The 51,829-nt window shown below is 48.2% G+C and overlaps 1 protein-coding gene across 1 annotated transcript; it reads right to left on the reverse strand.

Annotated features, from left to right (window-relative positions):
- Positions 1-461: 461 nt before the first annotated feature.
- Positions 462-38,274, reverse strand: VILL (villin like). Its single transcript, XM_087731086.1, has 20 exons — positions 37,650-38,274; positions 24,920-25,001; positions 23,327-23,401; positions 21,038-21,234; positions 18,985-19,093; positions 18,546-18,656; positions 16,930-17,129; positions 16,764-16,842; positions 15,275-15,373; positions 12,856-13,009; positions 11,740-11,840; positions 10,933-11,070; positions 10,220-10,378; positions 9,155-9,334; positions 8,239-8,384; positions 7,371-7,515; positions 6,556-6,744; positions 4,074-4,142; positions 2,957-3,211; positions 462-1,699 (listed from the first exon to the last, which is right to left on the reverse strand). Exons 2-20 carry the CDS (start codon positions 24,986-24,988, stop codon positions 1,586-1,588), a joined length of 2,589 nt encoding a protein of 862 aa, XP_087587212.1. The 5' UTR covers positions 24,989-25,001; positions 37,650-38,274; the 3' UTR covers positions 462-1,585.
- Between the last annotated feature and the right edge of the window lie 13,555 nt (positions 38,275-51,829).

The raw sequence follows: 51,829 nt of genomic DNA on the forward strand, positions 1-51,829 counted from the left end.
ACCAATTCCTAAACACAAAGATCTGTCCAGAAGACCCCATTGCCTGGAGGTCCCTGCCTCTACTCCAGCCAGATGGTGACACTTCACCACTGCTGCATGGTCCCCGGTGTTGCGTGAGAGCTCTTCGTTCCTCAACCAACAGCCGCCTGCAGCTCCTCAGCTCCATCCCCATGTCCCTGCAGCAGGGGTGGGCAGTCAGGCCAACTGCAGAATGGCCAAGTACCCCTCTTCATGGGGAACAAGGGGGCTTCAGGAGCAGGGTACATGGCATGGGGAGACAAACGGTCCTGGCTATGAGATGTCTGGGAACAGAGGGGGCCTCACCTCCTCAGTTTGTTCTTTTCTTTAAAAAAAAAAAATCCCCAATCCCGTTAAGGACCAGGTGTTTGAAGGATCTGTGGCCCTGCAGAGCTTTTTCCTCCTGCTGTTCTACCCCAGACACTGATCAAGGACACTTGCAGTCATGTTGCTGGCTGTTTATTTGGAATCACTGGTCAGCTTGGAAATGGGGTAAAGCTGCAAAACCACATCTTCTGGGTTTATAAACATGTGTTTCTTTCATTTACAGCTGTATCCCTTAACTCACATTTCCCCCTGCCCTCCCCAATCAGACCAAGCTCGCAGGGCGGAGCGGGCGCTCTCAGCCCCAGGGATGGAGCCCTGATAAAACCTTCAGTGGGACACACTCTGCCTCAGGTCATACCCAAACCCCTCCTGGCTTCCCCAAGCCTCTGGACTGCAGGCAGGTGGACTCTTACAATCACCTACACCCAGTCGTGCTCAGGGAGGCCAGGTGAGATTGGGGATGCTGTCTGAACGAGAAAAAAATAGTCCGAGTCTTGTCTGGCACTCAACATCAACAGCTGTGTCTAGCCCTTAGTCTCATCATCCTCTTGAAATAGATCAGCTAATAAATACGTTCTTAATAAGTGGGTTTTTTCCAAGCCAGGTTCTCATTTCTTTTGCCTGCGCTGGGCTCTGCATGTTAGTCTACAACTGATTCTTGTTCTTTGGCAAGCAGTTCTTCTGCAAGGTGAGAAAGGGCAGAACTGGCTGGTGTCACCCCATGGGCTACCCCATCACACATCTGGCTACCATTATCTTGTTCCTGACCTCAAGGCTCCCCCTCTGTACTCCTAGGGCTCTCCCCTCCTCTCCCCACCCAGAATTTACATAGCAGCTGCAAATGGCCCTTGTTTTGCCTAATTTTAAACTTCTACAAATGAAGGAAGATCATGACCTTGTACACGTGGCAATTTGCAAAAGGGAGAGGAAAGAAGAGGCTAGAATACGGTTCTGTGACACACGCTTGCCTTCATGGCTATCAGCAATAAAGTGTCAAAAAGAGGCAAAAAGATCCGGCAAAGTCGTTCCTGCAAAAGGTTTTGCCTCCTTAGGTTCAGGGGTTGCAGGGAGAAAGGAGCCATCCCCCTAACAGTGGCTGCTGGCATAACTGCATTGGAGCTTGGCCTGATTGAGATGTTGGGTTGGGTTCATTGAGCAAACGTCTGTACTTCTTCCCTGCAGCTCCTAAGAGAGGAGGGTTGGTCCCAGAGTCATTGGATGCTGGATGGCCCCTGCAGTCTCAGAAGAGTCCATATTGCTTCTTCTCATTTTGCTGCTTCCATTTGGGCATCTGGTAGAACTCGTCTTTGGACTTCCCAAAGATATCGTGGAAATCGGCATCAGAGAGATAGTACTGCAGTGGGAGGAGAGAGCAAGGAAAGGTCAGCTTCGGCTTTTGCAGAGGCTGGGACACCTCCATCGGCTGCATCCCTTCCTCACTGTGCCAGTGCTGACCCCTGACTCCAGGCCAAAAGCTCCTGTCCCGCTGCCTCTCCTTGGGGTGGGAAGTGGAACATCCCAGCAACCGTTCCTCATCCCGCTTCTCAAAGCACCAGGGGAATAAAAGCCCACCACCCCAAAGGGATGCCCTGGTTTTGAGGGGTTAGGATGCTCTGGCTGGAATTTGGTCCCTGCTAATCATACTGAGGCCAGAACAATTAATGGTGCGCTGGAGAAGTTCTGCTGGCCAAAGATTTGGGTAGTGATTCACAGTGAAAGCATCTTCCCCTCGCTCAGTTCCCCCACCCAAATATTCCATTGGAAATGTTCACTCCCATTGCTGGAAAGACAGAAAGTTTTGTAGACAGCAGGCTCATCAGTGATACTGAGAAAGACCCTGTGGGAAATGGAAGTTGAATTTTCTGTGGCATTTTGGGTAAAAGAAAGCACTCATGTACAGCCCAGCTGAAATACAACCATCAGCACATGGGTTTTGCTGTGGGGCAGAGCTGCTGGCCCAGCCATGGGTCATCTCCCTGGCTGTGGGTGTTGGCCTTTGCCAGGAGATCTGTTGGGGCAAGATACTGGTCAAACATGGGTTGTAGTGAGCAGAGGGAATCGGCCCCCTGTGTCCCCCACACTGGCTTGCTTGGACTCAGCTACAGACGTTGCCAAAATCCTTGGGCTGATCAGAAATTGGGAACGTGACGTCCCTCCCTGTCCCTGGAGGGGTTTGCTGAAATGCAAGCTTTCTGACACAAAAAGAGACCCCTTCTGGAAGCAGTTTCAAATTAAAACAAACAAAGCGAAATGCAACTCCTGGCTTCATTCTCAGCTGTGTCACCTTGTCTCGCAGCAGTTATACTTTTGAGTCTTTGTCCCTCCAAGGACAGAGGTTGGGTGGCAGAATTAAACAACTCTACCAGAAGAAAATAGTTTGAAAATTAACTATCTAAAATTAATTTTTCTTAAAAAAAAATACCTCAGCTAGGGTAAAACTACCACAATTTCTTCTCATGTGAAGCTCCTGCTTTTTGATGAGACCTATGAATCCAAGCTAGCATCTCCTTGAGCCTGAAGCAGGACTTAATAGCCTAAAGTACTAGTACACATAGCCAATGACTAAGTTCCAGGTTAAACTACAAAGGCATCAAACCAGTAATGCTGTCACCTCTTTTTTAGTGGGATCCACCCCTTCTGGAAGTTCATCCACCGTCTTGTTCATCAGCACCTCTCGGGTGTAAATTCCTTCGCCGTTAGGCACCAGGGAAGAGCTGTTGCTGTTGTAGTTGCTGCTGTTGCTGTAGCTGTTGCTGTCGCTGTGGTTGAAGTGTGATTTATACTCTGGGGAAGCACTTGCCGTACTTGAACCAGCCAAGGTGGTCGTGCTGAGGGTTGTCTTGTTCAGGCTGATGTTGTTAAGGTCCTGCCAAATGGAGGAAAACGTGTCAAGACAAGAAGCTCTGGCAGAACAACTTGGGGGTTACCCTAGGATCTTTTTCTCTGTTGGGGTTGGGAGGACTTTCTGGCAACTGACTGTTGGTCTGTTGCTCCAAAGCAGCAAGGAGAAAGTCCGAACTAAAACATTAGTCCAGCACCTCCATCCGTGTTACATCTGGATATGAGGACTGCTAAAAGCACAACACTGATGAGAGCCCTTAGAAATAACTGATGATACAGTACTCTCATTTTTCTCTAGATAACAGCAGGGGAAGGTGCGTGTGGGAGGACAGAAGGTGAGATTAGATATCTGCCGTGTCTAAAACATCTACATGACCGGTGTACCCCTCCCTGACTTGCCACCTCTCCTGGTTCAGAGCCCCTGACGCTTCCTTCCAGCCTTCCTCCTGCCCCTGCCCAGGGCAGAACCGATCCCACGCGACAACCCCATTTGGGACTGTTGGGACCTTATTTCCTCTGTGTTTTGTAGGATCTCCCAGGGTCTCAGGGGCCACAGCACTGCAAATTACTCATACAATGCTTAACTGCACACTCACTCAGCTGCACTTTTATTTACGTGTGCGGTTTAGAAAGCAGCTGGCCAGTCTCCTGCCCACAGATGCCACTGCACAGGGCTGGAAAAGGCCCAGGAGATCTGGCTGTATTTATGGGTTATTCATCATGTCTCCCTCTGCCTTCCACAGAGGAGCACAGCTCTGATCCTGACAGCCTGAGGTCCCCACGCCTGCTCTGATCATGATGTCCTCTCCTTCGTGCAAACAGACCGGGGGACGCGGTGGTGTTTAAACCCAGGTGTTTCCCACCTATACGGTCGAGAAGCCACTCACCACTTTGATCTCAGATATAGCTGACACGTCTCCTAAGCTGTTCTTCATCTCCTCATAGGACTTGCCATCCTAAAGGTAAAGAGGGTTGTGAGAAGCACAGGCTGCCTTTAATTAGCACATACTCCTGTTCCTTAATGGGGTGAGGAGATCGTATGAATTTTAAAGCTCGCTAGTGCCCATTGAGGTGGCAGCTGGTGCCTCCTGCAAAACCCAGCTCATGGAATCAGGAGACTGTGCCAGAATCTGAGCTTTCGCTTGAAAACAAACAAACAAATGGACTTTAGCCCTTGCAGTTGTACAGTAACAGGTGAAACCAGGAAATTTCCAGACTTCAGAAAGCAGAAGGCAAATAAAGAGAAATCGTATTTACTGCTGGATTTAAATCTTTTAAATTTTAAATTAATCTTGCAATGCATGAAAATTTGGGATAAAATAATATGCTTTTTTTTCCCTTCCTTGATTCATTTAGCTAAAGCAACAGATTTTTCAAAGCCTCAGTCCCTGACTTCTTGTAATTTGGTGCCATGTATTACCAGCTACCTCTTATTTCCTGCAAAAGGAATATACTAGATATATTGGCAAAGCTGATGACTGTGTTTTCCTAAGCAGCCAGGAGGTGTCACTTCTTAACAGAATCATCCAACAAAGTTCCCCAACAAGAACAAACAACATAAACACATGGACTGCAGAGCAAACAGATTTAGACCCAAAACTGAGCAATGAACACACACACCAGATGTTTCTGGGATGTCAACAGTTTGGATTGCTTGTCTGTAGTTGCTGAAGCTGCCTACAGGGGATATTTTTAGAGGCACATATTTTATGAGCTATATCCTTGTTTTTCAGCAGTTCCTCAGAAAAAAACAAGTTTTGACCTTTGTTCTAAACATCAACAGTGTTTTAAGGGTCAGTGCTCTGGGAGTTGCTGTCTTATCTGTCCACGTCCAGCTGTCAAGACGGGCTTTCTACCACCACACCAGTTGCAAACAAAGACGATGCAAACCCAGCTACAGGAAAAAAATAATATCTCTGTATGAGATTTCCTGCGGCGTGAAGTCCCCTGGGGACCACCGCCCCGCTGTCCCACCTGCAGGCTGCAGCATGCGACTTCATGAATCCCCATCCCTGGAGGTATTTAAAGGACAGATAGACGTGGTGCTCGAGGACATGGTATAGTGATGGACTTGGCAGTGAGAGGTTAACGGTTGGACTCGATGATCTTAAGGGTCTTTTCCAACCTTAATGATTCTGTGATTCTATGATTCTATGATTCACTCACAGCCCTTTGGGCAACCAGAAGGTGGGATTGCTTGTGAACAGGCTGAACACTGATGTTCACAGAATAAAACAGGAGCGAGAAGGGACAGTCTTACTGGGGAAGGGTCTGGTAAAACACCACCTGGGAGCTGAGCTTTTCCCAGCTGCCCATCATCTTTCTTTTTTTTTTTTTTAGTCTTAAATCGTGCACGCCAGTGCCATCGGGTGGCAGGAATTTAGGTGCACAGCCTGGCAGCATTGTTTCCACTTCGCCGTTTGCTATGAACCGATGCTCTGGCTCTATTAACCACCAAAGCCCCTCCAGGATTGTCCTTTATTCCCAACACACTCCGTGCTGCAGCACCGAGCCCCCAGGCTGGCTGGACCGGCTGGGCCGTGGGGTGAGCGCATTGCTCCGTCTTCCATCCGACCACGCTGTGCACAACCAGGGTTGGAGCCCGGGTCCTGACAGCACGTGGTGAGGCCCCGTGCACTAGCCCCGTGAGCAAATCTCTGCTCTGCATTATACTCCTGAGATGACTTGAAGCCTGTGTGTTTGAAAGAGGAGAGAAAGGACCTCTCTCTCTACCAGGCAACTCATGAGGCAGGTTTCCCTTTCTGTATAGCAGAGAGCTGGTATTTGTAAATCACCTTTTGAGAAGAAGGCTTTTTTTGCAGGGAACAAGGGTGACCTTCCTCAGGAGCTCCTGGGCTCTGACGGGCAGTCTGCAAACCTGAACACAAGACCTGTCTGCTTGCATCTTTCATTTTGGCAGAGTTTGCTCTTAAAGCTGGGTCATAAATTTTTCTCTGTAGCTGCATTTTGAAAAATGAACATTTTTTTTTCAATTTTCTTTATGATGTGGGGTGCTTCTGTTTTCGCTCTGAACTTGATTTTACTACTAGCGGCCCCAACCTATTTTTGGCTGAAATCACAAACCTGATTTGAAACCTAACCTTTTTTAAAATAAGAATGTGAATATTGGGAATTCAAGCACATTTACATATATTTGCAAAAGCCTCAGTTTCACCAAACAGGTACTTTTTGCTGGCAAAGGAGTAGAAGCTGCTCAGGTAGCACCAGGAAGCCATGAAGCTCAGGACTTGTCAAGCGAGGTTTCGCTCCATGTACCATAGAGAACAGTAATATTATCTGACTGACAATAACACCCTCTGAACACCGCTGAACATGTGTGCACATCACAGGGCTTTTCCAGCAACTTACGCTCCATTTGTAGGGGTCCCAAGCATTGAACCATCCTGTGAAGTTGAGGGGTTCGTAGCCCTGCTTCACCAGTATTATCGGAGTTGCCAAGTCTCTCCCTGCCGGATGGGTCTTGAGATACTCCTTAGCCGAGGCAATTGCCTCATTCTTCTCGTATGTGTTGGAGGCTTTGCCAACCCAAAGGAAAATCTGCAAGGCGAGAAGGTGGTGAAGATCAGTAAGTAGTTAGGACCTGTGCAGACACGGCTGTCTGTTCACCCCTGCCAACTGAAACAGAGATAAGACAGGAATTGTTGTTTCCCGGTAGTCCCCTGGCATTCTGATCCCAGATTTCCTCCCAGCCAAGAAGGATTTTGCTTTTGAGACAGGCCCAAAGCATAAATATTTCAGAAAGCAGCTCTCACATGCTTCAAGGCAGCTAAACTCAGTCCTTGCATAGCCAAAAAATCAAATGGCCTCAGAAAGCAAACCCCTCGGAGTCAGTTTCCAATAGTCTTCAAGCAAGTCCTCACCATTGGTGCTGGGAAATGAGGCGGAGGGTTTCTGGGTGCCACCCCCTTGTATGAGCTGGCAAACACTGGAGCAGGTCTAGCTCATCTTGCCTTGGAGCTAGAAATATTACCTCACTCATGTGTTTTGTACCTGGGTGAGAAGGACTGGACATACGCCTGCTTGTCTGACCAAGCATCGTGAAGGGTTTGGAGATGGGACAGACGGCATATTACCCTCATTTTCACGTTGAATGATGGATTCAAACAAATTAGGACATAACCTGTTTCAAAATATGTCTGAGGAGAAGGGGAGTCAGTGCTGACCTCTTCCCATGTGTCTAGCAGCATGACATCATCTTCGTCCAAGTCTTCCTGGCAGAAGCCCACCACCTCTGTCATGATGAATCGGCCCGTCTGGTTTGAGCACTCGAAGAGGCGAGGCTGGTAGTGTGTGATTTGCTCTTGAAACCTTCCTCATGCATGGCAGGGAAAGAAAAAACAAGAGCGATGGAAACCTTTTGCTCATAGTTTACCGCAGGGCCCTGCTGCTACTTGTCGTGACCTTGATGGAAGAGGTGGGAACATGGCAACACTCATCTGAGGGCCTGAAAGTCAGGCAATGGCAATGTCAGGTCTCAGGAGATTCTTGGACCATTTTAACAGCTTTTAAAAGTAACTTTTTCTCCACCCAAAGAGGGCAAAAGCAGACCCCTTCTCTCTTTGTGAAGATGAGCCTGCTGTCAGGTGAAAGCCACATCAGATCACTTGGTTGCAAAGGAACATGTCACCTGCCCAGAGGGCTGGAGAAATCCAGGTTGTTCAAAAGCAGGTTTAGTTTCATGAAACTTCTGGGGCTGCCCATAAAGCTAATAATGGTGGAAATGGAGCATATGGCTCATGGAGCCCTTACAACAAGATATAGGATGGACTTCCTGTGGGGAAAGGAGGGTGTAGCATACCCTTGTCTGCAGGGTTTGGATCTGGAGCTCCTACTTCACAGAAGGCCTGACGCAAAAACTAGGAAAGAGACATCTCAGTGTGATTTCTGACCAAGCTTTTGGTGATATTCTGACCTGGTGCTCCCTTTGGTGAGGACGTGGTATCAAAGTGCTTACTCACTTTCCAGCAAAGTTTTGATCCCTTGATTAATGTTGCCTGGCCAAGCCCAGACGAACAAGCAGGTCACTATTACCTCTTTTCACTGGCGTAAGGTGCTTTGCCTCCCAAGGCTTCCCAGAACTCGGCTGGCTCTTGTCCTTCCAAAATGGTGTGCTTGTCCCGTTTGGAAACGATGTCAGCAACCATTTTTGCCATCTCCCTCTCATCTCCACTGCATCCCTGTGTTCAGGACATGAGATTGAGGTGGTTAGGGACAGACTGGCAAAAATTACCTATGGGGAAAAGCTGGCTTGGTCCTTCCCTCCTCTGGAGAGTTTTAGACCTGCTTGAATGCTTTTGAGGGTCTCATCTGATCTGGTCACTCAGAATCCATTTCTAGTCCTTGAAGGGACATTCAGTGCAGCCAATGGCATCTGGAGCAAAACTCATACAATCATAGAATGGTTTGGGTTGGAAGGGACCTTTAAAGATCATCTAGTCCAACCCCTCTGCTGTGGGCAGGGACATCTTTCACTAGGTCAGGTTGCTCAAAGCCCCATCCAACCTGACCCTGAACACCTGAAATGATGGGGCATCTGCAACTTCTCTGGGCAAATCTTCTGTTTCGGTTTAGAATCACAGAATCATGGAATCATACCATCTCATCCTGAAGCACATGACTAAAACAGGATAAATGAATATGCTCTAATCCTGGCTAATATCTTACAGCTGGAGAACCTGGGGTGCTTTACTCAGCTGAAAGCTGTATGAACATCTAAAATGAGGTGAGGTGAGCACCAAGATGGATTACTTCTGTAGAGAGAGGGCTGTGTTACTGCTGACCCTCCACAGATGGAGCCTTCTCCTGGGTGCACCTTCCTCTATTGAAATTAATGGGGTATCTGCCCAAGGATACACCTCCACAGTTCAGTGGAGGTAGGAGACTCAAGCCCCACATCAGCAATTTCAGCTTCCTTCGGCTGCCTCCCCTGGACTCACTGCGGTCTCACCTTCCCGCACCACAGGTAGCAGACTTGGCTGGTCGTCAGCAGGAAGACGTCATTGGAGTTGAGCGAGGAGGCCCTGGCCGGCACCTCCGTGGCCTTTGTGTTCATCTCGTCCGTGCCCCTCACCTGGAAGAGGCGGATCACTGGCTCGGGTGTGTTCTTCTGATCCCGGCTTGTGCCGCCCTGCAAGGAAAGAGAGGGAAGGATGGCGCTGGGAGGTGAGAAGGACACGCCAATCCAGAGTGTGACTGGTTTGAGGAAGAAGGCTTTTGGGCTCACAAACCTTCATGCTGCTGCAACGACAGACCTGCACAGAGCAGATGAGGAAATCCAAATACTTTCTGGTTCCAGGTCAGAATAAACCCCACATGTCATAACTTCCACATTTCTCCCTGATTACTCTGAGTCTTGACCAGCTCCCATCAAGATGCTCAAGTTCAATATGATCAGATCTTAGTCTCTGCAAAGCATTTGTCATGTAAACTGGGCAAGGCAGCTGGACTTGGATTTCCAGCTGCAAACGTTTGGCTTAGCTGAACATCTGCCATAGAAGCTGTATGGTGGGACCAACACTGAGAGCCGAGGGCAATCCTCCTCTTCCCCAGCCATTTGCAATGTCTCCACCACAGATGTTGGCAGCTAAAGCAGCAAGTGAAGTGGGTTAGTAGTTAATGTGATATAATTCAGACAGGGACAACTCAAATCATGTAACTGTTTGTATGATATTTTGGAGGACCGTGTCTGGATTGTGCTATCTGTCATTTACAGCACAATTGTCTTATTGTCATTCTGCGAAATATTTTGTGATAGAGTTGGAAAGATTAATGCTCGAGCTCAGGGGTGGGCAGCTGAGTCTGGGTCAGTCCAGGACTGTGTGTACGCATATGGTGTTCAGACTACTTGGGAAGTAGTAGAAACATTCCACCACTTCCATCTGCCAGCCCATGCAGACCTGGCAGGCTCCTTTCCTGCATATCAGCCCATTTTTCTGGACTATTTCCATTGCAACTGCCAAGCCATCGTTGGTCCTTGCACCTTCCATTGCCCACGCGCACAAAGCCACGTTACCTCGTAAATGACCAGCTTGCCCTTGAAGATCGCCAGGAAGTGTGTGGGCTCCTTGCCCATCGTCACGCGCACCTGCACAGCCTCATCCCCATACTTCTTGTCCAGCTCAATGGCATTGAGGGCACAGGCGGTGATTTCATCCACAGAGGCATGGCGACCCTGGAGAAGAGAGAGAGACCACGTGCAACGTGATGAGGTGAAGGGTATAAAGCTCTGCGCAATGTAACATCTTGGCAATCCCAAACCCTGCATACAATATCATGAGATCAAAGTTAAAACTGCAAGATGTTTGAATTGCATTTGCATTCGGGTTTTGGAGCCTCTAGCATCCCATTTTCAAAGCTTTTCTCTGCATTCCAGGGGAGGAAAATAGACTTTAAAAAGGAAAACAGAGATATTCCTATACTCACATGACTCCAGGAGCTAAGGCTTTAAGGGACAATCTGAAAGACTACAAGGTTTGACCTCAGCACTGTAAGCCCCATAATCCTTCACTATTTCTGCCTGACATTGATGGCTCTCAGTCTGATGCCAGACTGGGCTCAGAGTGTCCATGCTACAAAGCACAACTTGGGATATTTGCAATGGACAACTGACGAGCAAAGGGCATGTGAGTTCTTCTGGATGCTTGGGATTTTTGCATGTAATTACTTCCTTCAGTTTCAGGCTTCTAGCAGACACAGAACAGCCCCTTCTGCTTTGGTTTGACCTACCTGCCACATATAGAGGACATAGTGAGGCCTGCCTGATCTCAGGTAGGTGTACAGGACCAGGTAGCAATCACCCCCGTAGAACTGCCCATATGTCTTGGGATTCACTGGCTGCATTTGCAAGTCCTCAATCCTCCACACCTAGTGAAATAAACATCTTGGTGAGCAGCAGTGCAGTCAACATGAAGACAAAGCACAGCCCCTTTGCTAGCAGACCACTGAAGTTCAGGTCTTCAGTTGGAAAGATAACCCTTCCTCTCTCCCCTGGAAGCCAGCCTATGTTCCCCCAGCTTGATTAAGTGCTTGCTGGTGAAGTCAGGTCTCGCCAGTGACTGTCACAATACATGTGCTTTGGACTTTCAGCAGTCAGTGGCCCTCAAGGAGGAGCAGCCTCCAGGTTCCTCTCAGCCCCACTCTCAACCAACTCCATCTTCCATGGGAGGCTGCAAGAATGGGAGAGGGGCCTCTGCTCTGCACAGATTTGGTTGATATGGACCTAACTGGGAGACAGTGTGAGAAGGGAGTTGACTGTATCCATCTCACAATCCACACACATGGCAGGAGAGGAGTCATCTTGGTGACTGCTTTGCTCCACTGGTCATGGGTTGGAGGAGAATGCCCCTGAGCTACTGTAACGGCTGCAATAGTTAGAGTTTGCAAGCGTTTTGCTCTGGCTGCAGCCATGCTTCCTTGGGGAGGGTAGGTGGGCACACCTTCACAGCTCCGTACAGCTGCTGTGTGTGAAATGGCAGAGATGTCGGGAAACGTGTTGATTATTGCATCCTCTGTTATCAAAAGGAGCTCTCTCACCTCTATCTCCCCGGAGGCATCATCTACCATTCTCTGCTCAGCAGCTAGCTCCGGTCTGGCGTGGAGCTGAGTGGTGTCAAACTTCACCTGCTCCACCTTGGCTGCATGCACCAGCAGAATGCAAACAAGAACCCAGTGAATGCACAGTAACGAACAAACCCTCTGCGTCACCCTCACGCACACACACAATCGTCATACACATGAGGAAAACCTGGTCTGCAGTTGCAAGAAGCCAATAAGCCAATGTTGATTTTGGTTTATGCAAGAGCTCATACAGTGTTGATCTGTTACAGGCTGGCAACTGGCCATATAGCGCGTTCCAGTGATGACTGGCTGGTCAAAATATTAGTTGTCTCCTGACTGAAAATTCATAATCGTTTTCCAAATCTATACATATTTCCCTCCTTCTAAAATGTCCCTTTCAGAAATAAAATGGCTACATTTCTCCGGCTCATGACAAAAAGAGAGAGTATTTATGGACAGCACGGAGAGAGACAAAGGTGGAGAGAAGAGAGAGAACTTGGCAAGGGAAAGAGGTTTGCGGCTCTCAAGCTATTATTGATGGAGTCATTCAGCATCTCTGTCACCATCCCATCACTCATCAACAAGTTCTCTCTCTTCGGTATTTGAGGTTAATGCATTGTAATATTCACTTCAGCAGCCTGATAAATTGAGGCACCATTTACACCCAGTGTAAATACAGAATAATTCCACTGATGTCAGGAGGGTCTTGGGTGGATGCCAGCGTACATGAAAGCAGAATGTTGTTCAACACTTCCTTATCAGGCTCAGCATTAGCCCTTTATAAAGAAAATTAGGAAGTTCTGCAAGTGTGAAATTTTGCATACAATTTTTCAGATGAGAGTGATCTTCTGCCAACATTTACATTTGGAATAAGTGGCAGTTTGGTTCATATAAGAAGCCTCAGCAGTTCTGAATGTTGTTCAGTTCCTGAATCCTTTGCATGTACTGAAGAAGGTGAAAAATACAAGGCATGAGAAGAATGTGCACTAGATTTTCAAGATACTGAAGGCAGGAGACAATTAATGTGAATGACGTTCCACTCAGCTGTGGCTTAGCACAGGTAGGAAAGCCAAATCCAGGACAAACGCTCACCAATTTTGCCAGTAGTGTAGACTTTGCCCAGTCCTTGTGTTTCATCCTTTTCTGACCACCTCTGGAAGAGCTGTTTAAACATGGCTGACTCCGCTCCATCATTGATCACTTCAATGTTGGTGGATGAAGGATAGCCTTTGGCTTGGATAAAACCCTAGTGGGGTTGAAAAAGGACATTAGTGGGGACACACTGAGCTTTTTACAGACATGAGAAGAGGGATGTGGACCTCAACCAGCCCAAAGAGTACACGTCCCCCACTGAACACAGTGGCATGAACAAGGGCAGGATTCACCCCAAGACTTGCATTCAGGAGGTATCTACAAGCTCTCACTGTAGTATCCATGTTTATTTCTATGTTTAGGGGACTGAACCCTAGCCCTAGGATCACATCCTAAACTTAATCTCTACATGGCACTTTAGTCTTGAAGAAAATCTCACTCAATGGGTCTAAGGAAAAGCCTCCTCCTCTATCTCAGACAGCTCCATAGATGGCTTCTGGGGACAGATCTAGGAGTGGAGAGAGCAGTGATGGGGTGTGCCCATGACCCAAGAGCCTAGTTCAGTTCTTTGCTTTTCTCCAAACTTTTTTTTCCCTCTCTAAAACAGGAAGACTGTCCTCCCTGTAGCATGATAGAGAGCATGCATGCCAAAGTAGTGAAGGGATGGAGGCAGCTAAGTACCCCAGAGCATGATGTGTGCTCTGAAGGGACTAAATTCTCACAAATCTCTGTGGTTTTTTCTTTCTTTTTTTCCCTAAAAAAAAAAATTATTTCTTTGCAATAGAGCTACTATTGAGTTAAAAGACTACTTCGACAGAGGTGCTTGATACACTGTGAGAGGGAAGAAAAGGATGTGTGTTCTGCCACAATGCCAAAGTCATTGTTTAGTTTTGGGAACTGCTCTTGTGTTTATCTCAGTAGACTCCAGGATGACCTGGAGGTACAGTGCTGACAGCCCTGGTTCGGGGAAGGAGCCTGATTGTGGGCTTCTGAGCATTCATCTTCTGCTGTAAATGCTGCAGCCACACACTGCCCCCAGGGAAAAGCAGAGCAGATGGTCTTCCCATCCCTCCCACCTGCCACACTGAAAGAAAGAGATATCTTTTGTTCTACATGTGTAGCTCAGGGCCAGAATTTGCAGAGCTGATTGCCTACTAAAAAGCATCTGAGTTAAGCTTTTGAAAGGAGCATAGAGGACTGTGAGATAAGTTTCAAGGCAAAGTTTTTCTAAGCTTTTCTTCTCCAAGACAATAGGTGCAATTGATATTGATGCTGGGTATCTCCAGGTAAGACCTTACTGAAGATGGGGCCACTGAAGTTCGTGATCTCCTAGTAAGGTCTCATTGAAGGTGAGGCCGTTTATGGTTTTCACATAAGTGAATAGATGAATTAAAAGCTAAGTTCCCTTGTAGCCTTCACTTCAACACGCCAACTTGTAAAAAAGCTACCAAATGCCTTACTCGCTCAGTGTCCCTTGAGGCTAATATTTTCTGAAAGGAAGTGTTGAGGCATGCTCTGCCAGAAAATAACTGCATGGCAGCTCATCTGGAGGAGCGGCATAGGTGCCAGAGCACTATGCTGGGGTGTTCTACCTTAACATGAGCCCTGGTCTTGCTTCAGGTTGGCCAATCTGAATTAATAGCTGTTAATAGCAGATCTCTCTCTACCCAGTGGAATGGCCCTGTATCATCTTCAAATTCACATGCAGAACCTGGGCCGAGACCCACTGGTGCTGTGAAAAAGACTTGTTGCCTGTAATGGACTTGCGGTTGAGGTCTGCAGCACCCACATAAAAGGCCTGGCCTTTCCAGAGATCCCAAGTAATCAAGTTCCCCACTGACTTGCCCAAGGTGTTACTCTTGGTTAGGAACACAAGAGATGCCTTTTGGGGTCAGAGCAGTGGTCCATGCTGCCTGGAACAGTGGCATTAAGAGATGCTGTTTAGTCAGCGCACACGAGCTTGGTGGCTGTCTTCAGTGTGATCCCTTCACTCTCCCCAGCATCCACAATATTGGGTCATGGATGTTAGAGAGGATATAAGAGCCCCTTTAACATCTGTTTATGGACCTGTTGACCATGGATTTGTCTAATCCCATCTTGACCCTGCTGATACTCTCTGCCTCCACCATCTCTTGAATCAACAAATTCCAGAAGTCAACCATTTACTGTGTAACAAAGTATTTTCTTTTATACTTTCTTTTCTTTAACGAATTTCTTCCTAGTTTTAGTGGCAGGTCTTAGTTCTAGTGCAATTTGGTGACTAACAATTTTGTGTTTACGTCATCATGCCTCCCTTAGATATTTAACTTCTCTCTCTGTTATTACACAGGCCAGCTCCTCAAGACCTACAATTAATTGTAGTGGTCAGATCTAGATGAGCACTTAGTTAACCTCCCACAACATTATTTGCACAACTCACCACAGCTCGAGTGAAGGCTGCTTTTTTCTCTTCCAGGCTGGAGGCTTTTCCTCTCCAGACGTAAATCTTAAAACCACCTTGGTCTAAAATGTAGCAGTCCTGAGGTGAAACAGAAAAAACAGATGTAAAATACTCTACGCAGGCAAAGGTCCTCATTTGTAGCCTACTCAAGTTGGATCTTTCTGGAAGATTTAGATTAGATGTAGATCTAGCTCATTTCCTTGCCTTGCAGAGCTCTGACCCTGGTGGAACCATTAGCAGAGGCAACAGAGGATGGATTTACTGTGGTTCATAAATGGACTACAACTACCATCAACCACAGTGCAGGTGTTCATGGGCACGCTGACCTTGTGAGCATACCTGATCCAGGCAGCTGCCCTTTAACTGTAATGAGTTAAAATATGTATTTTTTTAGGCATTGCTCAAAACTGGTTATTACCATCTCATGAGAGATGTTCCCAAACCAACAGAAACACCAGCTCCAAAAGGCTCCAGGAGAAGCGTATGCTGAAATATCATCCTCAGCCTGCTGTGCTTCAGCACTGCTGATGGTGGTGCTCATCTATGCCAAATCTGACGCTAAAGGAGCAGGAAAAGTCCAAGTTAGACCTCTTCTGCATGACTGCTTTGTGTCCCCGATCTGGAGCTAGAAGTGTTGCATCGTTGTGAACGCAGCAGGATCCCAAACCCAAAGGGGATGAGATGGCTGCCAGGCAAGCCTGTCTCCACTGCAGAGAGCTGGTGCTCCAAACTGACAACCCACTGTGTGACCAAAGGCTGCTTGTTTTTCAAACTGAACTTTGACAAGAAAAGCAAAAGCTTCATATGCCTGTAAAAGGAAACTGAGATTTAACAAGGCTGACACCAGGGTGAATAAGGGAGCTGGAGCCTTGCAGCACAACACTGTTTTGGAATAGGCTGGCTTGCACTGCAGAGAATTAAGGATGAGCAATTCTCTGCCAAATTTTAGCCAGAAGGATATTAGGAAAGCCTGTGTTTTCTGAAAGCCTTTTTACAGAGGGTCTGTAAAGAATGTCCTTCCAGGGTGAGTCACTGAGACCAGCCACTTACTACAGCAGGAAAACATGTCTTCGTGATTTTGTGAGCAGACTATTTATTTGCTCTGAATTCTGCAGATGGAGGGCTATCCCCAAACATCAGGTATTAAGAAGTCTTATTTCCATCTGGAGTTTATTCCTGGCCCACAGCTCTCCTTGACTCTGATTGCCAAGCTAATATCATCCTTGGCTGAGGGGGTCAATTTGCCATCTCTCATTAAAGCAGCTTCAACGCACCACCTACCTCTGGCCACTGAGGTTGTAGTAGGGCTAAGCTGTCCTGTTTTCAGAGGACACCTGATAAACCTGAACGATGGAAGGGCTGCTAATTTTCAGGAAATGGGGTATCCTATTGAAACAGGTGCTCAGCAGAAAACAAAGCAAGCCACAGCATCCTTTTCTCGCTGTGAGGGCTGATGGCTTTCTCTCACCTCGTGCTGGAGCAGATCCTGTGTCAGGGGCCGGGTGGCTATCTCCTGTACCACCAGGTCATTGTCCTTCTCGTAGACACTGAAAGACAGAGTCACCGAGCAGAGTCAGGCCTCACAGCGCTCGCCGTGAGAAAGGACAGGGTTTGAAGCCCGTCCCCAGACTTACTGGTAGAGCCGGACATTTGCTTTCTGCAGCTCATCTGCTTTCGCGTCCGGGATGGCATCTCGGAGCTCCCCGCGCCTCTCACCCAGCACCATCTTCATGATCTGCATGAGGTCCGGGGAGTCTTTCTCGTTGTCAATGATGCCGATTTGAGCACGGCCGCCTCTTTCACTGTCCCTGATGCTGCGAGCCAGCGCAAGACCCTGCACAGGGATCAGCAGCGGGTAAGCCCTGACGCCGACACCAAATCCAGCAAGCCTCTGACCTAGTGCAATGACTGAGCACCAACAGTCCAAGCCAGATTACCACAGCTCTCTGAAGCTTCTAGTGTCCTCCAAATTTAGCTATTAAAAATGTGTCTATAACACCTGCGTATTAACTAACTCTCAGGAAAATATTGCTTATTGTAGTCACTACTGGTGCTTGCTTCCGCAGGGCACAGGGGCACAGTAGCCACAACAGGCATTGCCTATGTGTGACTGTAGATAAACAGGTCCAATGATCTTGTGGGAAGGTCTGGGAGAGAAATGCACACATGCTGAGGACAACGAGGCTGGATGCTGCAGAGCTGCAGGACCCTGGGTGCCCCGTGGTGACATTTTACATTTGAATGTTTCAAGTATTCAAAAAACGTGGATGTTTTCTGTGAAAAAAGCAGTGTGAAATGCCAAACAACTAATTAGGCTGAAATCTCCATTTTCCATTGAATTCTTTGTTCCCATGACTCTTACCGCAATAGCTTTGAAAGGGGCCTCTCTTTGTTAGACCCAGGAAATGACCTGCTTGGTTGCCAGGCCTGAGATGAACCATGGCCTGCTCCTCCTAGCAGCCGTCCCTCTACCTGCTCCCCCTCCTCTGTGTCCTGAGGGTTTCTTTGTTTCATCTCCACTCTTGTGTCCTGAAAAATCACCTTCCGTGTGAAGCTTCCCCCTCTCCTCGCTCCTCCGATGACACCACGTGAAGAGCAGGCCTGTCTGCCTTTTAATGTGTGCAATGACTGGCTATGAGTTTGGCCACCAACTTTGCTGATGACTCATTGACATCTCTTGCATTATTACATCTCTGCATCTTGGTTCCTCTATCAGTAAAATAAGGATAATGACCCCTTTGCAAAGTGCCTTAAGAGCTATGGATCTGACCTATCAACACCTAGGTTACGTATTCCCCCTTGTCTCATACTGACCAAGCTGGAATTCCCTGTGATGCTGTAAAAAAAAATTAAAATCCATCTACCCCTGGGGTAGCTACTGCAGCTAAACCTACTGATGTTGCTGACTTTTTAGTCCTATGTCATGCAAACTACAGGGCACAGAGGAATGGAGATGGACCTCCCCAGCAGGAGCTGGATGCCTTTCTGCAGCTGGAGCTAGTGATGTGCCCACAGCTGCCCACAAAACCCAAGCTGAGGCCAGGGATGAACTGGAGCAAAGCACTTCCCTGGGCTTCTCATACCAGCAGATGGACAAGTAGAAGATTTACCATGATTTTCTCTGTTCATTTCTGTGTTGCTGGTTTTACTGAGATTTTCACTGTGCAAACATTGAGCACTGTTTCTCTGTTTTTTTCCCAGGCATCAAAAAATATCACTAGTAAACTAAGTCGGTTTTGCCTGTACTCACCCTGGATTTCTCAGCAATGCTGCAGTTGGGTCCGTTCCACTGAATCAGCACTTTCCCAAGGTCCAGCAAGAAAACATCACCCTTATTGAAACTGTCCCAGGAAAGTGCTACCTGTCACGAGGAAATGAAAGTGTTTGGCAAACGGGGAAGGACAACAAGAGCTGCAGGAGACAAGTCACAGCCATTGCAAACTTGCCCCTGGGGACGTAGCAACTCGTCTGCAATGACACGCTCATTTTTCTAGCACTCAGCTATTCACTGAGCCCAATGGCTTCTCTCATGATAATACCACCCCCCCGAGTGAGGTGTTGAAAACTACCCTGTAGTAGGGGTCCTTGGGCAGAGATGAGCTATCTAGCAGGCAAACCTGGTCAAAAATGGGTGTAGGAGGAGAAGCAGGGAGAAATGATCCATAAGGAGAGAGGGCTTTTCTTCTTACCTCTGTGGCTGACACATGCTTCTTCCCCTTGACATGAAGAAGACGCTTGATGTTGTACATATTGGTCTCCACATGCTTAAATCCTGAAGCCACTCCTCCCTTCTTGTAGCTGTTGTGTGGCAGGGAATAAAGAGTAAGAGCTGGTTAGAAAACACCTTCCCCTCTATCCTCTGAGAACATCTCAAGCATTTGGTGACAACTAAAAACTATAGAACCACTATAGCCTCAAAGTCCTAAAAATGGAATGTCAAATGCTGCGGTGCCTTACTCTGCTGTTCATGGGCCCTGATCAGACCATGACTCCTCACAGTGGCCATCCACCGGTTATGGGTGTTGTGTGGGTGTTGTGTTGCTGTTGTACATCTTGGGAGGTGTGTAGATGAACAGGCAGGTCAGGGATGGCAATGGAAACAGTTATGTCGGTTGTGTTCAACCAAACCAAAAATCCCATTAACCATGACAGTGGCATCTCAGAATTGAAATATTCCATAAACATTCAATTAAAAAATGAAACAGATTTTGCAGAAAACAGACTGTTTGCTAAAATTTGTTTGTTTGTTTGTTTGTTTTTTTCCAAAATAGTTATTCTATTAAAAGTAGCTTAGATGATAGGAAATTGTTGCCATAAGCAGAACAAAATGCTATCATAAAAAGGTACAGGACACTGCCTTTCTCTCAGATTTAATCTATCAATTTTGTTCTCCTATTCTTGAACACACATTTTGCAATAGCTGTTGTTAGCGCTGTATTGCCTCACTGCACGATGCCATCCCCTCCTTTCTGTGCAACTCTGCAAGGAAGACACAATCACATCATGAGAGGACATGGTCCCCCAAGGAAGTCCCAGAGCCTTTTAAATGGTTTTTTTGGCAACTTTAACCCACTTCCACATATCCTAGTCCATTTTAGAAAACGGATCCAATGTTCATACTACAGTAATAATTGACACAATGTAATTGCCATTTATGGGAAAAGGAGACAATTGCTGAGAGTCTTGTAGTTTTTGCCATGTGGGTAATACATGTATTTTATCATAACTTGGAAGAGACTGGCAAATGTGGTCGGGCACGTGAGTGGTTCACATTACTTTAGACTTGTTTGGCCCAGTTTAACATATCCACAGCAGGATGCTCTGGTGATTAGTCCACCTGTCAAGGTGTGGAAAGAGCCTGCTTTAATTTCTCATTCTGCCTCAGACTTCCTGATTGACCTTAGGGATGTGGTTTAGACCAAGACAAAGTCTAACTCATACTGATTTCAGAGGCAGATAGGTTTCCAAATAGACTTCTAAACCTACATGTTTTTGAAGGTCTGAATTTTAGTCCTTCACTGTCCCTTACTCATCTTTAAGATGAGGTTAAAAGCACTCTTCTGTCTCACAAAAGTCCTGAGGACACTCGTGAGAGGTTGTAGAGACGCACAATACAGAGGTATCAAAAGCCAGACTGGGATATAGGGTATTGACCGAGGATGGGTTTTCATCTGAGTTTTCTTCAGCTGTTTAAGAGCAGGGCACTTAGGCTGTTCATTGCCAATGAAGGTCCTCCTGGAGGATGGCTATCGGAGTCACCTTCCAAAGACCCCAAAGTGAGCAAAGAAAGACCACAGGACTGGATTCAACAGCATCTTTTAGATGGCAGAAGTTCAGAGTCAAACTTTCCTTCCACTACAGGAATATTACTCCCAGTATGAGCCAAATCAGCACTTCTCTTCAAGGTGGATATTAGTCTGCAGTGCCCTGAATGGGTATATTAATCTAAAGTGTGTGGAGGAGAGGAAGGAAGACCCTAGGGTGAACAAACAGGAGGTTAAGATGCAATTACTGTAAATATCTGGGAAAACGACCACTAGAACAGAATGACATGGTTCCAGACTCAATGCTTATAAATAATTCTTTCAAAATGGGAAAATTTTCTTCTGAATTTTGACGAACTTCAACGTTGATCCATATTTTTCAGATTTTTGAAATGTTGTTGGCTCCGAGATGTAGAAAAGCAGAGGGAACCCCAGGGACCATGACCCACCTCGTTGCAGGGTATGTTATGCTACTCACATAATGCCATTGCGGAAATAGCTTTGGAAGGTCTCGGACTCGTGTCCCTGCACTTCCCGGTGCTGCACGGGGTTCCCTCTGAGCGCGTTGTCCAGCTGGGTGACGTACAGGGCCGCGGCACCTTGCTCATCCTGAGATGAATCCTTGCCAATCCAGTAATGCAAATCCACAGCGGAGCCGCGAGAGGTTCTTTTGGTCTGGAAGAGGTGGGAAAGATGAGTCAGGATGAATACACAGCTCATACGTGTGTTTCAAATAATATCGCTGGCCAGGGAGACCTGGCAAAACCAACTGACCATGGAGCCCTTTCCCAGGGCCTTTCCCAGTTCTGCCTTTCTCCTGGGCAAGGGGAGACGGGACAGAGCCTTAGGATGCTCCCTGGGAGCTCAGCCTGGAGCCAGGGACCTTATTCAGGAGAGCATTTATGGGTTTTATGTACATATTGAACTGAAGGATGTTTCTATCTGATATTCTTTTATAACTCTTGATATCAAGGAAAACTGAGCACCTGTGCTATTACAAAAATTAATGTGTTCAACCTGTCCTACTTTTGTAGACTTTGATATTAAAACTTAAAGGAGACTCTTCTCATAGATCACCTTTTTAAATGTAATGTACACTGCTATTTTTTTGCCTGGAGATATACTATCCTTTTTTTCCTGTTCTCTTTCTCATATCGCACTACACGGTAACACAAACTGCCTCTGAATTCCTGCTGACTTGCAAAACAGACATAACTCCAAATGAAGCTGCGCCTGTGTGTGCATGCTGTGATCCATCTTATTACAGAAAAACCCAATAGCCTAGAAAGAGGAGGCAAGCGATCTGAGAACAGGTGTCCTTATCGTTATGTGAGTATTTTTCAGCACCTACTGTGTTAAACCCTGTCATGGACACCTGGGAAAGGTAATAAAAGCTCATTTTATAAACTGGATTTGACACTAAATTCTGTTTATTTGCTTTGTGCAGTGATACCACAGCGAAACACAGTAGAACTTGAATAAAATACAGCTCAGTTTCTCTAGGCACAGATAATTAATTTGTGGCAAAATCGCTCAATTTAATACGTTGCTACTGAAGATGATCAAAGTCCCATTGTCCTGCAGACGATCTTTGTTTGGAAAGCCTCCACCGAAGATGCAGAATGCAAAGACAAGTATTTTTACCCTCCCATCTGCAGAGGCCAAGGAGAGTAGTGGCTGATTAAAGGCTCTTCTACCTGGGGAAGCTATTGCAACATAAGCTGAGCCTGTGAGCATCAAAATCTATACTGATATCTGTAGTCAGCTCCTTGCAAGGACACTCGTATTCTGCTCTAAGCATGTCTTTGAGTGGCTGCTACCAAATAGATTCAGCACTCAAAAGGTAGCATAAAGACATGAGCAAGGTGAATTAGAGCAGGAGACTCATTCTGCGTCGCTATCCCAGCCTGCTTTCCCAGCTTGACGTATAGTGGATGTGCGTTTGTTTATTGTGGGATAGTGGAGGCTTTGCTGTCTCTTGACTGATGGAGATGTTTGCAGGAGGGACACTCAGACCCAGGAAGTGGGAAATGCTTCTGGTTTCCACCCTATGGATGTTTTTTGATACAATGGGGCTTGATTGCTCCATGCAGATGAAGAGATTTGGAAGGAATTCTAGGAGCTGAGTGCAACACGTCATCCTTCCAGAGAGCTTTGGGAACACAAGGCAGTTTGCACAACCCATAGAGTAGCTGGTTCTCAGAAGTTCCTCATGCTTCTGGCTAGCCTGGGTTCCGCTGGTTGCAAGCAGGTCTGAACCAAATTTTTGTGGGACAGATGAAGTGTCCTAATGGGGACATGAGAAGGGCTGCAGAGCCTCTCTGCTGCTTACGTGATGCAGAGTAGGTGGCACACCTCCATAACCCACATCCTCTGCTGAAAATGAGACCCTCCAGTTGGCCACCTCTCACATCCCCAAAAGACTCCCATAAGTCATGCAAATGTGGGCCTTGATTTAGCTTGCCAGGAATGTACTGACCATTTTGCCATGTCTGGACTTGACTCAGTTGATTAGAAGATAAATAATTTCAATGAATTACTAAGTGAATGGTTCCTCTGGACTTCTGCTTTACTAAACATACAGTGTTGTTGCAACAGCCACATTAAATTCAGGTGTGTGATTAGATGATAAACGCACATGCACAACCACTTTTACCCACAGTGCTGCTCTCATCAGTGAGGATACCCAGCATCCAAGTCAGAGCTAAAAAAAAAGGGTTGAACCAGTTGCCTGCCAAAGAGACCAATGTTTGTTAGCCTTACTTACGTGCAGAATTATGTAACAGTCTCCTTCAAAAAAAGTCCCATAAGCCTTTTCCGGTACAGGAACCATCTTCATATTCTGTAAGAAAATGAGTGTTTGGGTCATTGCTAGAACTTCAGAGCCAGAAGTTGGTGGGTGTGAAACAGGACAGCTGGGGAGCACGAAACACTAAAGTGACAATTAGCATTTGGAGAAGGAAGAACCAGGGCTGTGCTCATAGGTTGGGAAAAGCCACTTCTGGGAGAAATCCCAAAAGTACTAAGGGATGAGAGGGGCAAATGATAATGCTGCTTGGCCAGATTGACAAGTATTTTTTACTCTCCTTGCCCCTCTGCAATCCTGTAGGTCTAGAGCAAGAAGACTTAGTGGTCAGGCTGAAGTGCTCCAGAGCTTGCATTTGTAGGGAATTTCCCAGGGGAGTGAGCACATCTCATCCTAGGTTTAGTTTTGGGGCATGGTTTTACTCGGTACCCATAAGTTCAAGGTTAACTTTCAGGGCTTTGTTAGGATAACCACTTTGCCAGGGATTCATAGCAACTAGCAGTGCTGAGAAAAGACGGACTTGAGGACACTGATGTGTCCCTCACCCCTCCAGACCCTAATTGCACACTTCATCTGGTACAAGTGCACAATTAACCAGCCATGCTTGCCCAGTGTAGGTGCCTGGATGTGCCACCCACCACTACACAAGGAGCTCCTGGGCTTGAACTGGCTGTGTGGTTCCCTGGAATTAGAGACATACATTCTTCTGGTGGCCTGACTTGTTTCCCAGCATACCAGCCTGGCCCTTGTGAACCAACATGTCTCTAATTACAGATCCTCTGGGACGAAGCTTAGTACAGTGCTTTGGAGAGAAATGGAAAGGCAAAGACCCTGTGATATTTGGAACATAGCTGGGACCTGTAGAGGGCCACCACCACTTGGAGACACGTGTTGGACCCCCCTCCCACTGCTCCTCTGAGTGGACTCTGGACCTCATTCTAAGTCTCCTCTCGTTGCAGGGGAATGTTCTTGGTGAACTTGGCCAGAAAAAGGCAGAATTGAGTACAGCCCGGCTCCAAACCAAAACCAAAGACCACCGCAAGCAGAAGGTGACCTTGCAAGCTGCAGTATCTTTCCCTGCAGTGACCCATTGATCAGGGTGGGAAAGATAAGGGTGAAGCACAAATAGACTCCACGGGATGCCTTTGCTGAAAAAATGGGTGCCTTCCCCATGGCAGCTGCTGGTACAGACTAAGGTTACCTATGCATAACCCCTCTTCTTGGTGAAACAGGTAATTTATTTCTGGTGTGCTAATGCAGCCTTGCATTGGTTCCTGAAAGGGGTGAGAAAGCCTCCAGTGCTGGAAGAACAGCTTCAGTCCCACCATGTTTATATTTACTTAGTCAATATTATCCCTGTTTCACAGAGCAGGAAACCAAAGCAATAACATGTTGAAAGTTGCATAGGGAGAAGCTGGGTCTTCTGTTTCGCACTGTGTCTTACCTGTAACACCCTCTTTTCCTACCCAGATTACTTCAAGAATATCTCTTTCTTGAAACATATACACACACACACATGCAGAGGACATATGCCATCATTGCCTTTTGTCATACCTCTATGCCCCATATCTGCAGTCCCAGCTTTCTCTCGATAGTTGGGAGATTTGTGTCACCGTCTGTCATCGTGTCGTCTGAGCTAGAAGGAAAAGGAAGAAGAAAAAACAAAATAACTATATAATTGGATACAACAGTAAGTGTGCTAGTCAGCTGGGTTCCTCTTACTGTCAGTGGAGGTTTAGTACAGATAATCCACACCTTGAAGTGTCTCTATCTCTCTACTGACTATGAAAAGAGCAAAGCTGTAGTTATCAACAGTTAGGTGGGATGAACCCCCATTCCCAGGGTATCCATGCTCATGGGGGCCAAGCAAAGTGTGGGATCACAGCCCAGCAAAGACTGGATAGGATACCGTTGTTCTGGTGTGGGATTATTTTTCCCCTGTTTGAATAGGTGGAAAAGATTTGCCGGGGTGTTGGACCTGACATCAGCACTGCTTTGTTTCCACCATGGCACAAGGGGTGGCAGAGAGAATGGTGGACCTCCAGAAGAACCATGACCTCCTGGAGCAGCCGCTGGAGGTCAGGTCAGGTACCGTGGGGCACTGGGAGCCCAAGGAATGAAGCCCTTCCACTTCAGGAGGAGATTCAGGTCTAAATTAAGACACCTGCAAGGTATTCAAGCATTGGAACAGGCTGCCCAGGGAAGTGGTTGAGTCTCCATCCCTGGAGGTATTTAAAGAACGGATAGATATGGTGCTTGAAGACATGGTATAGATGGACTTGGCAGTGATAGGTTAACGGTTGGACTCGATGACCTTAAGGGTCTTTTCCAACCTTGACGATTCTATGATTCTATCTCAGGGCAGGGCACCAGGCGCTCAGCTCCGTAAAGGTCAATGGAGACAGCCAGCGCGGTCAGCAGAGCGTATGTAGAGATCCAGCTGATGACCCAGATGTCTACTTTACACATAGCCGAGGAGCTCCCTAGGCTCCGCTGCCTGTATGGGGAAGAGGTAGGTTTCAGTTGCCCACACAAATGTGTCTGGGGACATTTGAGATGTTTTTGGTATCTCCAGCTGCCCCTCTGATTGGTGAAGGCCTCCCATCCATTCTCTACATATCTACCAGCTGTGAAAAGAAACAAGGACTGCCCTTAGCTATGCTCCCTGTTCCTACTGCTTGGATAGCTGAGGTTTTGCTCAAGAAGCAACTTCTGAACCCAGCTTGTTTACAGGGCAGCCTCCTGAAGCAAATCAAACCCAAAACCAATGTATGTGAAAACACTGGGTTACATCCTAGCAGAGCTGGCTGGCCCATGGGGCACGGCAGGTGCCTCCTGAGCAGCTCGGCTCCAGTGGAGCAGCCACGGGACAGATTGTGTTTGTGTAGGGGCAAGACCCATATCAGCCGTTCCCATATGAATCAATCCTGCTCACAAATCAAAGCCCAGCTTCGAAAGAAAACACGGCTCACTGATTTCTGTGTTTTGCATTCATTTGCTTCGCCAGTGCGCTCCCCTAATTTGCATTTGATCATGACAGACTGAACGATTGTACTACGTTAAAAACAACAGCAACTTGATTGACTGCATTTTCTTCCCTGTCTCTGGATGAAAAGGCTGCACTGATTGTAGGCCATGGCCTCTCCTGCGCTCCTCTGCTCAGCTGTAGCAAACCGCCTACGAGAAGGAACGGTGCCATGGCTGCCTCAACTCGGCACAACTGAGCCACGATAAGATGAAAAATAAAAGAAGCTATTGCACAAAGCCATGGAAGAAGCTTCTTCTGAGGAAGGAAAAGAACAAAGACAGATGATCCCCTGCCAGAACGCGTCTTTATTGCTTGTGTTATGAGAGCATGGAGAGACGTGCTGCTGCACTTGGCACCATAAAGTCATGAGAAGCGATGGTCCTTGTCCTGAAGGGTTTGCACACTAAGAGCACAAAAACTGCTGTTCTAGGCAGGAGTGTTGGTCCATCCAGATCTCCCACAGCCCAGAGCTGCCAGACGCTGGCTCCTTGCACAGGCAGTAGAGATATGCAGGTACCTCCAGGGGTGTTTTGAGCACAGCCCCAACACCTCTCTGCTAACTGAGGAGGCACCCACAGTCTGCAGCACTCAGTATCAGGAGTCAGACATGCTTACTCCTTCCTGAACACAGATTTATCTGACGGACTATGGAAAACTGAGTCAATGTGGCCTCATGTACCTACGAGGAACACATTCAGCAACCTTCATCTCCCTCTCAGGTCCTCCAGATAGCTTCCAGGCAAGAAAACAAACAGCAAGCATTAAAAAAGATGTTTTTCATCTCAATTCCCAGAAAGGTAATTGAGACCCATACAGATTAAAAGCCAGATCCATGAAGATATTTCATTGTCTACAGAGGAGCTAGACACTTTTCTGAACAGGGTCCTAACTCACCTACTGGGAAATCCAGGGCTAATCAGGAACTGAGGCCAAAAACATGATCCCAGTTCAGATCTTTAACCAAAAGACCTTTCGTTTCTTTTAATATGGCATTCAAAAGGTCCCTATCAAAGAAAAACCCAAGTGAAGCCTCCTTCCCTCAGCTATCTTTTAAATTTATTTAGGGTTTTTCCTTCCAGCATCAAAACAGGAACAACCTGAAAACAAAGCCAGTAAAGATGTTTATATGTAAGGGAGAATTCAGTGGGGTGAAGTTTTTTTAGCAAAACTGACACTGCTCTGTGTGGAAGGCAGCAGGCGTCTTGCTCGCCCACTAACAGTGCAGGAAACCGGCAGCTGGCCAGCTGTGAGACACAGCTGGCTCCCTGCTTATCCCAGCATCCCAATCTCTCCCGTCAGAAAAGTTAACCCAAAGGATGCTGAGATTCCTCTGAGTGCAGACAGCCGTGCTGGACAAAACCCTCCGAAAGTCAGTAGTTCTCTACCGATTCCCACCCAAACCTTTTTGACTCAAAACGGGGATCTTGGAGCTCCTCTGCTGCTGGGGTTCCTTTCTCCATCTGAAACTTGCCCATGAGTGCTGGTCCCCGCTTTTCTGGGAAATGCTGTCCCTCCCTTCCTCCTTAGTCATTAAGCTGGGGGGAGTGGGAAGCACAGACAAGGTTGGCTGTTTCTTTGGACTTTCCAGCTTCTTTCGGCTGGTGGCCAAGTTAGAAATAATAGAAATATTACTTATATAATCAGACAGATCATTTCATTAATGATTTAATGTGGGTTCTTAATCAGATGATCCCATAATTCAACTCCTGCCCAGACACAAAATCCAGTATTTATGGAGTGAAAACTATACTGAAATCAGGAAGGGCAGAAACTTTTCTAATTTAAAAAGAAAAAAAAAAGAACGTTAAGAGTCTTCTGTTCACTGTGGGGTTTCAACAGCAGTGTCTGGGTCAGTTCCTATCTCAGTCAAACCAGTTTTGCCCCGTGCTAGGTGAAATGCAAATTGGCAAGAAGCATGAGTCAACTGCCCCTGGGGCAGGAATTCACCGGAAAAAAGTCCAGGTTTTGGGGATGGACATTTTCTTCCTTGTACATAGACACAGCTTTACTGGTGAAGGGGGAAGAGAGGCACTAAAGCAGCTGAAGCTCACCTCTTTACCTCCACATTAGTAACATGCAATACCCCATTTCCACCTGCAGGGCCAGCTACCTTATTTCCACCCCTTCCAGGGACTCTCGCAACCATGGAAAGAGGAGATAAGTTCACACCATGAGTGCGGGCTGAGAGGTGGCCACTGCGTAGCAAAGAAAACTGCTGGCTTGGAGCTGCTCTGCTGGGTCATCACCGCTTGGTTAAGATGCTATAAATTAAACTGCAAAGAGCAAATGCTGCTGTTGGGTGAGGGCAGAGGACCTGGAAACCAAATGTCAGTGGCTGTCATCTTGGCTGGATGACACAGTGGGGACAACCTGGAGCCTCCAGAGCTAAAAGCAAAGCCTTTCCTAACACAATCTAGGTAACAAAGCTGATGGGTGAGGGCAGACGGGTCTCTGTTACACCCGCTCCCCTTCACGTGCTGCCAAAATCGCAGCAACGCTCCTGCTTGCTAAATATGATCCCCGTCCACTCTCCAACCAGCACAGTATGGGGAAAAGCTTTGCCTTCAGGAAGGACTAGATGACTAATTAAGTGTCAAGGTGACTCCCAAGATTGGTTAATGAATAACAGTTGGGGTGGAAGTGCCAGCAATCACTACTTCATTTTGGTCAACTTGGTAAGTGTTGAGAAAGCAGACCTAGCAGGACATTTCTTCAGGCAGACTTGGGCTGTTTGGGTGGGGATGGAAAATAAGGACTCAGAAGGGGGATAGGAGATCATTTCAAACTCCCGAAGTACATTCTGAATTAAGCCTGATTTGGCTTGTCTGGGTTTTGGCGGCACACTTGCTGGGCTGTAGTCACGGTAATAAAAAAACCCCAGTGAAATGACTAATGCTCTGTACAGCTTCAGGAAAATAGGAAGCAGCTGTGGCTCCAGCCTTTCCAGGCTGAAAGGCCTAATTATTGGGAATACTTGGACTGGCATTAGATGAGGTAAACCAGGGCTGTTGAATTGCTTTCATTGTCTCCATTATAGTTGGGCATCTGGGCCCAAGTAGGTGCCATTTTTTTGTTTGCATAAAGGACAGCAGTTAACTCTTGTTTTGCCCAGAGGAATGAAATTCAACGTTGAGTTACCTTGTGTGGCTCATCAGCTACTGCTCAGGACCGTTGCTTTGAACAGTGAGTGTCCCCAGTGAGTGGCTGTCTGAAACTACAGCACTCAACCAATATAAGCTGTCTTTTATTTTCCTGTTGCAAGAGGAGAAAAACGTGGCTTTTATCTCACGTGGAAATGATGGGTAGGGAGGTCCAGCAATGGGGCTTGCCTTCTCTCTCATGTTGTCACACACTCTGTCACATAAGATCCTCCTCCAATATTTTGGTAGGAAAGCCAAGTCTGCATAGGTGAGAGCACCCACGCCATACGTATCCACATGTGTATGAGTGTGCTGGTGACAGCTCCTGCCCTCTTGCACAATCGCAGGAAGGGTTGCAATCAGAGAAGCTGAATCGCATTACCTGCGTTGGATGTGCTGGGACATCGTGATGAGGCAGGGAATGGGATATGTATTTTGCGGGGTGATGAAAGAGGGAAAAGTACAGCTCGGCTCACCCTCCTCCTCTAGGTCCTGTGAGGTCCAAGTTCAGGAGCTCGGTGTGGCCAGCGTGCCAAGGAGAGGGCTCTGCACAGACACGCCTGGCTGACCACAGAGAGCACTTCAGCTTTCTTGGAAAGAGCTGTTGCCTGGCAGCTAAGATTACGTAAAACAGGCCTTGAAATAAGATGCTATTTCTGATCACGGTGGGCAATTAAATATTGGAACAGCTTATTAGGGAAGCTGGCAGGCTCGCCTTTACTTAATGTCTTTGAAATGAGACGGCTAAATGGCTGGGGTGTGCTCTCTGGGCTTGGCAACTCAGGGGTCTGTGACCGTGAGCCCCTGTTCAGGTGCTTCGCTTTCAGCAAGCTGCACCTTCCCATCAATTTGGCATTAAGGCAGTAACATGGATTGATCCCCATGCTTCAGGGCTTCACCCAGCCACCTCCACAGGTCAGGAAAGATCCCCTATCCATGCTACCAAATCATCTGGGTGGATCATGAAAGAGGTTGAAGGGCTTTTTTAGTCTTCTCTTAAGTAGAGATGGATCAAAACTTGAGACGGGGCATTGGACAGGATGAACTAAGATTGTGAAGAAGCTTCTTGCTCACCTTCTCAGGGTCAATGGCTCTGGAGCTAAGAAGGGACTTCACTGGGTTCAGATGGGCAGGTTTTCCCTTTCTCCACGAACGGCTGCCAGGGATCATCAGATCATGTCTCGTCCGAACAGCGACCTACCACCACAGGCAGCTGGTCTCTTTTGTTGTTTGTTCATGGGGCAAGGGCTGGGATGCTGAGGACTGAGATGCTGAAGTTTGTTCAGCGTTAATGTGAGTGAAGACTTAAGGGCGTGAGATGAAGAGGAGCATCACTGAGATGATTTTATGTTCTTGATGGCCTCTTAAACTGGAAGTGCTCTATACCCCAGGAGAGCTTTGAATTCCCTGTCAGTAAATTCAAAGGATGCACAAACCTGGATCCACCTAGCCAAGTAACTTCTAAGGTTCTGCATGAGCACTAACCAGTTTGCCCTGTCTGACAAAAACTGACCAGTTTCCCCCAGACCCATTTGCTGTATCTCTCGAACCCTGCAAATTTACTCCATCTCCAACCACCGTCCCAGGAATTAACAAGAAGCAGACCTTCAGCTTAGTTGTCTTCCTATAACCTGTGCCTTCAACCCCTGTCCATTTCTGGCATCTCTGACTTTTACTCAGTAGCTTACACGCAGTCTTTCCAAGAAAACCACTGGTGCTGTGAGCCTTTACCTTTCAGCCCCTTGTGAACCACATGCAGATGGGCTTTGCATTAATTCTCCAAACCTACCATTGCTCCTTACTTAAAAGGAAGGAGCACAAGGAAATACCAGGTTACTGGGAAATAACCACCTTCCCAGTTGCAACAGCCTTCAATCTGTATCTCATCTATCTCTTCAAATTCCTCAGAGGACATCTGATTTAGAAGGTCAGGCAACTCATGATTTATTTCCTCTGACTTAGACTAGTCCCTGCAGTTGCCTCATTTCCACCTGCCATAAATTCTAGCTCAACACCTCGCTCCATCCACAAAATCTTGCTCATCGCTCCACACCTCTCTTTATGACCTCCTTTGTCCTCTCTATTTATCTCGCTGCTGGTAGCTTTCCAGCAGTCTGATCTTCAAGCAGATGGTCTTGGAAAACTGGTTTGTAGGAGCAGATTTTTCCCAAACTGCTGCTATTTCTGAATCCTCCCTCTAAAATTTTAACAACTATTTGTCCTGGGAACAGTAGAGCTGTATTGTCCCAGCGAACTTCTCAACAATGTAGGAACAATGTACTGACAATTACACCAGAAAGCCTTAACACCAGCCACAACTCCCAAGCCATGCAGTCTGAGTTTCCACATTCATCACGCTGGATACCGAGCCCAGTGCTCAGCAGTGACTGGCGCTGGAAAAGGGAGAGCAAATTGGCTGAAGGTGGAGGCTGGCCGTCCTTGCCTTGGTGTCCTATAGAGAAGGTCAGAGCACCCACACAGCTCTTGACTGACTGTTTTCCCGGGAAGTCCTTCTTCCCCAGGATGTCTTTGAAAGCAGCAGGCTCTCCAGGCAGCTAGCATCTCTGCAGGGGGAGGGCAGCCCTATTAGACTCAAAGCTTTCAGAAGCAGCAGCAGAGTCTGAGCTGCAGTAACTTCCCCCTGAGATCAGTCCCAGTGACCGATAACAAACTCTTCCAGCGCAAACCCACCTCTCTCTCAGGATCTGTGAGAAAAAACAGTGGCCCAAGAAGCTGTTTAAAGCCTTCTGTGTACAAGCGCCTTGCAGCAGCATTGCCCCTGGTATGGGGCCAGCTGCATTATTTTCAAATAACAAAATGCAGCTTGGCACATGCCTGCTTCAGAGGTATCCATTCCATCTCCAGCTCCTCTTCGTGAGGTTATTGAGGCAGTTACGGTACAGAGCCATCCCAAGGGAAAGGCAAGCATGAGGCTTGCCAATTCCTTACGAACAAATCTCTCCTTTCTTTCAGCTCTTTCTCCCCTGGCGAAAGGGAGAGATCGCTGGCTCAGGACCAGCACTGCGTCCGAAGGCAGGGCTTTGTGCCACAGTGAGGGCAGGAGATGGACGCAGAAGGAAAACAAAGCTGAAGCCATTTTAATTCCTCTTCCTCGTTTCCAGAGAAGTGGTTCAGGTTAGAAACGTTCTCAGAAATTAACTTCTAATTACTCACCACCTCTAGGAAAAAAGTTATGATCCCCTCCCACATCAGCATTTTAACAGAGCATTATTTAACCTAATGACCACAGGTAAGTAAAACCAGAGCCGAGACATCAGGGAGGAGAGCATGTGTGTTTGGTCACGGGTACAAGAGTTTCCTAAGCCCTGGGGAATACCTCCACTTTGAAAGCTTACGGGAAGGGTGTGACAGTTGGAAGTTGAGGAGAGACCCTCAAAAGAAGGCATTTTCCCAGCTGAAACTGAGGAAAGCCAATGCTTTCTATGTAGGGTTAAAAGAGCCTGGAGGAAGGCTGGGAGAGGGGTTTAGAGGTTGGGATTCATCCACCCTCACTCAGATGTCTTAGTTTTAGGTGCTTAAGTCTGAGGATGGTGGTTTCCCTCACCCTGACGTTGGGTCTAGGGCAGATCTGGTGACTCTCGGTCAGGAGGGACTTACTGTCCCCTTGGCCTATGGGGCAGACCCCCGGGTGGAGAGCCCAGCTTGCCGCGCTGTCCTTCACCTCTCTCAGAGCGTGGGAACTCAGTCCCAGCCACCGTGCCCTGAGACCCTGCTTGCCAGCTCTGTCAGCATGATCCCAGCCAAATACCACAAACGAACTGCAGTTAAACCCAAGCACCAGTGCCCACCTGGCCCATCCTTCTCAAAAAACAAGTCTAAGAGTTATGATTTTTGCTACTGCATGTAACAGTTTTATATTTATTGTAAGAATGTGTGCACGCATATATGTACATGTACGAGATAAAGAGCATGTTTTCCCTGGTCCACTGTTTCACTAGTGCAGTTGAATAAGCCTTTGCTGTCACGACCTTTGTTTGATGGTGATGGAGCAGGGGCGCCGGTCTGGGTCCACTCAGACCAGCTAGAGAACTGGTTCCCAGAGCATTGGCTTCCCAGTGGAAAGCGGCTGGATTCGTATTAACTACCAAAAGGAAGGGACTGTTCCAGTTTTGCTCCAGTTCAGACCTGCAAGCATCACATCAAATTTGGGAAGAGAAACCCAGGACTTCTGGAAAAAAAGAGGTTTATATTTCGGATTGCAAATGAAATGACCTGGACTTAAGCATGGTGCTCCGTAGGTGACTGTGCATTTCCATTGCCAGCCCAACAAGATGCAATGGATTTATTCAGTGGGAAGGCTTGTTCCTCAAGCTGGAAAGGAAAGCTCACCCTTTGTGTATGTTGGCTGACACACCTCTGCTGAAAGACACCTAAATTGTGTCAAAGCAAGTAGGTACCAACCAACCCAACCCTGGCTTCCACTGGGACGGGGTGCTGAGCCAAGGTGTGAGTTGCCTTATATGAGCTTTAAGGTCTTTCTTTGAAACAGAGCCAGACCTTCACAAGATCTTCTCTCAAGAGAACACCAGCAACACAAGAGTTTTTGGTAGCAGTGACCCATACTAGTGTTATCCTCTAGGCTTGCATTCAGCACCACCTATGTGGCAGGTTTATCACTGTTTCATCCAGCCCTTCCAACCCAGGTTGGAGTTGGACCACTCTTGGTCCTCCTGTGACTTTGTGGGTGCCACTCCGTCTCCACCTGCGTCTCCTGGCTTTAAGTGATTGCTCCTTGAGGAGCACCATCCCACCCTCAAGAGACCCCGTGGTTGTGTCTCCTTCCCGAGATGGCTTTCGGTGGCTATCCTCTGTTGTGGTAGGAAAGGGGTCCAGGGAGACAACGGGGAAAATGGAGATGGGGTGGATTACTGGGAATGAGGGGCAGAGGGACATGGGGCAATAAGCAGGTGTAACTTTCTCCCCGTGGTATCATGTGCTGTATGATGGATGGTGTTGGTGCATCACGATTTTGTGAGCTCAACTCTATGCTGCCCAGCTCTGGGGCTCCTGCATGGCTGAGCACAGCTCTCTGCTGACATGGCACAGCAAGGAGCAAAGCCCCAGCCCATGGGGCTGTGCATCTGGCACTCGCTTGGCATAAAAAATAAAACCCAGCCCATGCAGGACCACAGCACATGAGCGCGGGAAGAGCGTGCAATCCCCTCTTGGCAGAAATGAAAACCAGCTTTGAGAGAGTAGCACATCAACTGAACAAAGCCAAATGAATAAAACATCCCTGCAAATACTGCAAACAGCTTTAGAAAGAGTCATTCATCTGGGACTGCCTTTTGCATCCAGAGCTGCCAACGGGAGTTTTGTCTGGAGAAGGGAACCAGGCATCTGAAAGACTGGGGTGGGTGGCATTTGCTTAGACCCAGACAGCTATTTCATAGAAAGCAACAAAGTACAGTAATTCAGGCTCTAGCACCCTCCCGAAGGGAAGGTGGGTATCTAGACAGTCTCTATTACCCAAAAAAGATTATGATTTCTAGTGCTGCTTGTTTCCTACCCTGTTCAGATGTTTTTGTAAGAGCAGTTTTAAATACAGGGCCATCCAGAAACCTATTCTTTCATCCCAGGGCATGGCAACAGGACATTTTTAGGTGGGAGAGGTCGGCTGCTCTGAATAGCTCATTCCACAGGAACTGCCCAGGATGGAGCTCAACCATGCAGTTTAGCATCCCCTATGTCTCATGTCTTTGACGTGGGTACAAGGTAATAACAAGTTTCACTGTTACTCTAACCAGCGCTGCCTCAGATAAGCAAGAATAGGCTCAGATAAAGACGGATAACAAACGGTAGGATTTCTTTTTCAAGCAGAGGCCCTTGAAAATCAAGGCAACTGAAGCAAACGCACATCATCCCATGTTGAAAATTAGCATTACATCTCAGAGGACTTTTTGGACTGAAGGATGCCAAAGACTTAGTGACAATATTCACCCCTTTCTGCATTCCTTTTACACCCAGAACGGGTGGAAATACATAATCATCCAGGATAAGTCATAATTAGGCCTGTTTCCAGGGTTGTATTATGTGGAAAGGGAGAGCATGAGAAGAGAGGTTTTAATGAGTCGTAGGAGCATGTATCCCCTTGTGACTGTACAATCTGTTTCTCTGAGGGCCCAACAGAAGCTGAATAAACATGTGAATAAACAAAGAGCCAGGGCAGAGGTATTTTGGGTGTGGGGTGTCCGCATTGGAGTCCTTTCTCACACGGTTGGACGTTTCATACATAGAAAGCCCAACCTGTGGCTTTGTGTCAGTCCCAGAGCAAATTTCAGAAGGCTGCAAAAGAGCCCATTCCTTGTGATGAAGGAGGGACCCTGAGGAGAGGGGGTGGTGGCACGTGCGTTCCCCAGGGGTGGCTAAAACGGAGCTGGGCCAGGTAGCACAAAGGTAGCACAAAGGCTTTCACTGTGCCCCGAGCTCCCCTTCATTGCCCAGGGCATTTCAGGGCTCTGCTTCCAAGTGGGCTACCATGTATTTAGCATTATTTAAAATTGAGGGCAGGCTTTCAGTCCAGCAGGACGTGCCCAGCACAGAGCAGAGTCCCAGCACCTTCCAAGCATGGGGCAGGTGTCTGAGTTGGTCACCTCCTTGGGATGAACGACCACACCATGAGCAGTGCTGGAGGACCAGGCTGCAGGACAGATCCAGCCTGAAGACACAGAGTCCATGGTGCATCTTCTCCACATCATGTGTCCCACACCTCCCCAGGGGGTCCAGAGCAGAAAAGGTAATGACCTCCATGCTTAAAGTCCAGAAGAACTTGCACAGCTCCATGGAAAAAATCAGGAGACACCATGAGGATCTTCAGCATCCTTGGCCATGCAAGAGCAGGGATTTATTGTCTCAGCCTAACCACAGCCCCAAGATACAGGGGAAGGCAGGAGACCAGGGTGACACCGTTTGCGGCCATGGCACGAAACCTTTGCTCCCAGCTGGGAGATCTTAGCAACTGTTGCCACAAAGTCCTGCCTAGGAAATAACGTCACCAGATCTACGTGTCCGCGGGTGAGAAGGGAGCTGGAGGAGGAAAAGGGCAGCCTGTTCGTGCTGGGAGGAGGAGGAGGGGAGGGTCACCTGGCTCTGCTAGGAGGAAGGTGAGGGAAGACGGTCAAGGCTTTCCTGATCTGCACTGCGCTGGTTAGTGCCTGTCCTTGCACTTGCTTCCACCCAGCATCTCAGCCCATGCGGCAGGGAATGGTAAAACCCCACCGAAAAGGAAGGCCGATGCTCTCTGATTGTCTAATCTCTATTTTGCAGGCTCTAATCTGCTCATTTAGCAGCGGTGTGTAAAGAGCACCTGGATGATTCACCGTCTAAGTGCTGCTCTTGTGGGGCCAGTTTGCTTCAGCTGTTGTAACATTTGTTTACATCTGTGCTAGGGTGGCCTTGAATAAGTGCGAACCTCCCACAGACGCTAATTCATATCAGTTCTCCTTCGTGTTAAATATTTATGTTCTTAATATGCACGCCTAAGAAAAATACTGGCAAGTAAGACTGCTGCTCAACTCCATTACTACTCAATTTTATCTCAGTGCAATTTGCATCTCAAACAAATGGGATGAGAAAACACTCTGTACTTACAGTGCAAAACAGCCCAGCAGTTCAGCCATTAGCAGATCTATCGATTAGACGACAACGAGACCTATCGATGAGAACTTGCAACGACTTTTTGCCGTCGGTGCCTGGACACATAACTGCGTTGCAAAGGCAGGCGAGCTCTAAGCAAATCCCCACAGCAGCAAAGCATAAAACAAACCAGGCCAGACAAAAATGCCGTTAATTGCTTGTTGTGTGAAATCAAAGCCAGTCTGTGCAGAGAGCTAAAGGAAAAGCATGTGTCCTCAGAGCTGATACGTAGCCCGGCCAGGTTACAGGGAGCCAAGAGAGCTGCTTGCTCCAGCCCCGAACGGTGCCAATCAGGATGGGCTCATTGCTTTCAGTAAAGACATCCTGGCTTACACCAAGTGAGAATTTTTTTAAAAAATATGAAACCCATTACTTTTTTTTGTTTGTTTCTTACTATCCTAGTAAGTCATCAAACAGTTCTGGCCTTTAGAAAAAAGAGGGGTGCAGGGAAGCTGCTTACCTTGCTGGAAAGCGCGCGGTGTCCTTGCAGGTCTCCCTTTCTCTGCCGAACCCAGCACTCTCTCTCCTCTTTGGTGAGCTAGTTTCAAGGCACTTCTGTTTGCTGTTCTGTTACCTTGTCAGCTCGGGAACAGCAGCGTTCAGTAATTCAATCCTCTACTTAACCGCAGAGACACTCCTACTCGGAGATCACACCCATTCCCAGGCTCACGGAGGGACAAAGAGGGAGCCGGTATGAGAGAGTTTCAACCAACTCACTGTTTGCATCAAATATCCACCAGCCCTGCATTCACAGAGCAATAATGATTAAGTGCTGCCTTAATTAGAAACCTGTTTTGTCCAGATTTAAAAGAGCGGGGTGGGGGGGTGGGGTTCCCCCTTTTCTCTATTTCTGCTGGACAAAGCGAGGCGCGGTGCTGCTCAGTCCCATGTTAACGCTTGGAGCCGAGTCCCAGCTCTCGTCTCTGACTCTGACTGTCCCGAATTTTGGCACAGTTGGTCTGAGGGGAGAGGTGCTCGGGGCAGGCAGCTTGCTCCTGCGCTCCCTGCGAAGCCGAGCTGGGCCTCCCTGTGCTCGCCGGCCGGACCCCTGGGTGTGTGTGCAGCCCAGGGCGATGGGGAGCAGGGGTGAGGATTGCCATCAGGATTACCGGCTGAAATGGGGACGTAATGGAGCACTGGAGCGTGTAACCGGGCTGCCCTCCCAGGGGAAAATTAATGATAACCCAGAAAACTCCAGCGAAGCTGGCAGCAGAAAGCTGTGTGTGTGGATACTCATTGCGATATCATAGCTGATCGTTAAGAAAAAAGCGTATGCAAAGGTTGGCTGTAATATGCAGCTGCCCCTTCTGAAAGCTGCCCCGATGCCCCTGGCTGGGGGTGACCTGAAGAGAAACCATCTCCGCTCCGTCCCAGCTGCTTCTGCGTGGCATCTGCATGGTGCTGCTCACTGCTGGTGGAGGGAACGTCCCTCGCTGGAGGGGGGTGGAGGGGGACCCACGACAGTGTCCAGATGGGTTTTCAGTATCTCTGAGGATGGACACTCCGTGACCTCTCTGGACTGGGAACCGTGCAAGTTCTTCCCTTCCTATACATTAAGCTTCTCTTGCCATTTCCTTAATTTCTTTCCACAAAACTTGAAAATAGATATGGATCAGCTCATCAGCTAAACCAGGTATCAGAATAGGTTTAAACCAACACAGTTTCCACAGATCTAGTCCACTGACCCCAAGGGACCTGTAATGAAAAGAGCACCCAAAATATCCATGACATTAGCTACAGACCAGTGTACCACTAATCACAGATAGCTGCAGATCAGGGCGCGGGCTGAGCCTGCTCATTGAGCCTGGGTGTGCCCATATCTGAGAGGAACACTTCAGAGATCATAGTTTCATGGTTGAAGATGCAAAACTGACTCTTAGCAAGCAATTTATTCCTTAATGTCGGAAGGCTACAGTTCATAAAACCTGTAACAGCCTTCACCTTTCATTTTTCATTCTTTTAATTTCTGAAAAATCATACTGAGTGTCTTCCTCTGTTACAGGGAACAGAGGAACCATGTTTTGTGTCTTCCTCCAGCCCACAGGAGATGGGGACCAGTGACAGGACCTGCTTTTATCTTTGGCATCAACCCCAAGCCCACTGCTGGCCCAGCGGCAAGGGTCATACACCAGCAGCTGCGGTGGGAGGCATTAGAAGCTGGGGCGAGGACACCTGGAGACCTCAGAGGATTGTCACCAAACTCCATCATGCTCCGCTTCCCCTTTTGCCACATGAATTCGTTATCCCCAGCACCAAGGGTTTCATTAATAGCTGCTGTGTGTCTGGATTCTTTTCACTGCTGATACATGCTGATGTAAACCAACCCGTCTCCATGGCTGTGGCTACATGAATTTGAGCTTTGGGATGAAGCATGCCATTCCTATACCCACAGCTTTGGCCATGCCCATCAGGCTCATGCACAGGTGATGTTTGAGCTGCCTGTCCCCACTCCTTTCCATCGCCACAGTGAAAAAGTAGTAAACAATCCTGGTGAGATTTTAAGGAGCCCAAATGCGTAGAAATATATGTAAAGCAGTTTAGAACAGTCAATGCCGAGGGAAAAGAAAATGTTTGTCATAAAACATGGGCTCATTTAGTGCTGAGCTGTAGGCACTTTTGCTTCCTGCTAATTCTGGTCATGCCATGGGGTTATAGAGCAGAAAACATTATTTCCGAGCAGTTTAACTCAGTACTGGTGGAAAACAGAACAGCCTGACTTTCATAACTGAAACATGATCTGAGATGTTCCTGTTCCAGCTATTTTTCTCATGTGCATGACCTGATGCACTCATATCCTGGGCCTAATTCTTGACTTGGTATTCCCAGAGCTCAAAGACCTTGTGCTTTCTTTTTTTTTTCATGCATACAGATGGCAGATGAGGCTGTTTTCAGTGTCCCAGTGCAAGCCTAAGACACTGAAGACATTGTCACAGGCTGATGCTGGGGCAAATCAGAAGCTGCTGGGAGGAAGGCTCTGCTGAAGTGCAAAAGCAAGGTTTGGCAGTGTAATGGCCCACATCTGCCTCAGCCTTGGCCATCCCACATGCCTGTGGACAAGGTTAACATTGTGCATGGGGAAAGAGGCTCTGCCAAGGATGTATTTGCAAAATGACACGTTGCAAAGGTATTTCCACCCTGCTTTTGGGTATGGAGCTCCAGGAGGAAGAGGGAAGGGCCAAACCCTGCAGATGAGATAACATGGCAGGGGCCTCACGGTTTGGAAAAGCAAGGGAGGGAGGCAAAAAACCCCCACCAGCTGCTCAAGACACCAGTGCAAAGACCCATCGCTACTTATGTGAGGTTAAATGTCCTGACTTGTAGCAGCCAAAGCATTGCATGAATTCCTGAGAACATTTCAGGAGAGCTTTCCTTGACCCACAACCAAAGCATGTGACATTTTACTACACATTCCTCACGTAACCTCGCTCAGGCACTTCTCCTCCCTACAAAATCATCATGTCCAAATGAAAATCTACATAGCCCCTACAGATAGAAGAAGATCGGGCTACAATTTACTGCTTCCACATCTGCTGTGCTCCTGGGTATGGGGAAAAAGATGAGAAAGCAATACATATGCATGTATATTGACCATGATATGTTCAAGGACCTCACTTGTTAGGGCTTATAACTTGCTGAAGCAGAAGACCTCCTGAGAAGTACATCTCAGCCAGCCATGGCATCTGAGCCATGAGCAAGGCAGGGATGACTGGCAGCCATGAAGGACTGAGCACCAGCCTCATGATTTGGCCCAGCTGCCTGCAAAGGGAGTTTTGATATGGGAAAGTGAACACAGCTTTGCTCTTTGGCCTGGCAGGCTCGAACCAGTGGAGGTTGGGGCTTCGCGTGGATATGGTTTCGTAGGGTAGTGCTCTGCGAGCATCAGCTGACTGGGCAGCACAGAGCTGCCTCTGACAGGTAACAGTGTGCTGGTTAATTGTTAACGCTAGCAAATGGAAATGTCTTAGGACAGGGGAAGGTGCCCAGGCACAGGAGTGAGGAGTGCTCCTGCACTGCAGTGCCACGGTGCAAGGCTGTGCTGCACCGACGGAGACACAATCATCTTGAGCTGTAGGGAGTCATTGAATCCTCCTCCGGTCAGCCCGTGTCAGTCGATGGCTCTCAGCATACAGAGAAGCCTTGATCCTGCAAACGAGCCCTTTCAGCACAGCTCTTGGGCAACGTTGTGCACGAAGCCGTGTGAACAGAAGATCCCTCACAGGCAGGAGCAGGACAGGCCAAATCCTCTTCTACCTATTCGGAAGAAAAGAGTGGCCTTGGCAAGCCAAGAACACAAGGGTAAACGCTGATTTTGGGCAGGAATAGCTTTGGCGAGAGCTGTAGAGATGCAGTTCACTGTCCCAGAGCCAACAGCTTGCAGCAGGTTAAGACAGGAGCAGTCTCTCTGGCACAGGGGTTACAACATTGAGGCAGAAGAAACCTGTACCTGTTGCTCCAATTTATTGCTTAGCAATCTTAGTGCAAAACCCATTTTAAGCCAGCTATGCTGGGCTGTGAATTGGGGATATGGGGCTCATATTTCCTCAGGTTTATGGGAAAAAGTACCCCCCTGCAAAAGAAAAGGAGAGAAGGCCAGAGATGACATCTTGTAGCATGACAGCAAGGTCTGCCAGGGCTTCTGGTCAGTCTTGAACCCCTCTTCTATGTCCTAAAATGTCTATAACCCATCCTTGAAGGTGGGAGGGACAACTCTAGGTCTCTGCTAGCAAGGAGAAATACCTCAGTGAATATAACTGCACTGACTATAATGATGGGATATAACACTACTGATGGAAATGGCCATACCATGCCAGACCTCTCTTGGTCTTTCTGCATGACCTTTGGCTGCAGAAAGGTTTGCAGAGTGATATACTGCAATGTGTTTTCTTTTCCAAAATTACATTTGGGGGAATGCAGAGAAAAATCCTCGGGGAGGGTGTTTTTTCCAGACTCCCACAAGTGAATGACTCCTGCCTTGGAGCAAAAGAGCTACTGTCACCTTTCAGGAGGTTAATCTGCAACTCGCCCCAGCACAGGGTCAGCCGGGGAGGCGGCAGTCTCCAGGGGCGGCTGGCCGTGCCTGTGTGCACTGCGGGCGTGGGTGCCTCTGCACCGCTCTCCGTTTGCTCTTGTGCCCCACCGCCAAGAATTAGCAGGTGCACTGAGAAAACAGGATAGCTGAGGTGGGACCGTGACGTGGCACGGGCAAACAGCAGCCCTGGCTGCCTTCCAGCCAGAGGAGGAATGAGACACAGGGGCCCAAGTTTGGATCCGGATGTATTCAGACTATTGTTTTATCCGGGGAGTCTTCCAGAAGGACCCGCATCCCCCAGACCCATCACCCCCAGGTCCCCGTCAAACCCTACTCCTAACGTTGATGCCAGAGTTTGGGCACCTGATGTTCTTCAGGTTATTGACTGACTATCTGCTAGGACGAATGAAGTTCGTGCTAGAAAAGCTTAGATTTCCTGCTACTTCAGAAAATCAGCCTGCTTTTCCAGATTGCCAAAAAGCTTTGGGGGACTACTTGGTGGCAATGAAGACTCAGCAGGACTTGGCCCTTTAGATAAAGAGATGGAGAGTCTAATGGGATTAGCTCTAAGGCAGCGTGGTGGACTTCACAGAGTCTAACCATGGGGCAACCACATGCAGGAAAACAAAACTATTGTGTTCCTGTTCCTGAGTGTTTTTCTCATTTTTACATAAGCCACAACCAGCTGAGCTGAGGATCCCGACTATCAGCTGCTGATTACTATTATTAAATTACAATCTTCTTCTAGAGATCTTAAATCTTGATTCAGCCCTTTCCAAAGCAAATGTAGATGATTTACAGACTTAATCCCAGGGTAAGGCATCGTGGGAGTTTTGCACTGAGATGTTTACCTGTCTCATGTCTGTCTTAAGATGGTAGCAGGGTTTATCAATTGCTGTTATAGCCATGATACAGGGGAGATGGATAAGGTTTTCCAACCAGTATCACTGCAGAAACTGGGTAGTGAAGACAAGAACAAACCCAGATCACCCAAGCACTGAGTGATGAAGATCAACCTCCTCCTGAGCACCCTGTCACCACCCTGTCCTCAGTCCTCAGCCACGGTACGGAGAAGATGCTTCCCCGGTAGGGCAGCACGTCTACCTCGAAAAGAGAGACAAAAAGCGCAGAGGATCAGTAAAAACAAACATCCCTACAAAGCGGGGCGGTTTTGCAAATTGCTGTACGGATAGTTTAGGAGTTTCACAAAACCTCAGGGTCTCTCTCTCAGCCCTAATGAAAACCTTATGAAACCCAGCAAATTCCAGCACGCTTTGGTCAGGATCATCAAGCAGAGCCTCTGCGATTTCCAGCGTCAGCTGAATCTGGCAGAAAGGAGACATTTTGCAGCAAAGGCTGCACAGGCAGGGGAGGCTGAGCCGCGCCGGCACTGGCTAATGGGTGTGCGAGCCTGGCAAAGGTTATCCCACGGCAGCCTTTGGGCAGCGGAGGAGTAACTCACTTGTGCCACGGCGGTGACACCCCCTGAGGTCCAAGCTCCTTGGGACTGTGCTTTCATGGGAATCACACTGTGAGCAAAGTGAGATGAGGGATTAATGTCTTGTTTTCATGTGGGAGCTCAAGCGAACAGAGGTTATTTATGCTTTTTTGGACAAGATTACATGGGAAGTCTGTGCAAGAACCATCTCAGGTCCCCAACAGCTCACTGCCACCGTGCAGGAGATGTGACCCAGGTTTCTCTCCTGTGGGGTACAAGGCTGATCCTTTAGCAGCCGGTGAAACCAACCGGTCCCAATGGTTTTAATGAGAGTTAGGATCCCTGGATGCTGAAAGGTGTAGTTGCAGGACATGCTGGCTTTTGTGGCAAAGGCTGCTGGAGCTCTCAACCTCAATATTTATTTATTTTTAGCATTCAGGCAGATTGGCAATTTTCACAACTGTGGGAAACCTGATTTCTCACGTTGGTGACCATACTTGAGTGCCCACAAAATAACGCCACCCTCCCTTGCAAACTTAATTTTTAACCCGTCTTGTTTCAGTGACCCGGCTGCACGTGTGGCTCCACAAAGTCACTCTCTGCGAAGGGCCGGGGTGGGGGATGAAATCCCGAAGCCCTGCCGTGCTGCTGCCGCACACCAGCCTCCCCCACGAAACCAGCGTCATAGCAGCTGCCGGTCCGCGGTGTCCAGGAGCGGAGAGTGCGGGGGACGTCCGTGTACCATGTCAGACGGGAACTGTGTCCTGGGAGAGGATCTGGATTTTTCTCGGTGACTTTTGGGTTTGTTCCCTAAGTCTTTCTCTGAAACAGAGTAAGTTTCCCCAGGACGGGTGGTCTGGTAGCTGAGCTGAGTTTACCAACTCCTCTTGCTCGCATCTGCTAAACAGAGCTAATGAATTTCAAATCTTAGGAGGCGAAGGGGTGTAAGGACAAATCATGCAAGCTGCTGATCCCCAGCACCTGCAGGCAGAGCCAAGGTCACGCCTACAGGACTCAGGGTACAGCAGGTAGCCGGGGCTGGGGCCGGCCCAGCGGCGAGCTATTGTTTGCAGGAATGCAGCCCTGCCTGTGCCAACCAGGAAGGAGCAAGAAAAATCAATCACCCTAAAGGCTGAGAAATTGCCATCCTGCTAAGTGTTGCCCCTCCCTGTTTTTCATGGTCCCCAACATGTTGCTCCCCACGGAGCAACATCTATGCCTGACGTGTACCATCTATGCCTGAGATGCACGCCTGGTCCGTTCCCCCCCCCCCCGCATCAGACCCATCAGACATTGGTCACGTCACACTGCTGGAAGGAGCTCCGATACCGCTGCTGCAAGCACGAGCAGGGCACCGATACTCACCACAGCCTCGGCTCAGCTGATGAACGAAGACCAGGCACTTTGCTGGGTGATGTACGCACTTCCCCATGCGGCCTATGGCCTGCGTGTCATCTCCACCTGCTTCTTGTGGACCAGCACAAGCATCACATGTAGGAGATCACATGTAGGGTGGGCTGGATCGGCTTGGGTTAACTAGGACCCATAGAGCTCTGTGAACGGAAGATGAAGGGCTATTTGAGGGAAACAACTTGGTTTTTATTATTACAGATGTTTCAATGACTGAAGAATTAATGCAGCCACTTTTTAGGCAACATCACAGCCTAGAGAGTTAAGTTGCCTTATCCAAAATGAATTTCAGAAAGTCAAAGCCAGAGCTGAAACCCAGGTCTGTTGTGTCCCCTGTACTACCCGCTGGGCATACGTCACTACCGTGTTGCATTCAGACCTAAAAAGCCAGCTACAAGCTTGGGTGCCAACAAGCAATGGTGTCCCCCAGCCGCCATCAAGCTCTGCATGAAAGGCGGTGAGGAACAGTGGTGCTCACCGAAACCATCTCATTTTCAGGAAAAACCTTGCCCTGAGGCTGATACACCCAGTTCCTCCCGAGAGCCTTTCGGTGGTTAGTCAGTGCAAACACCGAAGCCGCCCGCTGTTAATGGGTCAGAGCAATGACATGGGCAAGGAGCTCACGAGAGCCGAGCACCTTTTCCCGGGCAGTTCTGGTTACCGTGTCTGAACACTAAACAAGAAACCTGCGTTAATTCTGTACGGGATGGGACTCTTTCTAATACAAGCGAGAGGTCATGCTTGGGGCATCCTTGTGCCGCTCCCCAGCAGAATCTGGCCAGTTTAGTGTTTCTTCTTCCTGTGTTTCCCAGCTTTTCTGGACAGCAGCCCACATAAAGAGCCCATCCTGCAAAGGGCAGTATTATCTTAGCAATTTTTGACACAAAGGGAAAGCATCAGAAGTCACAGGACTGCCTCCATTACGCCCAGGGCTTGGCTTATTTGGATTAAACTTATTATCCAACGGAGCAAGTGGACACCAGCTCTATCTGTAGGCATCCGTGCAATGCAACGAGCAGTTTCACTTCTTGCCAAAACTGCTTGGGGACAGACGATAACGAGATGCCAGGGACATCGCTGCACACGTGATGGCATCGGCACTCACACATGGGCTTTCTGGCCATGTTTGCACGGGTTTTGCCTCGCCTGGAGTCAGAGGCATCCCTCCCTTTGCAAACAGGGAGGAGGAGGAGGGTGATACTGAGGCTCACCAGCCTCGGGAGGCGAAAAGGGCAGGGCCCTCGCACCCTGAGCAGGAAGCGAGTCCTGGCTGTCGGAGCAGATCTGCTGCACCCGCCTTCGGTTTTAGGATGTTTTCTCTCCCCAGCAAGGATCTGGATGAGACTGGGACTCAACTCCTCTTTGCGCAAAGATTTACAAAGAGGACTTTTCCAGACCACATTCCTTCCGCACAGAGATCCAGCTCCAGAAGAGCATTTTGGGAGAGGACCGCAAATGATGCCTCCAGGGTTGCATTCCTGGGCTGGTGGATGAATCATTTTCCAGTCCCACAAGGGAAAAGCCCATCTCTAACACACTGAAGGCCAGGAACTGGTTGAGGGAGGGGATTTGAACAGGATGGACTGGTTTCCAAGTTTCAGGCGGTGCGAGTGAAGCCAAAGGAGAGCAGTGAGCACGGAGCAATGTGCGTGTTTGCACATCCCTGCCGGTTGCGGCAGCTGCAGTCTTTGCTTCCTCGGCGGGAGGCTGCGTGCAGCACAGGGATTTCTGCTCGGATAACCTACCCAGAGAGCAAAGGACCTGCCATTTTAGAAGGACCACACTTTAAACGTAGGAAGTACATGGTTCTGAGCTGCTTTTTTGCATGAACGACTGACAAATTAGAGATTTCTCAGGAACGTTTTCCGCTTTATTCAGAAAGTGGTGATCATTCAATAAAAACCCACACCCTAGCTCTCAGCCATTTCAGCCAAATTCCAAAACGCTTCAAATCTCCAATGACACAGGCTTGAAGCTATTTCCTTATATCCTCTTTCTCCTCTCCTAAACCAGCCTTCCCAGCCGGATTACGCTTCCCAAAGGCTCCTCTAATGCTGCTTCACCAGGGTGCTTTGCACTTCATGCTTTCTGAAAGCAAAGCGGGAGCAGATAAGCATCCTGCCTGGCCACCGGGAGCTTTCACAACACTTGCTTTTGAAGATGACTCCAGGTGCATCCATGCCAGCAAATCCCACCTGCAGATGCCTACCTACAGAAACGCGTGGTGCCTTGTGGTCCCAGAGGCTCTGGGGTGGTCAAGGGAAAGAAGCATCACCTGCAGCATGGTGATGGTGGCAAGGTGCATGCTATGTTTGCCCACCAGGGCTGTCCCCGCTTACACCAGGGAAATATGAAGTGTGAAAGATCCTGAAGAGGCCACATAGCTCACGCCTGGCCACGTTTGGAGTCTGTAGACTCATATGCTGCCAGAGTCCAGTGGCTGGATTTGTTCTTCAATTCCTCCGCTAAAGGGAGTTCACAGCTCCTCCAGGTGTCCTGCCTCAGCGTTCGTATTAGAATAGAGTAGAATAGAGTAGAGTAGAGTAGAGCAGAGCAGAATAGAGTAGAATATTTCAGGTGGAAGGGACCTCCAATGATCATCTAGTCCAACTGCATCATGCACCCTTATAGCTAGGATGTAGCTGCATGGTAGTTCTAATACATTGTTGAAATCTTTTTTTTTTTGTTGAAAAAGAAGCTGTCTTCTAGACATGGCACAAATTTCACATCCTTCTCTAAACCAGGCATTTATCCTGACAAGTGACCTTCTCTCTCCTCTTGAAGAACCTCTCTGTGTGCTGCTTTCCTACAGGCCATGCTTTCCCTGCTCTCCCTTCTGTGGCTCTTCCAGCCCGCTTTATCTATAATTCCTGCCTTAGAGTGCACTGGCACTGACCACAGCTCCGATCAAAGTCTCTCTGGCATCCAGTAGAGCAGCAGCAATTATTTCCCAGATTTTACATGACTCTCCTTTTGAATATATTCCTCGAATGAGACTTTTTTTTTTTTTTTTTTTTTTTGGCAAATGTTTGTTCTCTTAAACTTGTGGTTGTTTTTCTGCAGAAGCATGGCATAAGTGATCCAGAATTTGTCATCCACCACATCTCCCCGCTCTCTTTCTGCAGCGTGGCTCCCTACAATGCAGTCGTCTGGTCTCTATTCATATATTTGATCTGCTTCGATTTATCATGCAGGGAGATCTCCCTGCTCACATCTCTCATTTTAATCATCACCAGGAAAACTCACCTCTGCTCCTCATGGTGATCGCTTCTCCGTGGCTTCAGAGACCCATAACCTACACCTCTTCCCTGGTTTGGCTGGGAGACCATCAGTCAGGTACGACTGTATCCACAGCCCCACTGACAACAACGTAATTTTGCATGGAGCTTCCCTAAAATAACAGCAGCGTTTAAAATAGCGCCTCTTTTTTATCTTCCTCTAGCGTGATAATTCGATTCACTCAAGGCAGTAACGAAAACCATGTGGGAAAGGGTTCTCCCTGTGGGAAAATGCATTAAGAAATGATGTCTGGAAAGCCCCACCAAGCCCACCAAGCTTAAGTAGATGATTTTGAGACAGGAGGGTTTATTTCTTTCCACGGGGCTTTGGGCACGACTAACGCAATTCCTGCTCGAATTTCCTGTAAGGAATGAGCTTCGGATCAGGCTGTGGGAGCTGAAGGACGAGCAAAGCTACGTTACATACCTCTGGACAGGCAACTACTGGAGACAGACATCGCCTGGAGCAGATAACAGCAGAGAAAACACCGACCTCAAGAGGATACGACTTCTTGGCCATTGCCACCCAATGACTTGGGCTGACCTGGAGATGAGGGAGACTTCTCCCATGACCGTTTTTCCCAGCAAAAAGCATCTGACATTATTTTTCCTGATCTTGCATGATTTCCAATTCAGACAGCGAGCGTTTTGTGCTTTGAAGTTGCTGCCTCTGTTGTAGATCTGAAGGCAGCTCCGGTACCTGAGAGCTTACGCTTCCCATCCTCCCACCTACGTTAGCCTGATAAAGTCATTCTCCCCTCCTGCCGTGCCACTGTGCATTTTTAAATAGAGCCCCAGGATAAGCTCTGAACAGACATTTAGGAAAACAGGACTGTGCCGTCAGATAATTTATAGAATCACAGAATCATTAAGGTTGGAAAAGACCCTTAAGATCATCGAGTCCAACCATTAACCTATCACTGCCAAGTCCATCACTATACCATGTCCTCGAGCACCACGTCTACCCTTCTTTTAAATACCTCCAGGGATGGGGACTCAACCACTGCCCTGGGCAGCCTGTGCCAGTGCCTGACTGCCCTTTCGGTGAAGAAGTTTTTCCTAATATCCAACCTAAACCTGCCCTGGCGCAGCTTGAGGCCATTTCCTCTCATCCTATCGCTTGTTACTGGGGAGAAGAGACCGACCCCCACCTCGCTACAGCCTCCTTTCAGGCAGTTGTAGAGAGCAATGAGGTCTCCCCTCAGCCTCTTCTTCTCCAGGCTGAACACCCCCAGCTCCCTCAGCCACTCCTCACCAGCCTTGTGCTCCAGACCCTTCACCAGCTTCGTTGCCCTTCTCTGGCCACGCTCCAGCACCTCGATGTCCTTCTGGTAGTGAGGGGCCCAAAATTGAACACAGCACTCGAGGTGTGGCCTCACCAGTGCCGAGTACAGGGGCACTGTCACCTCCCTGGTCCTGCTGGCCACACTACCCCTGATACAGGCCAGGATGCCATTGGCCTTCTTGGCCACCTGGGCACACTGCTGGCTCATGTTGAGGCAGCTGTCAACCAACACCCCCAGGTCCTTTTCTGCCAGACAGCTCTCCAGCCACTCCTCCCCCAGCCTGTAGCGTTGTATGGGGTTGTTGTGCCCCAAGTGCAGGACCCGGCACTGAGCCTTGTTGAACCTCATACAGTTGGTCCCGTCCCAACAACCCAGCCTGTCCAGGTCCCTCTGTAGGGCCTTCCTAGCCTCCAGCAGATCGACACTTCCACGCAACTTGGTGTCATCTGCAAACTTACTGAGAGTGCACTCGATCCCCTCATCCAGATCATCAATGAAGATGTTGAACAGGACCGGCCCCAACACTGAGCCCTGGAGAGCGCCACTCGTGACTGGCTGCCAACTAGGCTTGGCACCATTTAGAAATCAGCATCTCTCTCCACTTCTTTTCCTTGAATAGTGGTTTAGGCGAGCTGCAACTTAAAATTGAATGTTCAGAGGCCAAAGAGAGCTCACCGGTACTGTAGCAGCCTTTGTTTTCCCGTATCTGTGTTTCATTACAGTAGTGCAGCTTATTTATAACAGCCCTTAGACCAGCTCTTGAGGCTGTTAGCAGATAAAAGTAATTAGGCTATAGTTGCTGCTCATTTAAGGAAAAAATGGGAAATAATAATCACCAAACCGTTTTGAACTTTGAAAATGCTATTATAAATTTGACATTTTTTCATTGCTCTACAGCTGGCCATGAAACAGGAGAGGTGAGCAGAAAGTTCGTAGGATTTGACAACTTTGCGGTTTGTTTTGATAAAAGATTGGCATTTTAAAAAAGCTACTCGGAGCACTTTCACCCAGCTCTAATTGCCGTCATTACAGAAGAACCAGCTCTCCAGAGCACGGAGTACAGCAGCGGAAGGTCACAGCACAGAAACTCCTGCTCCGCATCACACCTTTCCTGGCAGGGTTTGCTCAGAGGTGCCACGGCAGGCGGGATCTCTTCTCCTACAGTGAAACCGCCGACGTCCCAGACCAAAGCTAGAGGTCTCTGGGAACAAACATGCACCCTCCCTCCACCAAAATGACCTGCTAGAGCTCACCTTGCACTTGTTAGTCCTCTCCACTTGCAGGAGAGATGCTTCCCTACAGCAACTTTCACCTTAACTATTGTATTGCATCAAGATTATTTTATAAGCTACAGCTGAGGGTCAATCATGACCTAGGTTTACTGCCGACATTGCACTGCTGTTCTGGATTTCCAGCTTCTGCTGAAAATAATTCATCAAGAGCAAGCCCCTACCATGAGGCAAGAGATGGGAGGTTTGTAGAGCCTGGTGGACAGGCCACCTCGAGGTGATGTGCTGCATCTAGCGTCGATGGCTGTGGAGAAGCAGAGACAGGAGGTGGTTTGTGGTTTTATACCAGGACGCAAAGAATTTATTTTGATCAGTGAACCCAAGTTGTTCTAGCACTTGGCTGTTACATGAGCACAGCCTGGGTAACTCAGACTTAGACCCAAACCAAAGCTGATGCAATGGCAGGATATAGAGACACAAGCAAGATTAGGCTTTTAAGAATACTCTTCCTTCTTGACTTCAGTCCTTCAGCTTTACCAAGGCATAGGCCAGTGCATTGGATGTGGTTTCTTGTAGCTAGTCTGGCCCCACACCACAGCAAACATCATGGGGGCTGGAGAGGTGTGCTGCGGAGCCAAGAAGGTGATGCTTTCCTACGGAGATGGAGAAGGGTTGCCAGCGGTTGGAGGTGTCTTTCCACCCTCAGCCAGGGTTAGGTGGTTTGGGCTGCAAGCCTGTATGGACCTGTAAATCAAACGTGCCTCAGTCCAGTAAAGGCTGACAGCATTTTATCACCCACAGCCCGTGCAGCTGTGAGTACCTGGGTGGAGGCCATGTGGGCTCACAAGGTACTGGAGGGGACAACGGTGTGCACCATGGAGTGGGACACAGAGGACCCAGAGCCCATGTCCAAGCTCTGCCACAGGTCACCTACATGATCTGGGATGGCCTCACCTCTTCTCTCCTATAC

The sequence above is a fragment of the Nipponia nippon genome, unplaced genomic scaffold (genome assembly GCF_047370975.1).
Source record: "Nipponia nippon isolate SJK-2023a ecotype South Korea unplaced genomic scaffold, ASM4737097v1 scaffold_1, whole genome shotgun sequence".
NCBI classification, from domain to species: Eukaryota; Metazoa; Chordata; class Aves; order Pelecaniformes; family Threskiornithidae; genus Nipponia; species Nipponia nippon.

What these genes read in the sequence shown, in the direction of transcription:
- VILL (XM_087731086.1), bottom strand. Translation starts at nt 24,988, where the DNA reads ATGACAGACGGTGACACAAATCTCCCAACTATCGAGAGAAAGCTGGGA. An exon ending in ACTGTTACATAATTCTGCAC is followed by an intron (nt 21,235 to 23,326) that starts GTAAGTAAGGCT and finishes CACCTCTTCCAG; the next exon opens with ACCAAAAGAACCTCTCGCGG. An exon ending in GCTACCTGTGGTGCGGGAAG is followed by an intron (nt 8,385 to 9,154) that starts GTGAGACCGCAG and finishes TCCTGAACACAG; the next exon opens with GGATGCAGTGGAGATGAGAG.